Here is a 72,089-nt window from a genome sequence, read left to right as displayed (position 1 = left end):
CCTCTTATGGATTTTGCATACCACAACTTTTGCCTATGTATGCAATGACCTATTTGTCTTGCACAATGGATATTTAGATGAACATTGAGCATCGAAGTTTGCCTCATTCTTGAATACAATATTCTTCTTCTAGTTTAATCTCATATTGAATCTCGCTAAGACCTTTAAATTTTTTTTTCTTGATTTTGACTAACATTTTTGCCTTAAAACTAGATATAAATTCATATCAAGTGATATGAGACGACAGGGGTGGGCATTTTTCCCAACCCGACCCGACCCGAACCCGAAAAAATTTCGGGTTCGGGTCGGATTGGGTCGGGATTGAAACTTGATCGGATTAAAAATTACAAACCCGATCGGGTTGCAAAAAAAAAAAAACTAAACCTAACACTGCACAGCACACACACACACACACACGCTGTACAACAGCACACACACACGCTGCACAGCAGCACGCACACACACACACGTTGTACAACAACACACACACACGCTGCACAGCAGTACACACACACACGCTGCACAGCAACGTACACACACGCTGCACACACGCATGCTGCACACAGTCACTCAACAATTCACAAATTCACAAACCTAACACACACACGCTGACACCACCATCACAAGTTCACAACTTCACAAATCACAAGTTCCCTGTCAAACTCAAACACAAACAAGGCAGCCGCAAGTCCGCAACCAGCCACCACAAGACGCACACACACCAGTCCACGATATGTTGCTGCCAACTGCTGAAACCACGATTTGCTGCTGCCAAGCGAAGCTGCAACCAGTAGCTGCCAAGTCAAACTCATCCAGCTGTGAGCTGGCCGTGTCTCCGCGATCTGCTGCTGCCAACTCGCAAGTGAAGCCGCGATCTGCTGCCAAGTGAAATCGCCGCCAACCGTGAGCCGTGGCCACCGATCTATAACTTGAAGGCCAAATCCTCACAATCTGGCCCAACTTTCTCCCCACCCGAACCCGGTTTTGAAGCTTTCCACTTTCAAACTTCAACTTTCAAGTTTCACGTTTCCTATTTCCTAAGTCGTAACTTTCATGGTATATATATACTATATAATTAATTAATTATATATGCTTAAGTGTTTATTATGTAATTCAGTAATTGGTTATTATTTAATTGTTGTAATTATGTATTTATAAATATTAGTAATAAAATCAAGGAAATTTTGTTAATTATTGAGCTCTTCAGAATTTTTTTTTCATATATAAAAAGGAATTGAGTTTTGTTTTTATTTCATTGATTGTTATCGTTTGCTCTGTTTAGCGAATAGACCATATTAGCTGTCAAGCATAAAGGACATATGAAAATGGTGTTAGCTAGCGAATAACAAAAATTTTGTTAATTATTAATAATTGAAATAATATTAATTGATAATTGTTAATAATAGTTAATAATTGATATTTTATGAATAAATTAGCACATTAGGTAGATTAAATATTAAAATTAAGTTATAATTATAATGTATTATGTGATTATGTGCACTTGTGCAGTAGCTTCAAGCCTTCAACACTAAAAAAATTAATAAGTTCAATTAATATTTTATTGTATGTTAATCATCCGTTAAGTCATTAAGTACAAGTAACATGGGCTTGAAATTAAAGGGTTTATAATAAGAATTAAGACATAGATAGACAAATAATATTATATTATTATGGGGAATGGGTAATTGGATATTATAAATTAATTAATTAATCATGAATTTCTTACTTTTTGTTTATGGAGCATGAACAACTTGAATTGAAATTACTAATTTTTGTTTATGGATTATGTTAATAATATTTCTGTGTGTTTGATTTTTGAATTAATGATTATTAATTATTATTTTGAATATTCAGATGCTTGGACACTCAAGATCGAATTCGATGAGTGACGATGAAGATCAAAGTGTACAAATGGAAGGAACCCATAGAGGAAAGGAAAAGGTGAAGCGGAAAAGACCGCCAATAAAGAAAAGATTGGAAGTATGAAATCATTTCACTTTATTCGAAGATAATCCAAACAAATGTAGGTGGAACTATTGTGGTAAGCAATATCAATGTCATTCAAGGCTTGATGGGATTACAAATATGACAAGGCATATAAAGACATGCGAATCATACAAGAGATTTCGGGCACAACAAAGTGGAAGTCAACAAAATTTGACAGCTGAGGGCGGCGAAGAAAATGCAAGTAATTTGGTTTTGGGTAAAGGATGGAGTCAAGACGCATGTCGAAAGGCAGTAACTAAAATGATTATTATGGGTGAGTTGCCGCTCCGTTTTGTAGACAACAAAGGATTTAGGCATTTATGCAGTGTAGCTATCCCGCAGTTCGTTATGCCATCTCGAAGAACTATTGGTAGAGATGTTATGGAGTTATTTTTGGAGGAAAAGGCAATGTTGAAGAGTTTGATTTGCAACAACAAGCAGCGGGTGTCTCTTACAACTGATTTATGGACTTCTGTTCAAAACATGAGCTACATGGTGATTACAACTCATTTTATTGAAAGTGATTGGTGTTTGAATAGGAGAATTATTAGTTTTAGCGCAATAGAAGATCATAGAGGGAAATCGATTGGCAAAAAGATTGTGGCTTGCTTACAGGATTGGGGGATAGAGAGATTGTTTGCAATAACTGTTGATAATGCCACTGCAAATGATATTGTTGTTGGTTATGTCACTATGTAGTTCCTTACTTTGAGGAATGATGATGCACTTGTGTTGGCGGGACAATTTATGCATGTGTGTTGTTGTGCACATATTTTGAATTTGATTGTTTTCAGGATTGGGAGAGTTGCATGCTAGTGTTACCGCTATTCAGAATGCTGTGAAGTACGTGAGATCCTCCAGCACGAGGTTGCGGACATTTAAACAATACGCTGAGCAGGTGAATTGTCCAAAAGGAATTGTTGTTTTGGATTGTTCTACCATGTGGAATTTCACTTATTTGATGTTGATGATTGCGCTAAAATTTCAAGCGGCATTTAATAGAATGGCAGAAGTGGATAAACCTTATGAGGCATACTTTGCTGAGAAAGAAAATAATGTTAGAAGGGTGGGCCCACCTGGACCGGAGGACTGAGAGAGTGTGTTGAGTGTTAGAAAATGCATATTTATAAAGGAGAAAATCATCATTTTACATTTCAAGTTTTACTAACAACCCTTACTTTTATGTATTTAAGCTTCTTGCAATTTAATTATGTGTGTTTTATTTTAATTAAGTATTTTATGTATTTTAGGGGCATCATAGTCATTTCATAATAAACGAGAGATGAAACGGCAAAACGGACATCACTTTTGAACTCAGGACGGTCGAAAACCTTAGGAGGAGCATAAAAGGAAAAATGTTACTGTTCACATGTACGGTACTATTCACATATACGGTACTGTCTACGTTACTGTTCACGACAATGTTCACATAGACGGATCGATGAAGTGGCATTGACCGATGATGTGGCATTGACTAATGAGGTGTCAGGATCCTGTTGGACTGAAATTCTTATGTACCGTTGATGGTGACGTGGCAGCATATTAGTGGACCAAAAAACGCGCATACGGTACATGCCACACATGCGATTATTTTCAACCAAACCGCGTTACTGTTCAAACCGCGTGATCAAACCGCGTACTGTTGACAGGTACTGTTGACTGATGACGTGGGGCAATCCTAAGTGTTCAAACTGTTTTTAATCCGATAGTCATGATTTACTCAATGTATCTATAAAAAGGAGGCTTCTCCCCCCTAATTTGGCATCTCTGAATCCATTTTTTGACTCCATTTTCTGTAATTCCTTTTCTATCTTGTATTTTCTACGTATTTTAATAAATTCTCATTTTGCCCCTAGTTCAATTATGAGCATCTAATTTTCTTTCAAGCTTGAGTTGAAGGTAAAGTCTCAACATGTGTCATGGGCTTTATTTGGTAAATTTATTTTCTCTTCCCCTCTAGTTTTTGTGGATGTTTTGACTTCTTGTCGACAAATAATAATATTCTTGTCTAGATACCGCCCTGGTTTCACCCGCTTCCTAGTACAAGGTTATTATTATTTGACACGATAAGCCCTTAGCACCATATTGATTAGAGTGTGGTTCATGAGGTGTAGATTCCCCCCTCATAATTTAATTGGCATTAATAAGGAATATTTAGCCCATGGTGCATATTGATACAAATCCAGATACCCAAGTGCTTTATTTCAATAGATTTATCTTCAATTTATTCTCGCCATTTTAATTTTAAGTTTTAGAACATTCCAAATCAATTTCACTAGAAATCCAACCACCCATTTACAAAATTAATTCTACACACAATTAAAATTCACCTCCTCGTGGAATCGACACTCGTCACCATTAGTCTATTTTACAATAGATTCGTGCGCTTGCGAGTTCAATAAAATTTGCCCAACAAGTTTTTGGCTCCGTTGCCGGGGAGGTAAGTTATTTTAATTCATAGAATTAATTTTTGTGAATAATTTCTTTTATTTGTTTTCTTGTATTTTTTTTCTTATTAAAAAAAAGAAAAAAAAGTGAATCTGCATTTAGAGGTAATAATTTCTTTTCTTTCTCTATTCTTTACAATTCTACAATTTAATTTTTAAGTTATTTTTCTTTGTAATTTTTGTTTATCTTATTAATTTAATTTTGGGTTAATTTTGTCCTGCCCCCAACTGTTTCAACATTTTTCGCCACGCACCCATATGTTTCGAAAATACTCACTCCACACCCAATTCCGTTAATTTGACCGTTATGTTTAACGGAGCTATTTGAAATTTAAGTAAATGTCCGAAATACCCCTTATCTTGAATTAGAGAAAAATAAAATGAGATAAAATGTTAATTTAATAATTAATGTTTACATTAAAAAATTTTATTTAAAGGTAATTAATAATAATTTCATCAATTAAATTATCAAATAAATTTAATTTATCATCATCAAATAATATTTAGGATATGAATTTCCAAATTTGCCCTTTGACCGTTAGAATAAACGGTCAAATTAACGAAATTGGGTGTGGAGTGAGTATTTTCGAAACATATGGGTGTGTGGCGAAAAATGTTGAAACAGTTGGGTGCAGGACAAAATTAACCCTTTAATTTTTAGTTAATTTATTTCACGTATTTTTTTAAGTGTGTTTTTTTTATAGAAAGGTTGTAACACCATGATAAGGTTAGTATCGTAATTTATCATTCTTCTTTATTTTTATTCGTTTTGTTCCTATTTATTTTTGTGTTCCTTGCATGCATGGTCCCAATTTTTCATGGTCTCAAGGATTCCAACATAATGGACCAGCAGCTCCAGCTCCACCAATGCAACCAATTCCTCAAATTCCTCAAGCCTCTCAGCCACAATTTAGACTATACAATCAGAACCAGAACTACTCTCAACCCACACCATGGGAGGATTCATTCCAGAATCTCAAGAATCTTACTCACTCCACGATTGAGCAACAGAACCGCACCATTGATGGATTACGAAATGAGTTGAGAGCATGCTTCAACTCACAAGCCCAATCAGTTTCAAGCCTCGAGAAGATGGTGGGACAACTTGCTTCTTCAGTTCAGCCCTTGGCAATGACTATTGAGAAAGGTAAATTTCCAAGTCAACCAGTGCCTAATCCTAAATGAGTACATGAAGCAAGTACCAGTTCACCACAGCAGCATGGAGCGGTCAAAGTAGTCATGACCTTGCGAAAAGGAAAAGAAGTCGACAACAAAGTGGAGATGCCGGTGACAAAAGAAAATCAAATTGTACCTGTGAATGTTGAGGACTCACCATCGGAAGAAAAAGAAGAAACCAACCCACGAGAATACGTTCCCAAAGCTCCATTTCCTCAGAGGTTGGCTAAAGGAAAGAAGGGAAAATCCACAGGTGAGATTCTTGAAATCTTTAAATAGGTAAGTGTTAACATCCTTTTGCTTGATGCTATAAAACAAGTTCTATCTTATGCCAAGTTTCTTAAAGACCTTTGTACTAAAAAGAGAAACATTCATGTTCAAAAGAAGGCATTTTTAACAGAAAACATTAGTTCTATACTCCAACACAAAATTCCTTTAAAATGCAAAGACCTAGGCTTTCTCACTATCTCATGTAGTATAGGGAACCACACAATTGAGAATGCTTTGTTGGATTTAGGAGCTAATGTAAATTTGTTGCCTTACTCTATATTTGTAAAACTTGGATTGAGAGAATTACACCAAACTCCAGTGGTGTTACAGCTTGCAGATCGGTCCACGAAAATACCTCGTGGTATTGTGGAGGACGTACTTATCCAGGTAGACAAGTTTTATTGTCCTGTTTATTTCATTGTAATTGACACTCAACCAATACAGGATTCAAGGAAGCACATCCCCATTATTCTAGGCCGACCTTTATTGGCAACTGTGGATGCTCACATTCAATGCAGGATTGGAAATATGCAGTTGTCCTTCGACAACATGACTATGGAGTTGAACATCTTCAACATTGCCAAACAACCTCATAATGGAGATGATGGAATTGGTGATGTGGATTTAATAGAAACAATAGTTGATAATACTTTTCTTTCAAACCTTAGTGATGATCATTTACAGACATGTTTAACTCACTTTTGTTTGGATTTTGATATTGACAGATCGGTCGATGAGGTCAACGCTCTACTTGACTCAGCACCATCCATAGACACTAGTAAATGGAAGTTAAGAGTTGAACAACTAGAACCATCAGAGAAGAAACTCATTCCATCATCAGAATCACCATCGAAACTCCAGCTCAAACCATTGCCCAACACTCTGGAATATGCATTTTTGGGAGAAGAAAGTACTCTGCCGGTAATCATATCATCATCCCTAAATGACAAACAAAAAGGTAAGTTGTTGGATGTTTTAAAAGAGTACAAAGGAGCATTAGGATGGACCATAGCGGACATAAAAGGTATAAACCCAGTAGACTACATGCATTACATTCACCTTGATGAAAATGCTAAACCTACTAGGGAAATGCAACGTCGGTTAAATCTAACATGAAAGAAGCTGTTATAACTGAAGTCCTTAAGCTATTAGATGCATGTATCATTTACCCAATTTCTGATAGTTTATGGGTTAGTCCTGTGCAAGTTGTCCCTAAAAAGTCAGGAGTCACAGTAGTTACGAATGCTGATAATGAATTGATACACACTAGAGTGACTACAGGATGACGTGTAGGCATTGATTATAGAAAGTTGAATTCTGTCACACGTAAAGACCATTTTCCTTTACCATTTATCGATCAAATGCTTGATAGATTAGCAGGCCATGAATTTTATTGCTTTCTAGATGGCTACTCAGGATACAATCAGATTCCCACAGCACCAAAAGATCAGGAGAAAACTACTTTCACTTGCCCTTTTGGCACTTTTGCTTATAGGAGAATGCCATTTGGATTATGTAATGCACCTGCTACATTTCAACGATGCATGTTGAGCATTTTTTCTGATATGGTTTAACGATTCCTTGAAGTTTTTATGGATGACTTTTCTGTTTTTGGTGATTCATTCGATCAATGTTTACATCATCTAACACTAGTTCTGCAGAGATGTATCGAGAAGAACTTAGTCTTAAATTGGGAGAAGTGTCATTTTATGGTAAAACAAGGTATTGTTCTTGGTCACATCATTTCGAGCAAAGGTATTGAGGTTGACAAAGCCAAGGTGGATCTCATTTCTAATCTTCCTCCACCTAAAACAGTCAGAGAAGTAAGATCTTTCCTTGGGCATGCTGGTTTTTATAGACGTTTCATTAAAGATTTTAGCAAAGTTTCTAGACACTTATGCAATCTACTTGCTAAGGATGTATCTTTTGTCTTTGATGATTCATGTCTTGTGGCGTTTGAAAAATTGAAGCAGTTGTTGATATCATCACCCATCATTCAGCCCCCAAACTGGAGCTTACCATTTGAGCTCATGTGTGATGCATCTGATTATGCAATAGGAGCAGTATTAGGACAAAGGGTTGATCGAATTCGCCATGTTATTTACTATGCTAGTATGACATTGAATGATGCACAATTAAACTATTCAACTATTGAAAAAGAAATGCTAGCAATAGTGTTTGCATTGGAAAAATTTCAATCTTATCTTATTGGTTGTAAAATAATTGTGTTTACAGATCATGCTGCTCTTAAATATCTTCTCACAAATAAATATGCAAAAGCTAGACTAATTCGTTGGGTGTTACTTTTGCAGGAATTTGACTTGGAATTCAAAGATAAGAAAGGCATGGAGAATGTTATGGCGGATCATCTCTCTCATCTCCATTTTGACATAATTACAGAGCCATTAATATTGAATGAGTCATTTCCAGATGAACAATTAATGAGTGTGGAAGTATTACCTTGGTATGCTGATATAGTTAATTATCTTGTTACAGGTCAACTTCCAGAGCATTGGACCAAGCAAGACAAAGCCAAATTTTTTGCGGAAATAAAGAATTTCTTTTGGGATGACCCTTATTTGTTCAAGTATTGCGCAGATCAAATTGTTAGACAATGTGTCCTAGAAAATGAAATTAAGAATATTCTTTCATTCTGCCATGAACAAGCTTGTAGAGGCCATTTCAGTGCTAAGAAAACAGCGACTAAAGTTTTACAATGTGGTTTCTATTGGCCAACTATATTTCGAGACGCTTACACTTTTTGTTCTTCATGTGATAGGTGTCAACGAATAGGGAGCATTACACGAAGGAACATGATGCGACTAAATCTAATTTTAGTGGTTGAGATTTTTGACTTATGGGGTATCGACTTCATGGGATCCTTTCCTCATTCTTTTGGCCATCAATACATATTGGTTGCTGTTGACTATGTATCGAAATGGGTAGAAGCAATTCCATGTAGAACTAATGATCACAAGGTGGTGATAGCATTTTTGAAAAGCAACATTGTTTCACGCTTTGGATTCCCTTGAGCGATAATCAGTGATGGTGGTGCCCACTTTTGTAACAAAGCATTCAAGACTCTTTTGACAAAGTATTCAATCACTCACAAAGTGGCGACCCCATATCATCCGCAAACCAGTGGCCAAGTTGAGATCTCCAATCGAGAAATAAAGCACATATTAGAAAAGACGGTGAGGCCAGACAGAAAAGATTGGTCATTAAGACTTGATGATGCATTATGGGCATATAGAACGGCTTTCAAGACCCCGATTGGGATGTCATCCTACAAGCTAGTGTATGGAAAAGCTTGCCACTTACCTGTGGAACTCGAGCATCGTGCATATTGGGCCATCAAGAAATTCAACTTTGACATGCAGCAAGCCAGCTCAGAAAGAAGATTACAGCTGGCAGAACTTGAAGAAATTCGCAATGATGCATACGAAAATGCCAAAATTTACAAGTAACAAATGAAGCAATTCCATGTAGAACTAATGATCACAAGGTGGTGATAGCATTTTTGAAAAGCAACATTGTTTCACGCTTTGGATTCCCTTGAGCGATAATCAGTGATGGTGGTGCCCACTTTTGTAACAAAGCATTCAAGACTCTTTTGACAAAGTATTCAATCACTCACAAAGTGGCGACCCCATATCATCCGCAAACCAGTGGCCAAGTTGAGATCTCCAATCGAGAAATAAAGCACATATTAGAAAAGACGGTGAGGCCAGACAGAAAAGATTGGTCATTAAGACTTGATGATGCATTATGGGCATATAGAACGGCTTTCAAGACCCCGATTGGGATGTCATCCTACAAGCTAGTGTATGGAAAAGCTTGCCACTTACCTGTGGAACTCGAGCATCGTGCATATTGGGCCATCAAGAAATTCAACTTTGACATGCAGCAAGCCAGCTCAGAAAGAAGATTACAGCTGGCAGAACTTGAAGAAATTCGCAATGATGCATACGAAAATGCCAAAATTTACAAGTAACAAATGAAAGTCTTTTATGAGAAGCAAATTATGAGAAAATTCCTCACTCCAGGTTAGAAAGTGCTTTTATTCAATTCTTGCTTACACCTATTCTCAGGTAAGTTACGCTCTCGATGGTCTGGTCCCTTTATTGTTCATACTGTTTTTCCACATGGGGCAATTGAAATTAAGGACCCAAAGAACGGTGTTACGTTTAAAGTTAATGGTCAAAGATTAAAGCCATATCTAGAGTACCAATCATATGGAGAAGACACCAAAATAAATTTGAGTGACCCACCAGATTTTAATTGATTTTTTTCTTTTCGGTGATTTGATTTTTTTTCTTTCTTTTTATTATTCTTTTTCTAATTGAAATTATTTTTGTATAAGTGTGTTTGTTTAACCATTAAGTTTTCTCTTATCATTGTTAATTATGAGTACCATACTTAAACTGTTCCTCCTAAACATTCTTGAAATACTAACTAGGCAACCCAAGAGGGGGGTGAATTGGAATTTTAAAAATTATCCTAGGCAAACCACACAATAATTCTATCTAATGCCTTAATAAATTCGAAAACAATAAATTCAATAAAAGCACAATAATAAATGAGTAAGGGAAGAGAAAGCAAACTCAAGGATTTTTGCGTGGTTCGGCAATCCCCGCCTACGTCCACGCCTCCAAGCACACCGGGCTTGAGGATTTCACTATCCAAGCCTTTCCAAGGCTTCAAACGTTTACAATTGACTTCAAGGTGTCAATGAACCTCTACAACAAGAGATTATATCTTCAATCTCTTCACCCCAAGTGTTTCTCACACTTGTACTCTCACAATTTGATCAGAAATAAAAAATACAACAATGAATCTCTCTTTAAGAGTGGATATACAAATTGAAGAACAAATATGATTTAATGAATGATGATTTACGAAGTTGAAGCTCAATATATGTTGTGTGCACTTGTTCTTACTTGCTTGGATTACTAAAAATGAATTTGTTTTGAGTTTATATAGTTTGAGCTCAAAAATTAACCGTTATGCACATTTTCGTCGTAACCGGATTACCGGTTATGGACATCCGGACTTCCGCTTAATGTTACCGTTACAGCCACAATTTTGAATTTCTGAACATCCGGATTGCCGCTTTGTCACATTCGGATTTCCGCTTATACTCAGTAGCTTATTGCCCAACAACCGGATTTCCGTTTGTCAGGATTTATAAGTAATGCTTTGTTAATCTCAAAACTTTTTGAAATTATGATATAGCCCAAAATGCTATGATACTTTTCAAATAAGTCCTTCACCAAAATTTCAAGCAATACTTGTTTATTTCAAAGTTTTCAAAATTCTTTCAATTAAACCATAAACTTTGAAAAACAACTAATTTCATAAAATTATTTTTCCATTAAATATGAAACATTTATAATGTGAAAATAATGATTTATTTAAAAAGAATATAAACAATTAATTTTATAAAATCATGTTTCCATTAAATATAAAACCTTTATAATGTAAAAATAATGATTTATTTAAAATATATAAAAATAATTTGAGCTTAAAAGATTAATCATTCTTAATCTTGTTTGTTATCATCAAAATCAATATTATGGAAACATATATGTTAACAATTCTTAAACCACTTCAACGTGTAAAATCTCATCTCAAAAGGCAGATTCAATTTTGTAAAACACATTGCATTTGGGCTCTGCAGCCACCAGAGTTAGTAGCCTATGTTGAGGATTTAGAAAGCCACCTCAGAGACATTGAGAGAAGTGTTTACGACATCCAGTTGGAGCTTGAGGTAAATTCAATAAGAGGACGATTTTAATTTTCTTTGTGTGTTTTAATTTTTTTTTCTGTTTGTGTGCTTTAGTTTGTTACCCCGGTGAAGTGGCGGATAACGGTACTCCGTGACAATTAAGTCGGTTACTTCAGTTTCCCATAATAACTGATATTCTGAGGCGAAGGTATGGACAGAAACGAGATTCTAGCGAAGCTTCACAAGCGATTCTCTTCACTTCCTCAGAATGCCCTCCTTACAATCTATAAAGCTCGGTCCGAACGCATGCGATTGCTCATGAGGAATAACATACCTGCTGACATCCATTGGTTAATCGGGCAAAAGTACGATTGGCAGGTGAGTTACCTCCAAAATTTATTGCATACATGCCTGGTTGTGGTAAAGGAAATTATGCAAGAAAACGACGAGCTCGAAGAATTTCTGTTGCTTGTCATAAGTGTGCCAAAATGAGTTGCGATAAAAAACCATGTTCTTTAGGAATGGTGTCTGATAACAGGGAAGATAAGATTCAATTCATTAAGGATGGCTTGAATAAGGAGTCATTGGATGATATCCTTTTGTCTCTTGAAACGCATCCCAGTGGATATGTGCAAGGAGTGATTCTCCAGTTATGGCCATTAATCCAGAAAGAGCATGCACGATATAGTCTCGGGAATCTGACTATAAACGACCCTGTTTGCCAGTTTATAAGAAAATTGGATGGGAAACCTATCCTTGACCCATATAAGGCGTTCAAGCCGTTTCTAGATGTAAAACCAGAGGAAGATGTGAGTCACAGTCGCAACTACCTGTAAATATCTTTTTACTTTACTGTTATTTTATTTCACTGTTGTTTTATTGTTTGCATTATTGTCTTTAATAATTTTATTATTGTTTGCTTTTTTCTTTTTACTGTTTCCTTTTTTACTCACGAGCCATGTGCTTTACGCGTTATTTGACACTGACATGTTACCTCATACACAGCTGTGACCCATTGTCACCAAGATTCTTAAATATGATTTTTTGTCAAGCACTCACAACTTGTTTTTTAGAAGTATTCCAATGGCAGCTACTCCCAGTAGACCATTCAAGAACATTTGCGTGCTTTCTGGATTTAACTATGGCAAACATAAAGAGTTCGTTGAGGTAGCCATAGATCTTGGTCGAAGCATAGCAGAGAGAAAATTACACTTGGTGTATGGAGGAGGTAACCGAGGGTTATCAAAATTGGTCTCAGAAGCTGCTTTTTTCAGAGGAAGTCAAGTGCTAGGCATCATCCCAAGAGCCCTAAAACCTTTGGGCAGTTTGTCTGACTCATCGCCAGGAAAAGAGTTAGTCGTCTCAGGTATGCAAGAAAGAATAACTTAAATGCTTAATCATGCTGATGCTTTTATTTTCCTTCCAGGAGATTTTGCAACACTAGAGGCACTTATCACACTAGCATCTTGGGCCCATCTGCACATTCACCAGAAACCCATCGGTTTGTTAAATGTCAATAACTTTTATGATGACTTTATCACATTTCTTAACCATGCAATAAAAAACTATTTCATTCCTTCCATTGCGAAAAAACTTTTTATTTATGCTCGCACTGCTAATGAGCTACTTGATCTGTTACAAGCTTATAGACTGGAGCCAAACCCCTGGACCTTTGTGTTGGAGCGTCCAAATAATGATGGTAACAGTAGCCGCAGTAAGAAGTACAAATTAGATTTAACTCTCTGCCTGTAAATATTTTCTTCTGTGTTGCACCACCCAGGTGATGTCTTCTAAACTCTACTTATTTCCTTTAAAACATTGAGGACAATGTTTCGTTCTGGTTGGGGAGAGGGAATAGTCAACAATTGTGGAATCTTGGTTAAATTTTTACTAATTTTTTTGTTGTAGAAACTAATTGTTGCTAACTTTTTGTGTTGAAGATGGCTGAATATAGGGTGTAATGACTCTAGAAATGCATCTTCATCGTTTGAAAAAAAAACCAAAAAAAAATAATAAAAAAATTCAGACATTTTCTTTTTCTTTATTAAGTTTTGATGTTCATTTTTCTTCTTCTTTTTAATTTCTCCTTTATAAATATACATTTTCAAATTTTTGAGTTGAAATGGCTGAATATAGAGTGTAGTGCCTCTAGAAACGCATCTTCTAAGTTAAAAAAAAATATTTTCTTTTTCTATCATTTTAAGTGTAACTTTTCTAATTAGTTTTTCTGCATCATTTTCACCTTTCTGCATGCATATTTTCCTTTCATGCTTAGAATAAGTTGGGGGGGTAGAATGTTGTTTAAAAAAAAAATTGTGTGATTTGTTTTAATATTGGATGACATGATGAATTTTAAATTTTAGTATTTGTATTATCTTTGGTCTTAAGTAATGTTACGCCATGTTTGCTACTTTACATGTTGATGTCGGAGATAAATATTAGTTACTTGAAGGAATGAACATGTCATAATAAGTACCAAGTGAGTTTTTGAGCCTATTATTTTTCTTAGAGAGTAACACTTTTGCCCATTCTTTATACAGCTTAGCAGTTTATTATTTTATACACGATCTCTAGATTTCTTTTGAGTTAACCTTAAAATAAAAAATAAAAAATAAATAAAAAGAAAAATGTGTGTTGCTACATTTGGAGACCTATCTAACTAGTAGATATGGAAGATTATTTAAAGCCCTAAAAGACGATGGAAATGCCATCTTTGATCCGTTTGAACCTTTCTAGCCATCCATTTTATCAAATATCCATAGTTAACCTTTTTGAGCCTTTAAAAAAAAAAAACTTTTCTTTGTCAAACTTATCTTCTTGACCCACTCCGATTTGGAGTATTATCCAATATCTTACAAGTTCCATCACCTATTTATGTTTGAGAAAAAATGTAAATAAACATTTTGTACAGTAAAGTTATGCCCAACAAAAGCAAAAAAACAAAAAAAATTGTTGTTTAAAAAAATGAAAAAAAAGAAAAAAATAACAATAAAATGTGAAATCCACCTTGCAACTTCAAAAAAAAAAAGTATTATCTGCATTTTTTTCTCAAACATACACTTTGTTTTCCTTATTTCCCTTCTTTGTTAGCCATGTCCCTAGCTTATGTTACGTCCTAATAAAAGTCCATCTTAATTTTAGGGAACTATAGTCTGAAGTAGAAGCTAGTTATGTGGGCTAAAAAGATGTAGTGGTGCATAAAAAAAATAAATAAATAAATAAATTGGGTTGACTAACATTTTTATTTGACTTGAGATCGTATTATTTCTAAGCTGATGACATATTTCTTTTATCTTGGTGAGAGCATGTGATATCACTTCTTTATTATTTTCTCTCTCAAGTACCATTCATTGGAGTGACTATTTTTATTGGGTTTAATTTTTTTGTGAGAGTGTCACTACTTCCAGTGAGATTTTGGGATTTGACATGTCATTCTTGAAAGTAGCTATGACAATCTACTAGGCTGATTCATGTGGATAGTTGTGTGGGTGTGATGTTCTTTTCGATTGGAGATAATGCTTATACTTTTATTTGATTACTACCATTAGTCTGATTAAATAAACACGAGTGTTTAAAAAAAATCATTTTGGATTTCAATTTTGTTTTCACTTTATTTGCTAGGGACTAGCAATAAGCTGGTTGGGGGGTGTGTTGAGTGTTAGAAAATGCATATTTATAAAAGAGAAAATCATCATTTTACATTTCAAGTTTTACTAACAACCCTTACTTTTATGCATTTAAGCTTCTTGTAATTTAATTATGTGTGTTTTATTTTAATTAAGTATTTTATGTATTTTAGGGGCATCATAATCATTTCACAATAAACGAGAGATCAAACGGCAAAACGGACATCACTTTTGAACTCAGGACGGTCGAAAACCTTAGGAGGAGCATAAAAGGAAAAATGTTACTGTTCACATGTACGATACTGTCTACGTTACTATTCACGATAATGTTCACATAGACGGATCGATGATGTGGCACTGACCGATGATGTGGCATTGACTGATGAGGTGTCAGGATCCTGTTAGACTGAAATTCTTATGTACTGTTGATGGTGAGGTGGCAGCATATTAGTGGACTAAAAAACGCGCATACGGTACATGCAACACATGCGATTATTTTCAACCAAACCACGTTACTGTTCAAACCGCATGGTCAAACCGCGTACTGTTGACGGGTAATGTTGACACGTACTGTTGACTGATAACGTGGTGCAATCCTGAGCGTCCAAATTGTTTTTAATTCGATAGTCATGATTTACTCAATGTATCTATAAAAAAGGGGTCTCTCCCCCCTAATTTGGCATCTTTGAATCTATTTTTGGACTCAATTTTATGTAATTCATTCTCTATCTTGTATTTTCTACGTATTTTAATAAATTTCTATTTTGCCCCTAGTTCAATTATGAGTAGCTAATTTTCTTTCAAGTTTGAGTTGAAGGTGAAGTCTCAACATGTGTCATGGGCTTTATTTGGTAAATTTATTTTCTCTTCCCCTCTAGTTTTTGTGGATGTTTTGACTTTTCGTCGACAAATAATAATATTATTGTCTAGATACTACCCTGGTTTCACCGGCTTCCTAGTACAAGGTTATTATTATTTGGCACGATAAGCCCTTAGCACCATATTGATTAGAGTGTGGTTCATGAGGTGTGGATTCCCCCCTCATGATTTAATTGGCATTAATAATGAATATTTAGCTCATCATGCATGTTGATACGGATCCAGATACCCAAGTGCTTCATTTCAATAGATTTGTCTTCAATTTATTTTCGTCATTTTAATTTTAAGTTTTAGAACATTCCAAATCAATTTCAATAGAAATCCAACCACCCATTTACAAAATTAATTCTACACACAATTAAAATTCACCTCCTCATGGAATCGATACTCATCACCATTAGTTTATTCTACAATAGATTCGTGCGCTTGCGAGTTCAATAAAATTTGCACAACAGAGTGCTGAACGAATTGTGAAGTTTTTGAAGGTATTTTATGATGTCACATTATTGTTTTTTGCCTCTTTGAGTGTGACTTCTAATCTTCGTTATGATACTATTGGCTTAATTGAGAGTTCATTAATTGCACTGCAAGAAAGTACAGATCCTTGGGTGTCCTCTATGGCTTATAGTATGAGGGAAAAATTTGATAAGTATTGGGAGTCCACATGAAAGATAAACAAAATGTTGATTGTTGCCTCTATTCTTGATCCACGAGCGAAAATGGATTTTGCTAAATATATTTTTGAGATCATTTTTGGCAATGATAGTTTGATGGTTGAACAAATGACCAAAGCAGTGAAAGACTTGTTGAATGAGTTTTATGATGCATATAGTGCATTCTTCGCTAGTTCCACACCATCGATGTATAGTGAGAGTGGCCTTAGTGGCAGCTATGGAGGTACAAGTTCTTCTCAATGTTTTACAAATGAGGCTAATTTGGTGGATGTTGCTGGTGGTGAATGTGATGACACTTTTTGAGTTGCTCGCCCTTTCCTTAGATATGCCAGAAAGGTTTCTGTTCAGAATGAGAATAGAAGAGTAATATCTGAGGTGGAAAGGTATTTGAAGGGCCCAGTTGAAGATCCCAGCAATGTTAAACTTAATGTTTTGCTTTGGTGGAGAGTGAATGGATCGAGGTATCCAATTCTGGAGAAAATTGCAAGAGATGTCCTCGCCGTTCTTGTTTTCACAATGGCATCTGAGTCTGCCTTTAGCACCGGGCGTCATATTATTGATGAGTATAGGAGTTCTTTAACCTCAGCTATGGTTGAGGCATTGATATGCACTGAAAATTAGCTGCAGGCTAAATTTTTTGCCAATCCCGTCTACAACCTCCAAGAAGATATTAAGGAACAAATGTTTCATATGGAATTACAAGAAGGTAATGTTTTTAATTTTTTATCATACATTATATACATAAGTTATTTAAAATGCATTATAACTTTATATAGAACATCTACATGCAGTCATGTACTTGAGTTACTAATTTTTTTTTTTTGGATTTTATTGACCTTATAAGATCGCAAGCTTCGATAGTGGAAGCGGTGAGCGCTGACATTGGTGTTATGGATGTTTGAAAGGTAACTTTTAATATATATTATTATTCATAATTTGATATTATAATACTATTAGTATTTGGTTGTAATTTAAACTATAATTATAGTTGTTATAGTTTTAAATTTTAAGTCTAATTTGTAAGTTGATAGAATGTTATTATTGTCTAGTATTATTATTAACTTAATTTGGTGATGAATGCCATAAAATAAGCATGATTGACTTAATTATATATATATAATCAAGTGTGTGTGTATTGAAAAAATTGGTAAACATATATATTTATTTGTAATTATAAATTTATAATGATATAATAGAAATTAGAAAGATTGTAACACCCCTTTAGCTCAATTAAAGATATGAATTAGATTTATTTATTTGTGTTTGTGTTTGATGTGTAACCTTATGAATTTGGTTTATTTGCTCAATTTTTTATATGAATTGAGTTTTTTCATTTGCAACGTGACTTAAAGAAAATATTTATTGTACATTTCTTCAATCTTTCTCTAGGCAATCGGCGCTTGAACTTGGAGTTCAAAAATTTGAATTTAGAACTTGTCAAAGTGCTTGCATGGAGCCATGGAGGAACCAAGGTGGAGGAACCAAGAAAGCCTATTTAGTTTTAATGTTTGAACTTTGAACTTTGAACTTTGTGATTTGTGTTTCTAAACAATTTAATTATGTTTAAATTTTGTGAGTTTGTGAGTTTGTGTTTCAAACTTTCAAAAAATTATTTGGAAATTGTGCTTTGGACTTTGTAAGTTTGTATTAATTTTAACTTTTATTAAGTTTGGACTTTGTTGGTTGAGCAAATAATAGTCCTAATCCTACTCTCCAAGCCAATAGGCAAATAATCATATTCTAGCATTTTAAAATGACTACAATTAAGAAAAATGTCTTAAAACTATCATAAAAACTACAAAAATAGCAAAAAAAGAGCTCAAAATTGCATTAACCGAATTTGACCCGATTTCAACCGACCCGATTTGACCCGAACTCAATCCGACCCGTTTTAAATCCAACCCGAACTTAACCCGAATTATTTACTCGACCCGATCCGACCCTAAGTTCGGATTGATTCTTATCTAACCCGAACAACCTAAAACCCGATCAGGTTGACCCGAACCTAACCCGAACCCAGTTTTGCCCACCCCTATGAGACGTCAAGGATCCATCTTAATGTTTTAAAAAATCTTTCTCTCTTCAGTATCCATTTCTGAGAAGTATAAAGAGTAAGCAAGTATTAATAATAGTGTGAATACAAACAAGGAATAAATAGCCATGAAAATTTTTTCTAGCTTCCACTAGAGCAAAACATTTTATAATATAAACGACGGATTATGACATTCTTTTCTCCAATACAATAACGGTCCATAGTATGATTTTCATGAAATTAATTTTTTGAAAAAAGTTCAAGGAAACAATAAAAAATCTTCATTGTTTGAAAAATATAATCATTCTAGTCTGGATAGTTCAAATGGTGCTAGAAAAAGGACATTCGAGAAGACAAGTAAAACAAAGTCCATTAAAAATGCAGCACAGTAAATTGCCCCCTTGGAAGGCAGTGTAGAAGTCACAAGCCAATTTCCATATAACATATGACTATAAGACCACACCATTTGACTCCTAATTTGTTCTGCGTCCATTGGCGGTCTTCGATTTGTAATTGGAGAAAGAGGTGAACAACATGCACCCCTAGAAAGAGTGGTGCTCATGGGCACTGTTTACCTTTTTCTTCAAAAATTCTCCAAATCTTAGCCTATAAACAATGAAATTCAATTAGCCATAGCTTTCTCTTCATAAGTTCAAATCATAAACATGATGTATCTTGGAAAGCTCTTAGAAAGCGATAATACTGTGATCATACAAAATGATCAACTCTACCAAAAGTTACATGTTTTTATTTTTAGGATTCATGACTTTAATTCCTTAGGTTGGAATTATAACAAATTTGCAAGGAAATTAGATATGTAATCAACATATCAAAAACATCATTATGTAACCCAACGCATGAAATCAGAACATGCCATTAAAAAAATATTGCATTACATCATGGTATTCATGTTTCAATCAAAAATAGAAAATAACTCATACTGCTCTCATACTAATGTAGACTAAATTAATCATACTTAAATTAATTAACTATAATTAATAAACTTACTTGCACAACAAATAGAAGTAGAATTTGATCTTTAATAGAATTAAGTTACTATTTTTGGATTATAAGGCAATCATAGCAAAGCCGAAGTCATAACATAAGAATCAAAATTAATGCAACATGCTAGGGCTTTATTTCAACATTTGATTGCCATTATTATGTTTATTGCTTTTACCTTTGTTGTAGGAGTAGAGAAAGCTAAGAGGCATATTGAGATTGTGGATGGAGAAGTTAATAAAAAATTGAAGTGATTTACTTCCTTTAAAACCTCTCTTCCAAAAACTGCTCCCCATATAATTGCGGAAACTAAGTAATTACCACTTGGTTACTTACTTTTGGATCAGGTTAGCCTATCAAGGGAAAGCCGCTCATGTTCTATAGTTTGAAACTATAAAGGGTAAAAGTCTAAAGACTTTTCTTATTGATGATATTAATTATGCTAATGACATTGTATCCATTAGTGTGTTTATTTGTGACATTAGCCTGAGTTTACTAGTTGCCACTACCACTATAGATAGAACATTTTTAACGGTGAACATTGTGAAAAATCAATTGTAAAATTGAATGGATGACTGGTAAATGAAAGCTAGCTTAGAAAATAGATATATATATATATATATATAGTCATTAAACACTAACCTTTATTATTCATCGAATTTGATCAAACACAAGCATAAAGCACATTTATTACCAGCTGAGCTACGCTTAAGAAATGAATGATAGCTTACTTGAATAGACAAAATAAGAGTATTCAATAATATTGATAATGAGCTATTACAAAATATTTTCAGAACATAAAATAAGTCGAGAACAATTACAAGAATATTTTAACAAGTACAATTGGACAAGAAACTTTTCTTTTTTAAATGAAAGTATTACTTTCAATCATTCAACTCTATGAATAAATACAAAAGATGGGCTGGTATGTTATCCACCCATATTACAAAATTAGAGTAGTCTAAATCTAACTTGGCAAGTGTGTGAGCAAAACCATTATAAGTTCTTGGTGTGTGTTGTAACTTGACATGTTTTAATCTCTTCATCATCTCTTGGACCTCAGATACAATCCAAAAAATCTCAGTCTTTGTGCTTTTCTAGCTAAGACTAAATCTGCTACTACCTGTGAATCAATCTCAACAATCAAAGGTAAACATCTGGCGTTTTCAGCTACTTCCAGCCCGAACTTAGTTGCTTCAGGTTTTGCATAATCCACTTTATCAAGCTATTTTGATGGCTTTAAGGCTGTTGCTATAAGTTTACCTTCTGAATTTCTGATTACAATGCCCAAACCTACTATTTGTTGGTTTATCTTTATAGCTGCATCAACATTCACCTTGAACCAACCTGCAGGGGGACACTTCCAATGCCTTTGGGATGCAGAACTTTTATCTGAAATTGTTTGCATCTGTGGCATATGAATTCTTTTATAAGACTGAACAATTGCCTCAGCTCTAGTTACTGATAATTGGGAATCTTCCTTTTTGCTTTTGAAAATAAAAAAGATTCCTTGAGTGCCATATGCTCCAGCATAAAGCAACTATCGGCTCTATTTCAGTCTTGCTTCGTCGATCAGCCAAAGCCAACAGCAAGCTTAGGACATCTTTACATTTCGGGGTTTCACTTCATCTTCAAACGATGTGAGCTTCCAAATTTTCCTCGAGGCTTTACATTCAAATAACTTGTGGAAGATAGACTCTCCATAACTCTTGCATCTATGACACCAGGGGGCTTGTAATACTCTTTTCTTCTATAAATTCTCTATTGTGGGCAACATGTCATTTGCAGCCCTCCACATAAATATCTTTACTTTCTCTGGAATTTGCAAATACCAAATTGAGTTCCATGCACTTTTGCCTTCCTCTGAATTGCTAGGCTTAGATGGGAACTTTATTTGTAAGGCTAGTTGATACCCACTCTTGATTGAGTAGTAACCCTTTTTGTCGTAATGCCACAAAACTCGATCTGGTCTTGGTTGTCTTGGTATAGGGATCTTAAGTTTCTGGGTAGCATCTTCTTGATGAAAATGTTGCCTTATTAGAAGATCTTTCCAGCAGTGGTCTTCATCAATCAACTTTGAAACCATAGTCTCCAAAGGGAGACATGTAGGAGATATTGGTTTGAACATTACAGGTCTTCGTAACCAACCACTTTGATACACTTTCACCTGTTTTCCATCTCCGATTCTCCATCTAAGACCCTTATGAATAACATCTCGCCCCCACAAGATGTTTCTCCATATGTAAGAGGGGTTTGAGCCAATTTGTGCCTTCATAAAATTTGAATGTCTTAAATATCTTGCCTTCATCACCCTAGCTATGAGAGATTCTGGCGCTTAGATGATCCTCTAACTTTGTTTTGCCATAAGTGCTTGGTTGAAACTATACAAGTCTCGGAAACCCAAGCCATTGTTCTTCTTTGCCCGACACATTCTTTCCCACTTGGACTAATGAATAGACCTATGATTCCTTGAACTTCCCCACCAAAACCTAGCAATAGCCTTCTGCATATCCTCACAAAGCCCTAAAGGAAGTTTAAAAACGCTCATGACGTAAACAAGAATTGCTTGAGCTACTGCCTTTATAAGTATCTCATTCCATCCACATGAGAAAAATTTTGCTTGCCAATTGGAGATTTTGTTTATAATTCTGAGTTTGATATCGTTGAAGAAGCTAGTCTTATTTCTTCCCACCATTGAAGGTAGTCCAAGATACCTTTCATGTCTTGAAACCACTTGAAGTTGAAATATATCCTTAATTGTAGCTATCTGCTCTTGCATGACATTATCGTTGAACAACATAGAGGACTTTTCGAAGTTAAAAATCTGGCCTGAGGCAGTAGCATAACAATAAAAAAATTGCTTCAGGTTCGTACAATCTTATTTAGTGGCTTTTGTGAACACCAAACTATCATCTGCAAACAAAAGATGAGTAATAGACAGGTCCTTACTGAATTTTAATCCATGAATCAGCTGGTTCGATTCGGCTTGCTTCAAAATATTTATGCAAACATCAGCACAAATAATGAACAAATATGGAGAGAGTGGGCAGCTTTTACTACCCCATTGATCAGCACAGAAAAAAGATGGTGTGGATATGCATCTCATAAACAATTCCACCCATTTGTGAGAAAAAACCAATTTTTCCATAGTGCACTTAAAAACTCCTACTCCACCCTGTCATATACTTTGCTAATGTCTAATTTCAAAGCCACTAGACATGCTTTTTATTTTTGCAATGCCTAATCTTATTAAGACACTCATACCCAATAATTATATTATCAGTTATAAGCCTATTTGGCACAAAGCACTCTGAGTTGGTGAAATAATATGATCTAAGATTTGCTTCAGCATATTCGCTATAGTCTTTGCGATGATCCTATAAATTACATTACATAAGATTATTGGTCTATACTCCATCACAGTCTTAGGGTTTGCTATCTTGGGGATTAAAGCAATGTATGTATGATTCAAAGGAGCAATATTACCTCTATCATTGAGGATATGCAAACAAGTGGCTATAACTCCTTCGCTTACTGAATTCCAATGCTTTTGGAAAAATACTACAAGGAGACCATCTGGGCCAGGGGCTTTGGTTGGATGCATTTGACTCCAAGCTTCTGTGATATCAGCTTTTGTGAAAGGCTAGTCCAATTGAGAATTCATTTATACCGAAACTTTACGAGGCATGTTGCGAAGAGCCATCTCCAGCTGCTGGTGTGAAGGATTTATTGACATGAACATATTATGATAATATTCACAGAATATTCTCTCAATATCCTTTGCTTCCTCAGACCATTTATTATTTTCATCAACAATTCCACTGATCCGATTTTTCATTTTCTGAGCTGAAGCTTTGCTATGGAAAAACTTTGTATTTTTATCCCCTTCTTGCAACCAAACTGCTCTAGACCTATGTCTCTAGTAGATTTCATCATCAATGAGCAAATCATCAATTTGTCTTTCTAGGAGCTTGATCTTATCTCCACTGATGTATTGATTGCTGCTTTCCTTGTAGGTTTTCAACTCAACCAGTAACTTCTTTAGTTTCTTCTATTTTCTTCCAAAAGCTTGGTTACTCCAGAGCTTCAATTTAGCCAATGACTCATTGGCTGCCTTTTTGAAAATAGTAACAGGGTCTTCATCTCTCTACCTCTTATTTTGCAGCCATTCAAAATGCACGATTTCTTTACATTTCTCATATGGACTCCACATGTCTTCATAGTGAATTCTTGTGAAAGCTCTTTTGCTGTACTTTGTGCTTCTGCCTTTTTCTTCTACCAACATCAAAATTGGATTGTGATCAAATGTCCACATCTCTAAAGTCTCTACTGCTGATTCCTGAAAAAACTCCCCTAATTCTTACAACAAAAAAACCTGTCTAATCTTTCTTCTACCAAATGAGGTCCAAATCTCCTATTAGACCACGTAAAAGGACTACCTTTGCACCTCAAATCTATCAAACTACAAAATTTTACAGCCTCTCTAAACTCATTCACAGCATACACACTCATGTCCTGCTTTCCAGTCTTCTCAGTCAGCTGTAATATCTCATTAAATTCTCCAAAATAGAGCCACGGTAGGGAGGATAAACCAGCCAACCTTTGTAATAATGTCCATGTATGTTGTTTTTTATCTGATTCAGGGTGTCCATATATTCCCGTACATCTCCAATATCTACCATTATCCACATGAACTATTGCATCTATATACTGCCTACTATAAGATTTAATATCCACAACAACTTCTGAATTCCATAACAAAGCCAAACCACCACTCAAACCATTTATACTAACAACTAAAAATTCTCAAAATTTAAAGCTTTGCCTTTATCTTGCATTTGCCCAGACACCAACTTAGTTTCACAAAGGAACATAATCTATGGCTTGTGCAATTGGAGAATTTTTTGAGCTTCGCGAAACGCTCGGTCATTTCCCATCCCTCGAGCGTTCCAGGATACAATCCTCATGGCTATCGGCAGGGCTGGTGACCAGCCTTCGCCGTTAATTCTTCCATGTTTATGATTGCTATCTCCACATCTCTTTTTTGCTGCATTTCCAGTTCATGCTCGCCCTTTGCTTCTGACGTGCAATTTATAGGTTGGAGCCCACTGCATATTCTTTTTTTTTTTTCATCTGGGCTAACCCAATTAATTTCTCCATTGAGTCTTTTTCGGTTCTTAACTCTCTAGACATCAGCTGGAGTTCTCTCAATAGCTCTTACTTGCAGCTTCCATCTACGTTTTTTTATTTTGGTTTTTGTTGCATATGGCCATCAGCTTCCCCCAAATCTAATTCAAAATGAGCTTTATTTGGGCTTTCCTCAACTTGGGCTTGACTTTCTTAAGGGTATTGTCCTTCTTTTTCTTTCTCATTTTTATTTTGTGCATTTCCACCTCTAGTTTGCCTCCTATTTGCATTTTTATTTCCCGCTCCATTGCCCAATTTGTTGGTTTCTATTTCAGAGGCAACTGGATGCATAAGCTTTTGGCTGTTTTTTCCTGATAATTTTGAGGACCTCACCTCAACACTATTTATCCTACCCGCATCCGAGTCGGTTGGTTTCGGGTTAACCCGACTTCGCTATCTTCTTCACTAATATTGTTCACCAGTTGCAAGTTCTTCATAGAGTTTTCCTGAGCTTTTGATTGGAACTACACATTACGCCTTTGATTATCTTCATCTATCTTCCATCATTCTTTCCCTTTATTTAACTTGATTTTCTCTGCACTTGTGAGCGCTTTCAACCATGGTCCATATGCCATCTCATCTCTAGTTTGGTTTTTGTACTGGTTACACTCCCTAAACTGATGCCCAAAACAGCCACAAACATAGTAAAAATCGGCAGTTTTTCATATAAAACTGCCATAAAGATTTCTTTTTTTTTTCTCTTCCTCCTGCTCGGTCTCGGTGCCTTCTTTTTCCATCTCTACCATCTCTACCATCTCTACTCCTTATTTTTCAGCCTCCTCTAGTTCTAGATGTAGAATCTTTACCAAGGGTTTTGTTACATCAACCGAGACTCTTACTCTTGAATACTTGCCTATGCACTCTCCTGCAGCATTGGTACGCACTTCCTCCACCTTTCCAATTTCTTTTCCAATTCTCTTATTGTCTCCTCATTCATACACATAATGTGAACGTTATGGATTTGAACCCAGAATGATGCATAGGAAAAAGACTGCTTAGTTACCTCTCTAGGCCAGTTGGCTCAATTAGTACCATTAGAGCTTTGTTAAAATGCAATGGACCCCCAGTTAGGATCCTTTTTTTGTTCGCTTCAATTGCAAACTTAAACATGAAAATGTTGTCTCCCAGCTCCTCAATCATTCTCTTATTGTTCTCCACACCTGTGACATTGCTGACCTTAGCCCTTCTAAGTTTACTTCTCTATTCTGTAGCACCTTCCCCATTAAGCATCCAGCAATGATCTTTTCTCCTTTCAACTTCATATTTCCTTTGAAGGTCACTTTTCCCCTTGTTTCTCCATTCAACGAGATTCCTTTACACTTTTGGATCAATTCCTCTGTATCCATTTTAATGTTCAGCAGCTGGAAGCTTCATACACCTCACAGCCAATCTGTATAAACTTCTTTGTTGTGGTTAACTATTACTTTGCTTTCTAAGTGACTAAGCATGAAAACAGATCTCTGAGCTTGACTTGGGTTAAACACAGCAAGATAAAATAATAAACGGTAAAAAATTAAAAAGAAAACACCCAACTTATATGGGTGACAACTAGAGCCACGAAGACTCGCGTTTAACTCACATTCTATTCTTTAAAGAAGAAAGAAGAGAGAGTTCAGAAATTATAATTGGACAAGAAACTTGAAATACTTATTTCTATTGAATTTTATATTTTATAATAATGTTGCAGCTATAAGTTCCCTCTTGAAATTTTTCCATCACTCCTATCCATTTATCTTATACAATGTAATTAGTAAAAGTCTATTTTATCCACAAACTGTGTAAGTGCAATTTAACTTTCTAAACTAAACAAAATAAAAAATTAATTATAGAAAGAAATAATATTTTTATCAGTTGATTGTTTTATATATATTAAATAATTAATTGATAAGAATTATAAATATTATACTTTGTGAAATTTTTAAAATACTGAAATTCTTAAAATACCCCTATAACATCAGCAAATTTATTAATGGAGTTAATGATTTGATAGTAAAATGATAAAAATTGAAATATTAAGTTGGAAAAAATAATTATCAGAAAATTTTGGTGTAAAGTTATATGTTAGAAAATATTAGATGATAAAATGACAATATCCTTATTTAAAAGTCATATTCATTATACATTATTAATCTTTTTTTCATATTTATAACTTTTTTTTTCATAGCATTTGTGGCTTAAAAAATACAACACTTAAATACAAAAGAAGACCTTAAAGTATATACATATATATGTAAATTACATGTAAGAAATTTCTCTTAAAAAAAAAAAAGAATCCCAAGGCTACTCTCTTTATATAAAGTAATATTGGAAAATAATAATTTTCTTGAGTAGACTTGTATGAAACAAAAAAATACATATGTAGGGATTTTTTTTGATTTAATGATTTAATTGACTTAATTTCAATCAGTTAATTAGTAGTATTACCCATCTCTATAACTTGTGATAATAAAATGGTAAGCTATTATTTTTTTTATTTTTTTATTTTCTTCAAACTAGCATTATTTGACTTTATAATTTTTTATGAATATTTTTCATATAAAAACATCATAAACTACAATAAAATTTTTTAACATATAATAATTTAGAAAAAAAGGGTTGTATTCAAGTGAACATGATTTATATTATAATAATATATTATCTTAATTAAATTCTTTAAGATATTTATTATTTGTTTAACATTTACAATTTGTAAGGACACAAATATAAAAATACTAGTTTTCAAATTTTTAAGTTAATAAAACAACTTAATATCTGTTTTTAGCAATTTAAACAAAAATAAAAATATCATTCAAATTCAGACATTCAATCGATTAGCTTCATTTAGAATTTAGATTAATTTAAATTTATTCAAATTTTAGATAACAAATAAAATTAGATTAATTTATATAACTTTTTTTTTAATTTTGTTACGGAACTTGTGTTAAATGCTAAAAACCGTAATTAAAAATACAAAAGGAAGGAAAGAAAAAAGAATCCACGTCAGCAAAGTACAAAGCAAAGCCCACGGCAATTCTCAACGGTTCATTACCCTGATCTGGGGACTCATCATATCATATCAAATTATCATGTCATCTCATTCATCGTCATCTCGTAAATAATCCCCATTTTCTCTCTCAATGTCTGTATGACCTAACTCGCCTTACCCATTTTCATTTTTCTGACAAAAATTAAAATAAAATTTCTCCTCCTCCTTCGTCCAATCAAATGGACCCGTCTTTTCTTCCCCCACCGCCATCTGTCCCACCTCCGCCGCCTCCTCCTCCTCCTCCTCCTCCCCCTGCCACCTCTGCATCCGTCGCCAACCCTAGCCCTCCTACTCTCAACCACAACCACCCTCCTTACGCTGAGGTAACTTTTCTGTTTTCTGTTTTATTTAATTATTTTTCCAGCTTCAGCTGCTTGAGTTTTAATTTTTAGAAAATAACCTTTTTTTTTTCGGCTTTGGGTTTTGGTTTTGGGCTTATAGATGATATGTGCAGCAATTAGTGCGTTGAAAGAAAGAGACGGGTCAAGCAAGAGAGCCATAGCTAAGTACATAGAAAAAGCTTACCCGAATCTCCCAACGACTCACTCGACCTTGTTGACTAACCACTTGAAACGTCTGAAGAACGCTGGACATCTCGTTATGGTCAAGAAATCTTACAAGCTTCCTCCTCCTAGATCTGATCCGGCTAGCAACATTCTTCCATCAAACGACGTCGTATATAATCATAACAACAACAATCCTACTGCCGCTGGCTCCGCTGCTGCTGTTTCCCCGGGCCGAGGACGTGGCCGCCCGCGCAAGACGAATTCGGGTGCTCCTCCGGGTTTGGTTACGGTTACTGCTGCTGGTGTTGATAAGCCGAAGCGGGGGCGTGGCCGGCCGAAGAAGACTGATGGACAGGTACAACGTGGGTCCATTAAGAGAAAGTCCGGTCGTCCTAAGAAGCCTAAAACTGTCAAGGCGCTTCAGCAGCAGCAGCCACAACAAGATCAGCTTAATAACGTTACGGTTTCTTATGTTACAAGTGACGCTAATGTGCACGTGCCTGTGCCAGTGCCGGTCCCGGTGCCGGGTGGGGCAAGGCGCAGAGGCCGGCCAAAGAAGGTTGGTAGTACAGTTGTTGGTGCGGCCGCCGGTGGGAAGCGGCCACGGGGGCGGCCAGCGAAGCAGCTGCTGAGCGGTAGTGGAAGGCGTATTGGGAGGCCCGTGGGACGCCCTAAAAAGGTATTTACCCCTGCTACTTTTTATAGACATTGTCACACTATTTAACTACTTTGATTGGGCCATAAGAGAAGCCACACCTGGGAAAATAAGTCACCGGGTTGGGTTTGTGTTCTGCCATCTTCGGTTCGTGTCGAATTTAAGTTGATTCAAACACGGTTCATTGAATAATCGTGTTAACCTGACAAGAAAAATAAACGGTTACCAGTAACCCATTCAATAACTATATATTTAACAAATATTACACACATTCTAAATTATTACATATTTATACTATTTAAAGTTTAAATTATATACGTGTAAATAATATTATATATCGATATAATGAAATATACATATGTATAATATTATATATCGATATAATGAAATATACATATGTATAATATTATATATCGATATAATGAAATATACATATGTATAATATTATATATCGATATAATGAAATATACATATGTAACAATATTTTAAACACTTACACTGTTAAAGTTCTAAACTTATATAAAAAATTATAAATAAAATACTGTGTATATGTCCGTCTTCTAAAAAAAATTAAAAAGAGAGAATTATGTTCAATATTTGAGTTTTAATGACCAAAATATAAAAATTAATTTAAAATAGAAAATAGAATCGTATTATTATTCGGATAAATGGGTGAAAAACTTTATCTCTAACCTGACACGGAAAGGAATCGTGTCAACTTGGATCCGGTCCATTTAATAATCATATCAAATTTGACGACCCATACCCATTTATTCGTGTCTTATTTGTGTCGGGTAACCCGATCGTGTTAAATTTTACCAACTCTAAGTGAAGCAAGATGTGAAGATTATTATAATTGTAATTTTAATATAGTGATGTAGTGTGCTGATAGCTATTGCAGTTGACTAGTTTTTAGTCAAAATATATGTAAGTTCTTCGTTTAAGTTATTTATTGCCTTCATTTTTGCATAACAGTGGGGATTGTCTAGTTAATTTTTTCCTTTAAAATTTTGTTTACTTTCATCTTGTGTGAATCAATTCAACAATACACTGCATAATTAAGTGGGTTTTGAGTGATAATTCATTAAGAATAATATAAGTATATGAACTAATTATAGAAATTCATCCTTAGTAATTGATTGGGCATTATAGAATTGGATGATTTGAATATATATATATATATATATAAGGAATTGTTACAATTGATAGGAATAATGTGGCAATGATATTGACTTTTTTCTTTTTATGTATTAAAGTTTATCTGCCTAGTAAATTTATGTGAATGACAATTGGTCCAGCCCCAGTTGCCTCAAAATCAGGGGCTAGATATGTTGTTAATTTATAGACGACTTGACGGATTTCTTTTTTTAAAATGATCCACTCACTGCATAATTAAGTGGGTTTTTGAGTGATAATTCATTAAGAATAATATAAGAATGCTAACTAATTATAGAAATTCATCCTTAGTAATTGATTGGGCATTATAGAATTGGATGATTTGAATATATATATATAAGGAATTGTTACAATTGATAGGAATAATGTGCAATGATATTGGCTTTTTTCTTTTTATGTATTAAAGTTTATTTGCCTAGTAAATTTATGTGAATGACTTTGTATAACTAGTTTTTTTGTTTAATATATCATTACTGGTGAAAAATGATCACATTTCACCACCATATATATAAAAACCAAGAAAAATAAGAATAATCTAAATGAGATTTTTAGGTTCAATCGATTTGATGATTTTTTTTTAAATCTTTCATTTCTCTATTCTGCTGAATTGAGTCTACTGTCTTTCCATTTTAAAATAAAAGAATTTATCGTCGGCATTAACCGAAGCAGCTCAAGCTCAAGCTCAAGCCATTGCAGATCTGAAGAGGAAGCTTGAATTCTTTGTAAGTTTCTTTTTGTTCTGCTTGTGTCTTAAAACGATGCCACCAAATTTTTCCAGGAAGATGAATTTATTTTACAATTATGTCACTCGCAGCAATCTAAGGTGAAGCAAGTTGTTACTGTACTGAAGCCCCAGATAACCAGTGAAAGCCAAATCAGCGCAGGTGCCGCAATCCAAGAATTAGAAGGGCTTGCATCAATGGACATTAACATCCCATTGAAAGAGGACACTCAACCAGCAGTGCTTCAAAGTTAATAAAAACAAGGGTGAGAACTGAGAAGATTGTGAATTTGTTTGTCGGGACCTGAATGCAAGTGAGCAGAATTGTACTAGTTTCTAACTGTGACACAGGAGAAAGAAAAAATCTGTAAAAGAATTAGGAAGTTGCAATTCCCATTTTTATTTAGGTGGTTGTTATTGTTGTTGATAACTATGCAGGACCATTAGTTTGTGTTTTACTGTAATGTATTCAAATTTTCTATGGAATTTCAGTACATTTTACCAGCCTTTTCGGTTGGATAAATAAATAGTAGCAAATTTTATGACAATATATGCCCAATCTCATCCGTAAGGTAATCCTCTCCTGTTAAATATTTTACACTTTTATTTTTATTTCTTCGTTCATTTTACAATAATATTCTTTGCAATAAAATTATGCAGGATCATTAGTTTGTGTTTTACTGTAATGTATTCAAGTTTTCTATATAATCAGTACATTTTACCAGCCTTTTCAGTTGGATAAATAAATAGTAGCAAATTTTATGATGTTATATGCCCAATCTCCTTGGTAAGGTAATCCTCTCCTATTAAATATTTTAGACTTCTATTTTATTTCTTCGTTCATTTTACAATAACACAAACTATGCAGGATCAATAGTTTGTGTTTTACTGCAATGAATTCTAATTTTCTATGGGATTTCAGTGCATTTTGCCAGCCTTTTCAGTTGGATAAATAAATAGTAGCAAATTTTATGATAATATATGCCCAATCTCCTTGGTAAGGTAATCCTCTCCTATTAAGTATTTTACAATTTTATTTTTATTTCTTCGTTCATTTTACAATAATATTCTTCGCAATAATATCTTTAAATATGTTAATAAAGAAAAAATGATAATTTATCAAATTAATCTTAAAAGTAACATAAAATTTATCTAATTTTTTAGAATAATTTAATAAATTAATTTTTTATAATATAATTACTAGTAAGATTGTTAAACATCTTTCAGATGAGTTATTAATTTATTTATAAATGATTATCGCTAAGATTGTTGCGCAAGTGCAAGAAATATTAGTTCTTTGATATTGATATTTATGGGTTAATTGATTAATTTGCTAAAATTAACTTGTTGAAAGATTAATTAACGTCAAGAATATTGTTGTAAAGATATTATTATAAAAGTTAAGAAAAAGTAAGGATAATAATGTAATATTTCTAATTGTAATGGTGTTTTGAAGTTTTTTTAAAATATAATGACGAAACACATATTTAAATTAAAATATAAAGATTAAATGAGTATTTACTGATAAGACTTAAAATGCAGTCAACAAGTGTAACGAAATTTAGGGTTGTCAATTTAAGGGCTTGGGCTGGGCTTGAACCCATTAGAGTACAAGTGTAAAGGTTGGGCTTGGGCCAGACTTTAGCTTTGACTTATGTTTTAAATTTTTTTAAAAATTATTGTAAACTTAAAATGAGTTAATAATAATAAAATTGTTATAATCAACAATGAATTAAAGAAAATAAATATATAAAAAATAAAATAATAAATAAAGAAAATGAAGTAAATAAAAATTTATATATTTAGTTCTGAATTCTTTAATTCACAGAATCTCTTAAGTAATTAATATTTAAAAGAGAGTTAGTATTATAATTTTAAAGTATTTTGATTCATTATTGATATATAAATTAGGGATTCTAGCTTTTTTTTTCCATTATTTTTTAAATTTAAATTTATTATTCTAATTTATAATATATTTTTTTAAATAGAGGCTTTAGGCTTAGTCGAACTTTTTTTTTTTCTAAGCCCTTGTTCAAGCTCTCATGTGGGAGGCTTGGGTCAAATCCTATAGGAATGGACAGGACCGGCTTGGACTTTTTTGTAATCCCTAACTAAACCTTCAATTAAAATTATATTGAAATTGGAACTGTTATGGTTACTAGCAGGTTATAAATTGTCGTTACATCACATCTTAAGTAAGAAAACTACTCTTCTCTGGCTCCATAAACTTAGCACGTTTACTCCGATTATACTAACTTCCAAGTATTGACACCTAAAAAGCCCTTTAAGTAAATTAAGCCTAGTCGCTTTCATCAACATATCCTCCATTAATGTAGCTTGATTAATGCAATTCTAGTGTGTGAAAGTAATAGTTAAGAGCACCCCGATAAAAAGAACTTGTTGATCTTTTGTATATTGATGCATGCTTTGGATTTGAATCTCGATGCCACATATTATCATATTTTGTAATGTGTAGTCATATTTTTTTGTTTTTTTAATTTTTTGATTTAATGGATTTAGTTATGCTTCAAATGTCTACGACGATTATGGGAGATGTTGGGGGATGGCTGTATGGAGTATATAAATGGCAAAAATGGAGTTTTTTTTGTTGTTTGGAAAGATTACAAGATCGATTAGCTTCTTGCAAGAATGTATGAATTCTACAAATAAATCCTAATAAATATAATATCATGATGAAGAAAACTTTAAGGTCTGGTTCTTCCACCCAACATGCATGTTCACTATCTATGGATATATTTGATGATGAAATGGTCAAGATTGTAAGGTCTTGTGCAAATTTTATTGAACTTGCAAGTGCACAGATCTATTGTAATACAGATTAATGGTGATGTGTGTCGATCCTATGAGGAAATAGATTTAATTATATGTAGGGTTAATTTTCAATGTCTTTGTGCAAATTTTATTGAACTTGCAAGTGCACAGATCTATTGTAATACAGATTAATGGTGATGTGTGTCGATCCTATGAGGAAGTAGATTTAATTATATGTAGGGTTAATTTTCAATGTCTTTCTGTGAATTGATTGGAGTTGGTTTCTGAGCAGTATTAAAATTTAAAATAAAAATTGTCGGGAATAAATTTATAAATGAAATAATAAAAATGAAATACTTGAGTTTCTGGATTCACACTTAACACTGCCCTATGGACTTAATGTTCCTTTTTAGTGCCAATTAATTTATGAGGGCGGAATTTTCACTCCTCATGAGCCTCATCCTCATAAACATAATATCAAGCGCTTAGTGTGTCAGAGAATAATGATCTTCTGCTAAGTGTAGTGTCAAGTACACGTTGTGCAGTTGATAATAATTCTTATGTTAACAACGTGACAAGACCATCTAGTAAATAACTTAGATGCATTCTCTGTCAACACTGAATCAAGACGAACCATAAATACTATAGGGGAGTCTCTTTCTAATAAATATGGTGTAAATTGCTCATTATGCTAGACAATAAGGATCTTTCATGAAGGAGCTGTTGTACCATGCAAAATCTAGACACAATACACTGTCTATCAATAATGAGAAAAACAACAACATAAATCAGAGAGGAAAAGAAAATATACTCATCAAATTAAACCCATGGATTATGTGAGACTTCACCTTCAACCCAAATTAGAAATTAAATTAGCCACTTATAATTGAATTAGGGTAAAATGATAATTTTATATTAAAGTATGTAAAAATCACACAAAGTGGGGCTCAAATTTGGTCTAGAGCTATCAAATTAACGGGGGAGGATGGAAAACTTTTATCGGATGAGGCAAGTCATTAAGGCTGTAATTCGATGTATTGCATGTAACGTATGTGCGTTTTTCGATCTAATAATATACTGCCATATAATCAATCAATGCAAGAGTCAGCAAGCACTGATTTAGTGCATTGCATGTAATCTAAGCGCATTTTTTGATCCAATAGTATGTTGTCACGTCATCAGTCAAGTCAACTAGGTTTTACTAAATTAGCATGCATCATAACACTCTAGATTTGGACTTCTATAAATCTTGTTTTATGCAATTTGAGTCCATTTTGACATTGGTTTCCATCATTTCTTAGGTTTTCAGAGCTTTTGAATCTATTTATGATGCTGCTGCTACCATCTAGGATCCCAAACATGAGTAAAATTATGATTTTTCCTTTTATATCTTTTCTAAGGTTTTTAACTATTTCAAGCTTAAAAACACTATATGTTTTGCTGTCTAACTTCTAGTCAATCATGAAATAACCAAAGTATCCCTAAAATATATAAAATACTCGAATTATAGCGTAACACACAAAATCAAAGCTTAAGAGACTTAATTACATAAGAATATATATGTTAGTGAGATTTGGAGTATAAAATAACGTTTACCCTTTATAAATATACAATCTTCAACACTCAACATGGGGAGGCACTTCTGTAAGGATTTGTATCTATACAATGACATGAGAGTGTAATGTTTATGACTGTCAACATTAGTGTAAACTCCACATCCATTAGGGGCCTGTGAATTAGCAAGGATAACATATTATACTCATTAGATTAAAAGTTAAAGAACATAGTTATTAGATGTTAAAAACTTGCTCACCGTTGTTAACTCATATATTTAATGATTTTGATGATAGCAAACAAGTTTTAAATTGATAAGTCTAAAAATTTTGTTAATCAGATCAGAATCTGTAAGCCGTATAATATTCTAAGAAAACAGTGAACCGTTTATTAGAAAATGGCAAACTGATAGCATTCTAGAATGTAATAATTCGAAAACGGTGAACCGTTTAGGGATAACTGTAATTCGATTGCATTCTAGAGAGTAAGTTTCAAGATAACGGTAAACCATTTAGGGATAACGGTGAACTGATTGCATTACAAAGAGCAACTTTCAGAAAATGAAAAACCGTTTATGGATAACGGTGAACCGATTACATTCCAGAGAGCAACTTTCAGATAACGAAAAAACTGTTTATGGATAAAGGTTAACCGATTGCATTTCATAGAGTAAATTTCAGATAACAGCAAACCATTTATTGATAACGGTAAACCGATAGCTTTCCATAGAGCAATCATCTTGCAAACAGTAAACTGTTTATGTCAAACGGATAGCCGATATCTTTGGACAAGATTCTGGAGCGATAACGGTAATCCGACATCTTGATAACGGTGATCTGACAATTTAAATTTTGGCACAATAGTCACTTGCTCAAGTTAAAATGGTGATCCGATAAGTGCTAAACGATGATTCAATTGTGTGCATAAAGTAAAAAACAACTAGTTTTTAGCTCCATCTATAAAATGGCTCAATCAAATTCAAATAAAAAGTGATCCAACGATTATCACTGAGCTTACTATTGAGTACACAACTATTATTGAGCTTCAAACTTGATTTTATTTCATTTTATTCACGCATTGAAGCTATCATTTTGTAATCAAATATATTGTGTGAGAGAAAATTTAATTTGTAATCTTTATCTTTGAGTGATTGTAAGTGTTGGGATACACTTGGGTTAAGAGATTGAGAATAATCTCTTGTTGTAAAGGTTTATTGACACCTTGGAAGTCAATTGTAAGAGTGGTTGAAGTCATGGAGGCTTGCTTAGTAAAATCCTCAAGCCCGGTGAGCTTAGAGATGTGGACGTAAGCATGATTGACCGAACCACGTAAAATTCATTGTGTTTGCTCTCTCTTCCCTTACTATTTTATTATTGTGTTTTATTAAATTTATTTTTTTTATTTCATTAAGGCAATAGATTGAATTGTTCGGTGGTTTGTTTAGCTTAAGTTTTAAAATCCTAATTCACCCCCCTATTGGGTTGCATAACTAGTATTTCATTGCGAGTGTACAAAAAAAGTAATATAATGAGAAGCATTCAAGATCGTCTTCACAAGGATTGTTGTTATGGGAATTATTACAACAATTTTTATCAGTGCAAATTTTTATTCTAAATTGGAATTAAAACAAATTATTAAACTAATGAACTAATTAAAATAAAAACGCAATAAAGTAAAATATCACGGAAAATGTAAGGATGTAACCAAGGGAATAAAGCAGTTGAGTGATTAAACTCACTTAATGGTTTCAACTATTTTTCTAATGTTTGGCTCGGTTGCTACAGCACTGGGCAGAATCCTTTTTATCCTCAGCTATCACATGTTGGATGTCTTATATCTAAATACAACTTAACAGTGACCAATTGTTATACTAACATAAGATATAACATTACACATTTTAGATTCTAATTACCCTACAAGGTGAATCCTATAGCTAGTTCATCACTAATTTTAGATTAAGCATGTCCCTTTTCGAATCAAGTTAAACCTAACTTAGGAAACCTAATCTAAAACCAAGTATTGCTCTGATATGTTCCACTAAGACAAACCTTTTTTACGTTCTTTCTTAATAGTATCATTAAATGGGTGGTCAGCCGAAATAGTGAATTGAAATAAGTATTATCAAAACAACGTGCTATAGCAAACATATAACAACATCAAATATTAGTCAATTAACCATTAAGTTTGTTCATCACTCAACCACAAGTAAATTTAGTTCATAATTTGTGATAAAACAAGAAGAAAAATAGTTTCAGCCATCAAACAATTCATTATAACGAGATAGAATCAAGGGAACAAGAAATAAGAGTGAGATTCGCTTGATCTTCTTATCGGATACCTCAGTTGTAGCCCCCAATTCTCTTTTTTCATCTTTGTGTTCTCTTGTTTTGTTTCTTTATTTTTTTTTTCTAATGACGGCTTTCCTCCCTTTTTTTTTTTCTTTGCTTGTGTGCTTCTTTTATAGCTGGAAATTAGGGTAAACAGTAGTCTAGGGTACGTATCTTCCAGATTAGGAAACTGTAAGTTGCAATGTCTTAAGTATCTCACACGAAATCTTCTATGTACTTGCTCCAGGATTGCTACAGCAACGATGCTACAACAATAGTGCTACAACATTGGCTTCAACTTCTGCATTGTTCCAGACTTGTTTCAATTCTTCTCTAACCTAGTTCTTTCCTTATCTTTACAAGCCTATTGCAAAACCTTACTAAAATGCAATAAAAATACGTTATTCATTCTCTAAGTAATCTTGATTTAAATCTAAAAGTGGCATGATAACTCTCATTTAATAGAACTATCAGGTAGGCAGCAACCACTGTAATCATAATCTATATTGCTTATTTGGTTACAATCGAATAGCGAAACGTGATCTTTTCAACCATCTTGCATGAGGATAGGCGGCAGGCATTATAATCACTATCTATATTACTTATTTAGTGATAATAGAATGGCGAATCGTGAAGTTTTCAACCATCTCATATAAGGCAAGCATATCTGAATGAATCACCTTATTGATGATGAAATCAGGTTACTCCTATATGAAGAAAGAGATAGCTGATAACTCTATGAAATGAGAGTTATCATGACACTTTTAGACTTAAATCAATAATACTTAGAGAGTAAATGATGTGTTTTCATTACATTTTTGTTATATTTTGCATAATTATTCATCTTAGTTTATTCTTCATAAATTTTGTTTGATTTAGAATAAATTGTGTGCTTAAATCATATGCATAATTGTAGGTGACCGGAAGCTCAAATTTCAAGGAAGAAATGCTGATGCAATAGACTTGCAAAAATAAGGAAAGAACATGGCTACAAAAGAATTAAAAAAAATCTGAAACAGTGCAGTTGCTGTAGCAATCCTGGAACAACGACAGAGAAACTTCCGCTCGGGATACTTTTAGAATTGCGATATGCAGTTTCTTAATCTGACTTATGCGTGCCCTAGGCTTCCGTTCACCTTAATTTTCAGCTATAAAAGAAGCACACATCATAAGGAAAAGGGGAGCCGTCACCCAAGGAGAAAAACCATAAAGAAACAAAAGAAAAACAAGATTCAAGAGAGAGATTAATGGCTGCACAAGAGGAAAAATTACAGAGATCAATTGGGAGCTCATTCTTTCTTATTCTTATCTTGTTTTCGTGTTTTCTATTTATTCACGGGGATGTGTTTTATGGTCGAAACTTTGTTCTTTATTTTTCTTTTGCAAACCATGAACTAAATTTATTTGTGGTTGAGTGATAAATAATCTTGATGGTTTATTGACTGAATTTATATGTTGCTGCGTGTTTGTTGTAACATTTTGTTTTGATAGTTTTTATTTTTATTTTTATTCATTATTTTGGTTGATCACCCATTTAATGATACTAGCTAAGGAAGAGCCACAAAAGGGCCGATCTTAGTGGAACATTTCAGAGCAATACTTGGTCGTAGATTAGGTTTCCTGGATTGAGTTTTACTTGAGTCCCAAAAGGGCCATGCTTGATTTAAGATCAATGATGAACTAGACATAAAGATTCACCTTGTAGGGTAAATAGAACCTAAGCTATATCTTATGTTGGAATAACAACTGATCACTGTTAGGTTACATATAGATATAAGATATCTAACATGCAGCGGCTAATGATGCATAAGGATTCTGCCTAGTGTTGTAGCAGATACTGCAGCAACCAAGCCAACCATTAGAAAATAGTCAAGACCATTAGAAGAGTTTATTCACTCAACTACTTTATATTCCCATTGATTTTATCATTGCGTTTGGCGTGATAATTTATTTTGTTGCATTTTATTTATTGCGTTTTTATTTTAATTAGTATATTAGTTTTATTAATTGTTTTATTTTAATTTAGAACAAAATCTGCATTGTTAAAATTGTTGTAGCAAGTCTGATAACATCAATCCTTATGGAGACGATCTTGAATACTTATAATTATATTACTTGTTGTGTACACTTACACACTAACACTAATAACATTAGTATTTACACCCAACAATAGCTCAATTACTGATGGGTATCCGGGGTACCCCATAAGGAGAATCAGATTTCAGAAAGCATCAAAGAGACAACATCTAAAGCTATGGAAAATAAAGATAGCATTATAAGACAGTCACAAATTAAATAAATTTTGCAAGTACATCTAAGCAGTTCGGTTATCCTAACAAAATAAGAGCAAACTGGAAACAAGGAAATTAGTTCCAAGGGCATAATAAGAGGAAAGTGCCAACAAGATAACAGTAGTGCTAAACCAAGTTACATGTAGGCTGGTCTTCTCCACCTTCATCTTTTAGGGATGAGGGATCGACAAAAGTGCTAGAGGTAGTGGAAGCACAAACATCGACAATCGGGTTACCTGATGGTGACTTCGATTGGGGCACCCCGGATGACCTTTGTGGACTTTCAGGTCGGGAAGTGCGAGGAGCCCTTCTATCCTCGATTGCCTTCAGGATGGCCGATTTATCTAGCCACTTCTTTACTCTCAACACTATTAGCCTTGGATCACCACTCCACACCTCTGTTATAATGCGCTCAATAACACTGTCAATCATCCTTTTGCTGGGAGATCAAGTCTTCATGCTTAGCTTGAAGATCCCCGAGATCCCTCGCCATATGGGTTTTCTGCTTGGAAACTTCATAAAGTCGCCCTTTTAAAGTATTGATCTCTTGGGTGTACTTCTCCTCACGAGATCGATGGCTTTGAATCTCACTTCTCAACTTTTCATTCTCTGACTGAATGTTACTGATGATAAGATAACTCATCACAATGAGACAAAATTGGCAAGCAAGATAACTACGGGCTCCATGCATAGCAACAAAGAATCACTAGAATCCAACATTAAAACTATTGAAACAAATTTAGCAATATACTCAGCCGTGACTAGAGGAATCCCACTATCAAAATTGAGTCATCATGATTAATTGAGTATTATTTACTAACGGCTAGAATATCTCTAGCCAACTGTTATTATATATATTAGGAAAACATTCTTTTAATAAGCCACAAATTTATCTCTGTAATGGCTTGTCAAAGTTGTATATATATGAGTCATATTCTTGTAATTCAAAATATAAAAAAGAATAATATATTCTTCTGTCCTTTCAATATTAATCTTTATGGTATCAGAGCCTATGGCTAAAATTCAAACTGAACCTAAGCACACCATTCAATAGTTTCATCAATGTGCCAGTCTAATTTCGATCAAACTCACAACCAACAATTTTCTTCTTTGGAAATCCCAAACTCTGCCACTTATTAGAAGCCTTGGGTTGAAGCATCACATTGTGAATGTGAAAATTCCGTCGAAGAAAATTTTACGAGATGGCAAGGAAATGAGAAATCCTGAATTCATCTAATGGATGAACAATGATGAATTATTAATGACATGGCTAAGAGGTATGATGGTGGAGGAAGTGTTAAGTCTAATAGTTGAAAGCCAATCCGCTGAAAAAGTTTGGCAATCTATTGAAGAGCACATGCTTCCAGCGACAGAAAGGAAACATCAAGCTTGAAGAATTTCTTAAGAAATTCAAATCTATTTGTTATAATCTAGCAGCCATTGGAAGGCCAATTCTAGATGAAGATAAGGTTTTCCACCTTGCAAGATCTTTAGGGCCGAAGTACTCAGATTTCAAAACAGCCATGCTAACAAAACCCCCTTACCCGAATTTGAAGCAATTTATCACGGCTCTCAAGAATCATGAACAAACAGTGATGTCCCACAGACAAGAAGAGATAGAATTTACTAGTCGTAATCAGGCCTTCTTAGGCCAAAGGGGGAGAGGAAGAAAACCACTAGGAGGCAGACATGGAGGTCAACGAAGAGAATTCAACTTTTCCAACAATAATCCAAAAACTCATAAGCATCAGGCAGCCCCAAAAACAAGCAATACAGACACTAAAAAGAATGAAGAAGCGATTATTGTTTGTCAGATTTGCTTTAAGAGAGGCCATAGTGCTGCCGAGTGTTGGGATCGCTATAAGTATGATCAAGATGAAATTCCCCAAGCATTTACAGCGATAAACCGCAATAATACAACCTTTGATCAAAGTATCTATGCAGATTCAGGAGCCACTTCACATATGGTGAACAATCCTGGTAAACTCGATACAATTACGTCTTATAAAGGTCATGATAAAATAATTGTTGGCAACGGTCAATGATTAAATATTTCTGACGTTGGAAATATTTCCTTGAATACAAATCATGGCACTTTAAAATTTAAAGACGTACTTGTTGTTCCACAATTAAAGAAAAATTTTCTTTTTGTAGCTCATCTTACTAATGATTTTCCTTGTTCTCTTGAGTTTAATGCTAATGGATTTACTGTTAAGAACGCACAGAACTAGGTATTAGCACGAGGTAGCAGGCGTGGGAATTTATACGTCCTTAATGAGAATGAACGAGAAGCCTTGAATGCAATAAAAGGAAACTCTGTAGATGCTGATCTTTGGCACAAGCGGCTTGGACATCCAAGTCACAAAGTTTTAAGCGTATTAAAATCATCAAAAGAGATTAATATTTCCAATTGGACACAAACACCAAAAATATGTGTTATCATGCCAATTAGGAAAGAGTTGCAAACTTCCCTTTGACAAATCGAATAAAATTTCAGAATTTCCTTTAGAAAAGATACATTGTGATTTGTGGGGCCCTGCTCCTCTAAATTCTACACAAAACTTTAGATACTATGCTTTATTTATTGATGATTGCACAAGATATTCATGGTTGTCCCCTTTAAAACGTAAATCTGACTTTTATGATTGCTTTGTAAAGTTTCAACGACAGGTGGAAACTCAACTAGAAAGAAAAATCAAGATTTTTCAATATGATAGAGGAGGAGAGTTTGCCTCGAAATTGTTCATTAATCACCTACAAATTTGGGGCATCACACAACAAGTCTCTTGTCCTTATACGCCTGAGCAAAATGGGTTCCTGAACGAAAGCACAGGCACATATCAGAAACAACATTAACCATGATGTTTCATGCTAAAATTCTTTTATCGCTTTGGGTTGAAGCATTTATTACAGCAGTTTATTTAATAAATCGCATGCGCTTATCTTTAATTGGATGAAAAGTCCTTATGAAAAACTCTTCTTTAAGTCTCCTGATTATCATTTACTAAAAGTTTTTGGGTGCAGGTGTTTCCCTTATTTAAGAGATTACAATAAAAATAAATTTGAGAAAAAAACATATTCATGTGTTTTTATTGGATATAGTCTTTTACATAAAGGATATTGATGTTTGCACCTCAGTACCAAACGAGTTTATATATCTTGACATGTTTTTTATGAAAGTGTATTCCCTTTTGATAATAATTCTTCAGACTTGTCTATTTCGCAGGAAAACAATGTCTTTCCACCTGCTAACGACTGGCATGATGTAATTGAATCAACATCAAATTGTGATCACGAGGAAAATCACCAAGCAACTAGTACTCCTGCACGGACTCATTATTGTTGCGATGAGGAGCCCAACAGTCACAAGGAAAGCATGCATAACAAAAATTCAAATAATGAAGGCCAAGAACCAATTCTTGTGACGCCCTCATCACCATGCATTCAAAATCCAAACATAGAGGAAAATATCTCCACTCCGGCCAATCCATCACAAAGCCAAGACATTACCACTCCAGTCCTTGCAGAAAGAACTCAAACCCATGACTTACCAGACATCTCAAACAAGCTGGTCATTGAACTGCCAATTCAAAAGGATCCGCATACTTTTCAAACTGAGAGTATTGTGAACACACATCCAATGGTGACTCGTCATAAACTTAAACAAAACCCGAACCTGGCCTTGCAGACCTTATTAGTGACTGAGCCAAAAACCTTGAAAAGTGCTCTAAGACATCCTCAGTGGGTTGCTGCCATGAAAGACGAACTCCACGCGTTGCACCAAAACAACACTTGGTCTCTTGTACCAAGGCCTAGTGATGCCAATATAATTGGGTCTAAGTGGGTGTATCGTTTCAAATATACTGAAAAAGGAACCATCGAAAGATTCAAGGCACGCTTAGTCGCTAAAGGTTTCACGCAAATTCCCGGAATTGACTTTGAAGAAACCTTCAGTCCAGTCGTCAAGCACACAACGATTTGACTTGTTCTTTCCCTTGCCGTTAATCTCAATTGGACCACAAGGCAACTTGATATGCGCAATGCCTTTCTTCATGGTCACCTCAAAGAAACTGTTTACATGGAGCAGCCACCGAATTTTATCAATCCTAAACTGCCTTCGTATGTTTGTAAATTAAATAAATCACTCTATGAACTTAAACAAGCCCCAAGAACGTGGTTTGACTGTCTTTATCATGCACTTATCAAACTTGGCTTTAGAAATAGTAAGGCTGATCATTCATTATTTATTCTACATCATGAGTCAAGCATTGTGTTATTACTTGTGTATGTGGATGATGTGATAGTTATAGGAAATAATACCTGTCATACAAAATATCATTCACACTCTTTAGCACACAATTTGCATTAAAGGATCTCGGAATGCTTACTTAATTTTTGCGAATTGAAATCAAACAATTTAATCATGGTATGTTTCTCTCGCAGTCTAAATACACAATGGATTTGCTGCTCAAAACAAAAATGATCAACAGCACAGCTATTGCCACTCCAATTGCCGTGAAAACAACACCAAGATCTGATGATAATGAACTTGTTGATGCCACTGAATATCGAAAAATAGTCGGCAGCCTCCAATATCTAACCTTCACTAGACCAGACATAACTTATGCAGTAAACCAGGTTTGTCAAAAATTTCAATCTCCAACCAAGTTAGACTTTCGGGCTGTCAAACTTATCCTTCGCTATCTCAAGGGCATAATGGATTTTGGATTGAGATACCTAAAACAAAGCAGCACCAAACTATATGGTTTTTCAGATTCAGATTGGGGCAGGTTGTCTGATAACTCGAAGGAGCACAAGTGGTTTTTGTGTTTATCTTGGAGCAAATTGTATTTCTTGGAGCTCCAAAAAGCAGGCAACAGTAGCTCGCTCTAGTGCTGAAGCAGAATATCGTAGCATGGCTTCTACAGCAGCAGAACTTACATGGCTTACATACTTATTAAGCGACATTGGTATACCTCAAGACAAACCACCAGGTCTGATTTGCGACAACATGAGTGCACTCCATATGGCCAAAAATCCAATTCATCATGCTCGAACCAAGCATATTGAGCTTGACTACCACTTTGTTCGAGAAAAGGTCACATGTGGTTTGCTCACCACCAAATACATTCCATCCTTACAGCAAACTGCATATATTTTCACAAAGCCTCTGTCCAAAGAACTCTTCTTCAAATTTCGGTACAAACTCGACATTCACTCCATGGCCATGCCTAGTTTGCAGGGGGCTGATAAGATAACTCATCACAATGAGACAAAGTTGGCAACCAAGATAACTACGGGCTCCATGCATAGCAACAAAGAATCACCAGAATCCAACATTAAAACCATTGAAACAAATTTAGCAATATACTCAGCCGTGACTATGCTTTATTCCCACTATCAAGATTGAGTCATCATGATTAATTTAGTATTATTTACTAACGACTAGAATATCTCTAGCCAACTGTTATTATATATATTAGGAAAGCATTCTTTTAATAAGCCACAAATTTATCTCTGTAATGGCTTGTCAAAGTTGTATATATATAAGTCATATTCTTGTAATTCAAAATATAAGAAAGAATAATATATTCTTCTGTCCTTTCAATATTAATCTTTAACTGATAGTAGCGAGATCCTGGAGGCTACAACTTAGAAGAAAGGTAGCCCACAACAAAGGGTACCCCAAGGTTAGAAGAACAAAAAAGAGAGAAGAGAAAAACATAAAAGATACATCATGTAAAAGATACTCACATCTTAGCTAGCCTTAAGCACTCGGTTATAGTACTTATCCAAGCCTAATTTGTCCATCTCCAAAGCCACCTTAAAAGTAATATTCGTAAAAGTGTAATATAGGTATTCATCTAGGTGGGAAACTTCAACAAGTCCCTAGGTAGGGAAAATAATGAAACATCTTTTTTTTTTTTTTTTTAGGTACATAGGGTACCCTTGAAACCACAATGAGAGGAGCCTTACGACTTCTTCTTTGTTGCCGGGCTTTGATGAGGAAGGGTACCTATCGAAGAGGTGGCACCTACGGTAATTGAGGATTCACTTCTTAGACGGTTTATAAAGGAGTCGAAATCTTCGCTGGACCGATCCATATCAATCAACCACCATGGAAAACAAGAAGAAAAGGTCAGATAAACAGACACAAAGCTTATTGTGAATTAAAATAACAGAAGGGCAAACAGTAAGGAAAACATAAGGCTAGAAAACAAAATACGAGTGACACTAGAATACCCTTGCAATACCCTCTACTCATACTTGGTCATGAAAAGAAGCCGATGGGGAACCTTTGACCAATTAGCCCTACCCACACTCAATATATCACTCTCTATATGGCCAAAAACTTTGCCTAGTAGCGGTAAAAGAAAGAAAATAAAAGGGAAGTCAAAGTTAGAAGCACCAGGAGGAAGGAAAAGAGGAAAGAAAAGGAAGAAAAAAAAAACAAAGAAGAGAGAGAGGCTTACCTAACAGAAGCTAAAGAAAAACGCAAGGAATTGCTGGGGTTTCGAATGGAGAACAAAGATGTGCTGCCAAGATGTTTGCAGGTTCAAGGATAACTCTAGGGATTTCAAAAAGAGTAAAGGGGAGGTGAAAGAAAAAAAAAAAAGAAAAAAGAAGGATAAAAATAATAAAGGGGAGTTGTACGATGTGTAAGTGAAATAAGTAATTTCACTTGTTCTAAAGCAAAGACAAAGAAAAAGGAAATGTGTTGTGTCATTAGAGAGGGTCCGCCTGTAATAAAGCGCTGCATAAGATACAGCGGAAGTTTAATTTTTTATTCTAAATTTATTGGCCGTTAGATTACTTTATAAGCAATCCAACGGCTTCGTAATTTTAGGCATAAAATAGGTCACCGAAACAGATGGTGGGACACTGGAATCGGCAAATATCCTGGTAATTATCACTTTGCTCCCTCATCTTTTAACTAAATATTAAAGACTTCATTTAATTTAGACGACTATCAAAGACCCCCTAACATAATAATATATTTTAAAACATGTAATGTTGTAAATAACGTGAATAATATTTATATTAGTGTAAACTATATTAATTATAAATCAATGCAATCATTTTTAATAATGAAATTGATCATAAACAACTTATATCATTGTTTATTATGACATTATAAATCTACAAATGTTTTGCAATATAAAAATTAGTGAGACCTCTTTAATTTTTTTTCTTTTGCAAATTTTTGCCTATTTGGTCAACTCTATATTATTGATAGTACCAAGTATTGTCATTACTCAAAATATTTTTGTTTTCAATATTATTTGTACTAGTGACTAATATAAATAGTACAATTTAGTTCTGGATATGGGTAACTATAAGATGAAAAATCTTATTAAAAATATTTCACACAAATTTCTAAGAAATTCATTAAATTACTTTTTATGGTCTCATTTACTCACTAATTTGAAGTCACAGAAAATTCTATGAATTGTTATAGGAGCTTATACATGATTACATGTAATGTTAATATTTAATGATATTGTTTTATTACTAGTATTATGATTAATGATACTATAACTCTTAATATCCATTACTAATGTTGTTAATAAGTATCTTTGTTAGCCTTACTATTATTATTGGTAAATTGAACACATATATGATAATTTTATCAATATCACTTTTCTTTTAATCAAAATGAGCGTATGTTCTAAATATAACAACATTTTATCGTAATAAACTTTTTAATAATTTATTGAGAAATGTTGCTAATTATCATTGTAAATTATTGTCGACATTATATTATAAAAGCTAAATAATTAATAATGTAACTATAATATTACATTGTTATTTAAAATAAAGTATGTATCTCTTTGTATATTTATGGGAGTAGGTTTTTGAGTTAATATTCGGTGGATCGTTGGACTTTACCATAAAGTGCATGTATACAGATTATCAAATACCATTAAATTATAGTTTATAATGTACATATAAATTGTAAATTTAAAAATATTATATAATATATTACTCTAAATAGTATTCAATTAATTTTTTTTATTTTGATATAACACTAAAAGAATTTTGCTTCATCTAGGCAGGAAAACTACTGCCTAAATGAAAACATATTTACCCATTTTCACAATTTTTAATTCTAATAATTTTTGTATATTATTTAAATTTTCATATTTTATATTATTATTCTTGATACTTTTTTTTCAAAATAACTTTATTTATTGTTCAGAAACCTAAAAAGAAAATATAAAATTTATTTTTTAAAATTTCATCAAAAAACATATCCTTTAGGCCTAAGGTTTCGTTTGTCGCTTCATACATTAAAATATATATTTTTTAATCATTATTAATTTTTTTCACGATTAATGTTCTTAATTTTTTTCTTGTCTTGTTAAAGTTTTGTAATTAACTTAAATTGTATAACATTTTGAATTGTCATTTCATTTTTTTTTAATGTTTTATGCTTCCAATATAGAATGATTGGCAAGGGAAAATATTGCAAAGCATTTGACGCAGAAACTGCTATTGGCATCCTCTCAAGTGGTTGAATCCAAGTAAGGCTGGTGAGCAGCCCAAGCTTCAGCTGGCTGTCTCCAGATCAAAGGGGAAATAGAAATAATAAAATTAGTTTTCTATAATCCCTTGGGATTATTTTATCTTTTTTTCTCTAATGGTGCATAGTTGAGTAGTGAACAAGAATTGGCATTGGTTGTAAATGAACTTTTTTTTTTATTTGTTCTCCAAAAGAAAGATGGTGTATAAATAATTTCTCTTAAAAATTATAGCATTGAATTTTTCTATTAGAGAAAATTAATTTTAATATTTAATATATTTTCTTTTTCCTTGATTGCAATGATTTTCTAATGTGTTTATAAAATTATTGTTTAATTTGAGTTACTTTTATTGTGTTTAATGTACTTGGTAAAGATAAATTAATGGCGACTTAATAGAACTGGATTTAAGTCAATGTTACTTTGTCAATCTTAAGCTAAAGATTGATGAGAGATTAAAGAAATAATTTTTAAAACTAAATATAATGATGAAAATTATATGTTGCACAATTGTTTTAAAAAAAATCTAAGCACAATTATGTAAAATAATAAAATGAGCATTAATATGTAAAAGATCAAAAGTTTAAAGTATACATACGATTAAATTCAAGAAATACCATGAAGTAACAAAGACCGTTGGGGGCCGGGGGGGAGGGGAGTGGACTTATACAAATTCATAGTGTTGAAAAAAATTGAGGGTTGCAACAATGATTTTTCAAAATTATATTGTAAGTTGATATTTATTAAAAAAAAGCGGGGTCAAACGTAATTTACCTCAATATTTTAATGTTTTACTATAATAAAATGCGACTCGTAACAACCACCTAAAATGTTGGCATACAGTAAAAACATTTGGAATATAAAACCAAAAAAATGGTGGAAGTAACTATTAAAGAGCTGAACCCATAAATTGGAACGACTTACTGATGATTTGGTAAATTTCAATGGGAATTAGAGACATGAAAAATAAACTTGAAACACACACCTACATGTTGGAATTCAATAAAAAGTCTTGGTATATAGAACCAAAAAATAGTGGGAAAAAAGTGGGAGAGTTAACCTGAAAGTTGGAATTACGCAACGATAGTTTGATAAATTCCAATGGGAAATAGGGACTAAGAATTGAATTTGAAACTTTCACCCAAAATGTTGGAATTCATTAAAAAAAACCTGGAATATATAACTAAAAGGTACTGGAAATAAAAGTTGAAGAACTTAACACAAAAGTTGGAATAACTTATTAAGAATTTGATAAATTCTAATGACAAGTTGGAATCTAAAAAATAAACTTGAAACTTCTATTCAAAATATTGGAATTCATTAAAAAAAGTAGAAATATAGAACTAAAAAGTGGTGGGAACAAGAGTTGAAGAACATAACGCAAAATTGGAAACGGCTCACCCACAATTTGATAAATTCCAACTATAAGTAGGGATCCAAAAAGTGAAATTGAAACATACACCCGAAATTTTAAAATTCAATAAAAAAAAGTAGAAATATAAAACAAAAAACTAGTAGGAAAAAGAGTTGATGAATTTAACCGAAAAGTACGAACAATTTACCAGGAATTTGATAAATTTCAACAGGAAGTAGGGATATAAGAAGTGAACTTGAAACATCCACCCAAAATATTGAAATTTAATAAAAAGGGCAGGAATAAATAACCAAAAAGTAGTGGGAATATGAATTGAAGAGCCTAACCCAAAACTTGGAATAACTTAGCAAGAAATCGATATATTTTAAAGAGAAGTAGGGATCTAAAAATGAACTTAAAATATCCATCCAAAATATTGAAATTCCATAAAAAGAGTAGAAACATAAAAGGAAAAACTGGTGGTAATAACAGTTGATAACTTTAACCTAAAAGTCGGAATAACCTAACAAAGAAATTGATAAATTTTAACAGGAAATGGGGATCTAAAAAGTGGACTTGAAACTCTCACCCAAAATATTAGAATTCAATAAAAGGAATAGGAATATAGAATCAAAAAGTAGTGGCAACAAGAGTTGATGAACTCAACCCAAAAATTGGAATAATGGACTAAGAATTTGATAAATTCCAATGCGAAGTAGGGCTCTAAAAGTAAACTAGAAATATCTACCGAAAATGTTGAAACTCTATAAAAATAGTTGGAATCTAGGACTTAAAAGTGGTGGGAAAATGAGTTGGAATAACTTACCAGAAATTAGATAAAGGCTAATGGAATGTAGGAATGTTGAAAGTAAACTTAAAATATCCACGTAAAAAGTTGGAATTTAATGAAAAAAGTGAAAATATAGAACCAAAAACTGGTGGAAAAATGAGTTGAAATAACTTACCAAAATTTAGATAAATCGTAACAAAAAAATAGGAATTTGAAAAGTAAACTCGAAACATGCACTATAAATATTGAAATGTGACAAAATAAGTGGGAATATAGTTATTTTGTGACTTGTTTATAATACTTGTATAGTTTCTTGTACTATTTATAAATTTAAAATTATTATATTCTTTTGCTTCATTTAATTACAATTTTATCTTTTTTTCCCTATTTTTTCATATTTTTTTCGCATTAAAAACAAATTAAAATGTAATATTTATTATGTTAACCGGTTAAAAACCGGTTGTACTGGTTGCGTGCATGCGCTGTATGAGATACAGCGCTGCACTGTAGGTTGACTCCATTAGAGAAATGTCTGCCCCCAATTTTGAAGTTCAAAAAGAGGAAAAAAAAAAGGACAAGTCAAGTGTGTGGTTGACAATTAGAAGGGCGGCGAGGTACACTTTGAAATTCAAATTTGAAAGAGAGAGCCAAAGAGAAAAGTCCTGACAGCCACTTTTTATTTCCCCACATTCCAAGAGCGTAGTAACTGTAAGGCTAAAAAGAAAAGTTGAGAGAGAAAAGTGGTCATTTTAAATAAGGAGGCACAAGTGGCCAAATCAGAAAAATGCTAGCAGAGGTACCTTTTTTCTCACTCAACCATTCGTAAAGGAGAACCAAATATCACGTCTCAATTATAATTCTTCCATGAGTTTTTTTTGCCTCAATTACTCTTGTTGAAAGAAACTATAGGAATGTTATTTGGAGAAGAAATTGTAGATCAATAATGATGAATTATATGTCAATAAAAAATTATATGATTAAAAATAATCATCGGAGGGTACTCGACCTACACCCGGTACACCTAATAGTCAAGCTGGTACACGGGGTATCCCATGTCAGAAGTAAAGTGGATGAAAAAATTATATGGAATATTAATTACCTCAAATATCCCTATCGCCCAAAAGAGAATATTTTATTAAGCTGATTTTAATAAGGAATATCTTATTGGAAAATGAGGGAAAATTGGCTATCGTGCTTGCCCAAAAGTAAAGGACAACACACCAAGGGCAGTTGTCTTTTAGACAGCCTCTGCTGAGGTATTCGGGACCACCAGGCAGCATGCGCTACATGTATAACTAAACAAACCAAGCAAATAACACCTTACTTACTCTTCAAACATGCTCTCAATACTTGAAACGAATATACACGCCAAAGAAATGACATATTCTTTAGGGCTAACTAATAAAAATTCTCCAAGTGGTAGGCGACTAAGGCACCCCAGGGCACTCTATATAAAAGTGCTTAGATTATATTTTTCTCATTCATGAACACTTAAAATAAAAAAAACATACACAAAAAGGGGCTGAGGCTTTCTTCAACCTCCAACTACCATTGTTAAGGGTTGGTAAGCGCTTAACACCTACAATATTGTCCAAAAACTTACTTGAGCATCGGAGTGTGGTCCTCGGTCACCGCCAGCTCCACCTCTAACATCTTTTCTCTATTTTACAGGTTAAATATAGCCCATTGAGTCGACCCTCTCTCCAGATCCAAGTCTTCGAAAGCTCTCTGACTTCCTCCCATCACTTTTGACCTTTATTCAAAAGTCATCTCAAATATACACACCTCGGCTTCGTGAGGCACTCATGTTACCCTTAATACAAATTTTATTATGTTTAACTAAGTTTTTGTTTCTTTTTCCTTTGTAGCAAAATCCAGTTAAAACATGGGGCCTTGATGATCATGATGGTGGTTTGGAGTGCAAGCCTAAGGCTAGTCGTACCTTGTGTAGAGAAATGGGTGGACAGATCAGCCATTCTGAAGACAATCGAGGATAGAAATGGGACTCAGGCTCCCCAATCTCTTAGCCCACAACGGTCATCTAGGCTACCAGCTAGAGCTTCCATAAAATGCAGCTACACACGAGGGATATACTTCTACTACCTCGGGAGCATCTATTGATCCCCCTATTTAGAGGAGCAGCGGAGATGAAGTTTCATTTTTTGCTTGATCTTGTTTGATATAACTTTTGAAACTTGTTGGCATGATGTCTTTATTGTTCTTTTTTTGGGTACTTTCTTTGTTATGGTGTCCCTTTTTAATGTGTTCGGATAATTGTCTTTAGAAAGGTTGGTTCAGCAATCTTATTGCTGCTTGTACTAAACTTTTATGATAGACTTGATTTGGTATGTCATAACTTCACTGTTTGTTACTTTATATTTGAACAATCGGCTATGCAGGTGTTATGGATATCCTTCGTGCACCTCAGGTACCACCTGATTTAAATATCTGTATTTCTGTGGTGATTTCTCCAAACATACTTGCTGTATATTGATAACTCTATGAAATGAGAGTTATTATGGCAATTCTAGACTTAAATCAAGATCACTTAGAGAGTAAATGATGTGTTTTTATTGCATTTTTGTTACATTTTGCATAAACATTCATTTTAGTTTAGTCTTAATAAGTTTTGCTTGATTTAAAGTAATTTGTGCTCAAATCATGTGCATAATTGTAGGTTTCTAGAAGCTTATAATTCATGGAAGGGATGTTGATGCAGTAGGCTAGCAAAAAGGAGGAAGAATATGGACACAAAAAAAGTGAAACAAAATCTGGAGCAATGCAGTGCTATAGCCGTTGCTGGAGCAACCATTACTGTAGCAATCCTGGAACAACGACAGAGAAAACTTAGCACGAGATATCTGCGGAATTGCGATCTGTATTTTCCTAATCTGACTCATGCGCGCCCTAGGGTTTTGTTTACCCTAGTTTTCAGTTATAAAAAGGGGTGAGCATCACATAAAACGGCGGTAATTAATTGACATTGGAAAAATCAAGAGGAAAAGAAGAAAACAATCAAAATTGAAGGGAACCAAGTCTGCATCAGTGAAAAAATCCAGTAGAGTTATTTGGATTTAATTTTCATTGTTCCTTGTTCTTTTCTTTACTCTTTAATTAAACTGATGTATTTCATGACCAATATTTTGTTATTTATTTTTCTTTTTCAAAGTATGAACTAAATTTGCCTGTAGTGTGACAAACAATCTAAATGGGTATTTGATTGTTCTTATGAGTTGCTGTACGACTGCTGTAGCATGTTACTCTAATAGCTATTATTATAACTGTTATTTCGGTTGACCACCCATTTAATGGTTCAAGTTAAGATAGAGCTGCAAAATGGCCTGTCTTAGCGGATATTATTAGAGTAATACTTGATCTTAATTTGAGTTTCCTAGATTAAGTTTTTCTTGAATCCCATAAGGGCTATACTTAAAGTTAAGATTTGTGAAGAACTAGACATAGGCATTCACCTTATAGGGTAGAGAGAGTAGATGTTCATAATGCCATACCTTAGGTAGAATAGCAACTAGTCATTGTTAGGATACTTAAGGGTCTGAGAAGTCCAACACGTGACAGCTGAGGAAGCAAAATGATTCTGCCCAGTGCTGTATGAATTGTTGTAGCAAGTGGTGTTAATTTGATGAAAAGCAGTCAACCCATTAAGAGAGTTTGATCATTCAGCTACTTCATTCTCATTTGATTCTTTTACGCAATTGATCTAATCTATTGCATACTGCAGTTATTTATTTTATTTCCTTACAATTGTGAATTTCGGTAGTAATCAACTTTAACTAGTTCATCGTGAAATAAAGGTAGATTGCACTATTGTGATTGCTGTAGTATTTCTAGTAACATCAGTCCCTGTGGAGACGATATAGAATATTCATCACTTTATTACTTGTTGTGTACACTTGCACATTGGCATCAATAGCAATTGAGTAAAAATTCACCAACAAGTTTTTGGCACCGTTGTTGGGGATTGATTGTTTATTTTCGAAGTGTGAAGTAAATCTTGATAGTGCCAACTTGATTTAATTTGTTCTATTTATTGACAGATCAACACTTGCATGCCCAAAGACAGATCTGTTGTATTCCAATTTGATCCTGAGATTGAAAGGACTGTAAGGAGACTGCGAAGAGAACAAAGAAATTCAAAAAATGTTTCAGACATGGATAATCTGCAGGATGTGGGAAATTTGGACCCTCACGAGCCACTACAACCTGTCAACATTCAAGAGGCGCAAAATGAGCATGTTAATCAGAGACAGCCAGGCAACAACAATATCTTTTACATGGCAGATGACAGAGACAGGGCTATCAGAGATTATGATGTGTTAACTCCTTAAGTTGTGCATCCTGGAATAGTCAGACCAGAAGTGGAAGCCGCAAACTTTGAACTGAAGCCAGTGATGTTTCAAATGTTACAAACAGTGGGTCAATTCAATGGACTACCAACTGAAGATCCTCACCTCCATCTTAAGTTGTTTTTGGAAGTGAGTGATGCTTTTAAAATTGCTGGAGCAACACAAGATGCTTTTAGACTAAGGCTTTTTCCTTATTCCTTAAGAGATCGAGCAAGAGCATGGTTCAACTCATTACCATTTGATTCCATCACTACATGGAATGAATTGGCTAACAAATTTTTAATGAAGTATTTTCCACCAACCAAGAATGCAAATTGCGGAATGAGATCACTTCTTTTCATCAACTTGAAGATGAGAGTTTGTATGAGGCTTGGGAGAGATTTAAAGAACTGCTCAGAAGGTGTCCTCATCATGACAATCCTTGTTGCATACAATTGGAAACCTTCGACAATTGGTTGAATCCAAGTACGAGATTGATGGTTGATACTTCAACAAATGGAGCTTTGTTATCTAAATCTTACACTGAAGCTTATGAAATTTTAGAGAGAATTGCCAACAATAATTATCAGTGGCCATCAACTAGACAGCCGGCAACAAGAGGAGCAGCGGGGGTACATAATATGAAATTCTAGTTATGCAACCCAAGAGCAGGGGTGAATTGGGATTCTAAAAATTATTCAATTCTAAAGCAAACTCAATGCAAATCTAAAACGAAATTAAAGCACTAACAAATAAATGTATCACAATATAAAAAGATAAGGGAAGAGAGATTCAAACACGGAGATTTTTACGTGGTTCGGTCAACCTCGCCTACGTCCACGTCTCAAAGGTTTCCGGGCTTGAGGATTCCACTAAGCAACCCTCCAAGGCTTCAAATGCTTACACTCGACTTCTAAGGTGTCAATAAACCTTTACAACAAGAGATTATCCCTAATCTCTTAACCCAAGTGTATCTCAACACTTACAATCACTCAATTTGATTTTAAAGAATATTACAAAATAAATCTCTCTCAAACAATGTGTTTGATTACAAATGAAGATCAAAAGTATGAGTAAATGAGATGAATACAATAATTTATGGCTCAATGAATGTTGTATGCTCAAGACTTTACTCAATAATAATTGTTGGAATCGTTGTTGTTTGAATTTTATTGAGTTTATTTATAGTTGGGGCTGAAAACTAGTCGTTATTAACTTTTTGCTCACTGTCGGATCGCCGTTAACTAGATGTCGGATCACCGTTTGACTGGTCAATATGACTGTTGGGTTGAATTTTCAAATTGTCGGATTGCCGTTAGTTGTTGTGCAAATTTTAATGTACTCGCAAGCGCACGAATCTATTGTAGTATAGATCTATGGTGACGAGTGTCGATCCCACGAGGAGGCGGATTTTAATTGTGTAGAATTAATTTTGTAAATGGGTGATTGGATTTATGGTGGAAATGATTTGGAATATGCTAAAACTTAAATTAAAATGGCGAGGATAAATTCTAAAATTGGTATTGAAATGGCGAGAATAAATTCTAAAATTGGTATTGAAATGGCGAGAATAAATTGACGAGAATTATATTGAAATGACGTACTTGGGTATCTGGATCCGTATCAACATGCATCATGGGCTAAATAATCCGTATTAATGCCAATTAAATCATGAGGGGGGAATCCACACCTCATGAACCACGCTCTAATCAATATGGTGCTAAGGGCTTATCGTGCCAAATAATAATAACCTTATACTAGAGAGCCGGTGTAACCAAGGCGGTATCTAGACAAGACTATTATTATTTGTCGACGAGAAGTCAAAACATCCACAAAAATTAGAGGGGAAGAGAAAATAAATTTACCAAATTAAGCCCATGACACATGTTGAGACTTCACCTTCAACCCAAGCTTGAAAGAAAATTAGCCACTCATAGTTGAATTAGGGGCAAAATGAGAATTTATTAAAATACGAAGAAAATACAAGATGGAGAGGGAATTACAGAAAATGGATCCCAAAAATGGATTCAGAGATATCAAATTAGGGGGGGGAGGCCCCTTTTTTATAGATACATGGAGTAAATCATGGCCATCGGATTAAAAACAGTTTGGACGCTCAGGATTGCGCCACGTCATCAGTCAACAGTCCACGGTTTGACCACGCGGATGAACAGTAACACGGTTTGACTCGGATGAACAGTAACGCGGTTTGACTCGGATGAACAGTAACGCGGTTTGGTTGAAAATAATCCTGTGTGATGCATGTACCGTACGCGAGATTTTTCATCCACTGATATGCTGCCACGTCACCATCAACAGTACATAAGAATTTTAGCCCAACAGGATCGTGACACCTCATTAGTCAATGCCACATCATCGGTCAATGCCACGTCATCGATCCGTCTATGTGAACAGTGTTGTGAACAGTAACGTAGTTAGTACCGTACACGTGAATAGTACCGTACATATGAATAGTGCCATTTTTCCTTTTATGCTCCTCCTAAGGTTTTCGACTGTCCTGAGTTCAAAAGTGATGTCCGTTTTGCCGTCTGATCTCTCCTTTATTGTGAAATGACTATAATGCCCCTAAAATACATAAAATACTTAATTAAAATAAAACACATGTAATTAAATCACAAGAAGGTTAAATACATAAAAGTAAGGGTTGTTAGTAAGACTTGAAATGTAAAATGACGGTTTTTTCCTTTATAAATATGCATTTTCTAACACTCAACACACCCCCCAACCAGCTTATTGCTAGTCCCTAGCAAATAAAGCGAAAACAAAATTCAAATTCAAAGTATTATTATTATTTTTTTTTAATAGAAACATTCGTATTTATTCCGTCAGATTAATGATAGCAATCAAATAAAAGTATAAGCATTATCTCCAGTCTAAAGCAACATCACACCCACATCAACCATCCACATGAATCAGCCCAGCAGACTTTGTCATAGCTACTTTCAAGAATGACATGTCAAACCCCAAAATCTCACTGGAAGTAGTGACACTCTCACAAAGAAATTAAAACCAATAAAAATAGTCACTCCAATGAATGGTAATTGAGAGAGAAAATAATAAAGAAGTGATATCACATGCTCTCACCAAGATGAAATAAATATGCCCTCAGCTTAGAAATAATACGATCTCAAGTCAAACAAAAATGCTAGTCAACCCAATTTATTTATCTCTTTTTTTTTATTATGCATCACGACATCTTTTTAGCCCATATAACTAGCTTCTACTTCAAACTATAGTTCCCTAAAATCAAGAAGGACTTTTATTAGGACGTAACGTAGGCTAGGGACATGGCTAACAAAGAAGGAAAATAAGGAAAACAAAGTGTATGTTTGAGAAAAATACAGAGAATTTTTTTTTTTTTGGAAGTTGCAAGGTGGATTTCACCTATTATTTTTATTTTTTTTTTCTTTTGAAACAACAACTTTTGTTTTGTTTGTTTTTTTTTTTTTTGCATAACTTTACTGAACAACAAAATTATTTACATTTTCTCAAACATATATAGGTGATGGAACTTATAAGACATTGGGTAATACTCCAAATCGGAGTGGGTCAAGATGATAAGTTGACAAAGAAAAAGATTTTTTTTTTTAAAAGGCTCAAAAGGGTTAACTATGGATATTTGATAAAAGGGATGGCTAGAAAGGCTCAAACGGATCAAAGATGGCCTTTCCATCGTCTTTTAGGGCTCTAAATAATCTTCCATATTTACTAGTTAGATGGGCCTCCAAATGTAGCAACACACTCTTTTTTTTTTATTTTACAATTTTTTTTTAAGGGTTAACTCAAAAGTAATTTAGAGATCGTGTATAAAATAATAAACTGCTAAGCTGTATAAAGAGTGGGCAAAAGGGTTATTCTCCAAGAAAAATAATAGGCTCAAAAACTCACTTGGTACTTATTATGACATGTTCATTCCTTCAAGCAACTCACATTTGTCTCCGACATCAACATGTAAAGTAGCAAACATAGCGTAACATCACTTAAGACCAAAGATAATACAAATACTAAAATTTGAAATTAATCATGTCGTCCAATGTTAAAACAAATCACACATTTTTTTTTAAACATCATTCTACCCCCCAACCTATTCTAAACATGAAAGGAAAATATGCATGCAGAAATGTGAAAATGATGCATAAAAACTAATTAGAAAAGTTACACGTAAAATGATAGAAAACGAAAATAATTTTTTTTTTTTAAAGAAGATGCGTTTCTAGAGGAACTACACTCCATATTCAGCCATCTTCGACTCAAAAGTTGGAAAATGTATATTTATAGAGGAGAAATTAAAAAGAAGAAAAATAAACATAAACACATAATAAAGAAAAAGAAAATGTCTGAATTTTTTTTTTTTTATAAACGATGAAGATGCGTTTCTAGAGTCACTACACTCCATATTCAGCCATCTTCAACACAAAAAGTTAGCAACAGTTAGTTTCTACAACAAAAAATTAGTAAAAACTTAACCAAAATTCCACAATTGTCGACTATTCCCTCCCCCCAACCAGAACGAAACATTGTCCTCAATGTTTGAAAGGAAAGAAGTAGAGTTTAGAAGACATCACCTGGGTGGTGCAACACAGAAGAAAATATTTATAGGCGGAGAGTTAAATCTAATTTGTACTTCTTACTACTGCTACTGTTACCATCATTATTTGGACGCTCCAACACGAAGGTCCAGGGGTCTGGCTCCGGTCTATAAGCTTGTAACAGATCAAGTAGCTCATTAGCAGTGTGAGCACAAATAAAAAGTTTTTTCACATTAGCGGGAATGAAATAGTTTTTTATTGCATGGTTAAGAAATGCGATAAAGCCATCATAAAAGTTATTGACATTTAACAAACCGATGGGTTTCTGGTGGATGTGGAGATGGGCCCAAGATGTTAGCGTGATAAGTGCCTCTAGTGTTGCAAGATCTCCTGGAAGGAAAATAAAAGCATCAGCATGATTAAGCATTTCAGTTATTCTTTCCTGCATACCTGAGACGACTAACTCTTCTCCAGTTGATGAGTTAGACGAACTGCCCAATGGTTTTAAGACTCTTGGGATGATGCCTAACACTTGACTTCCTCTGATAAAAGCTGCTTCTGAGACCATTTTTGATAACCCTCGATTACCTCCTCCATACACCAAGTGTAATTTTCTCGCTGCTATGCTTCGACCAAGATCTATGGCTGCCTCAACGAACTCTTTATGTTTGCCATATGTAAATCCAGAAAACACACAAATGTTCTTGAATTGTCTATTGGGAGTAGCTGCCATTGTGATACTTCGCAAAAATAATTTGTGAGTGCTTGACAAAGAAAATCACATTTAAGAGTCTTGGTGATAGTGGGTCATAGTTGTGTATGAGGTCACATGTCCATGTCAAATAACGCGTAAAGCACGTGGCTCGCGAGTCAAAAAGGAAACAGTAAAAAGGGAAAGGCAAACAGTAATAAGGAAAAAGCAAACAGTAATAAAATTATTAAAGACAATAATGCAAACAATAAGACAATAGTGAAATAAAATAACAATAAAGTAAAAGGATATTTACAGGTAGTTGCGACTGTGGCTCACATCTTCCTCTGGTTTTACGTCCAGAAACGGCTTGAACGCCCTCTATGGGTCGAGGATAGGCTTCCTATCCAGTTTTCTTATAAACTGGCAAACAGGGTCGTTTATAGTCAGATTCCCGAGACTATATCGGGCATGCTGTTTCTGGAATAATGGCCATAACTGGAGAATCGCTCCTTGCACATATCCACTGGGATGCGTTTCAAGAGACAAAAGGATATCATCCAATGACTCTTAATTCAAGCCATCCCTAATGAATTGAATCTTATCTTCCCTGTTATCAGACACCATTCCTAAAGAACATGGGTTTTTATTGCAACTCATTCTGGCACACTTATGACAAGCAACAGAAATTCTTCGAGCTCGTCGTTTTCTTGCATAATTTCCTTTACCACAACCAGGCATGTATGCAATAAATTTTGGAGGTAACTCACCTGCCGATCGTACTTTAGCCTCGATTAACCAACGGATGTCAGCAGGTATGTTATTCCTCATGAGTAATCGCATGCGTTCGGACCGAGCTTTATAGATCGTAAGGAGGGCATTCTGAGGAAGTGAAGGGAATCGCTTGTGAAGCTTCGCTAGAATCTCATTTCTGTCCATACCTTCGCCTCAGAATATCAGTTATTATGGGAAACTGAAGTAACCGACTTGATTGTCACGGAGTACCGTTATCCGCCACTTCACCGGGGTAACAAACTAAAGCACACAAACAGAAAAACAAATTAAAACACACAAAGAAAATTAAAATCGTCCTCTTATTGAATTTACCTCAAGCTCCAACTGGATGTCGTAAACACTTCTCTCAATGTCTCTGAGTTGGCGTTCTAAACCCTCAACATAGGCTACTAACTCTGGTGGTTGTAGAGCCCAAATGCGTTGTGTTTTACAAAATTGAATCTGCCTTTTGAGATGAGTTTTGACACGTTGAAGTGGTTTAAGAATGTTCAGGAGGAACGGTCTAAGTATGAGACTCATGATTAAAAATGATAAGAGAAAACTTAATGGTAAAATAAACACACTTATGCAAAAATAATTTCAATTAGCAAAAGAATAATAATAAAAAGAAAGAAAGAAAAATCAAATCAACGAAAAGAAAAAAAATCAATTCAAATTTGGTGGGTCACTCAAATTTATTTCGGTGTCTTCTTCATGTGGTTGGTACTCTAGATATGGCTTTAATATTTGACCATTAACTTTAAACGTGACACCGTTCTTTGGGTCTTTAATTTCAATTGCCCCATGTGGAAAAACAGTATGAACAATAAATGGGCCAGACCAACGAGAGCGTAACTTACCTGGGAATAGGTGCAAGCGAGAATTGAATAAAAGCACTTTCTGACCTGGAGTGAACGATTTTCTCATAATTTGCTTATCATGGAAGACTTTCATTCGTTGCTTGTAAATCTTGGCATTTTCGTATGCATCATTGCGAATTTCTTCAAGTTCTGCCAGCTGTAATCTTCTTTCTGAGCTGGCTTGCTGCATGTCAAAATTGAATTTCTTGATGGCCCAATATGCACGATGCTCGAGTTCCACAGGTAGGTGGCAAGCTTTTCCATACACTAGCCTGTAGGGTGACATCCCAATCGGGGTCTTGAAAGCCGTTCTATATGCCCATAAGGCATCATCAAGTCTTAATGACCAATCTTTTCTGTCCGGCCTCACCGTCTTTTCTAATAAGTGCTTTATTTCTCGATTGGATATCTCAACTTGGCCACTGGTTTGCGGATGATACGGAGTGGCCACTTTGTGTGTGATTGAATACTTTGTCAAAAGAGTTTTGAATGCTTTGTTACAAAAGTGGGCACCACCATCACTGATTATCGCTCGTGGGAATCCAAAGCGTGAAACAATGTTGCTTTTCAAAAATGCTATCACCACCTTGTGATCATTGGTCCTACATGGAATTGCTTCTACCCATTTCGATACGTAGTCAACAGCAACCAATATGTATTGATGGCCAAAAGACGGGGGAAAGGGTCCCATGAAGTCGATACCCCATACGTAAAAAATCTCAACCACTAAAATTGGATTTAGTGGCATCATGTTCCTTTGTGTAATGCTCCCCATTCGTTGACACCTATCACATGAAGAACAGAAAGTGTAAGCGTCTCGAAATATAGATGACCAATAGAAACCACATTGTAAAACTTTAGTCGCTGTTTTCTTAGCACTGAAATGGCCTCCACAAGCTTGTTCATGGCAGAATGAAAGGATATTCTGAATTTCACTTTCTGGGACACATCGTCTAACAATTTGGTCTGCACAATACTTGAATAAATATGGGTCATCCCAAAAGAAATTCTTTATCTCTGCAAAGAATTTAGCCTTGTCTTGCTTGGTCCAATGCTCTGGAAGTTTACCTGTAACAAGATAATTAACTATATCAGCATACCAAGGTAATACTTCCACATTCATTAATTGTTCATCTGGAAATGACTCATTCAATGGTAATGATTCTGTAATTGTGTCAAAATGGAGACGAGAGAGGTGGTCCGCCACAACATTCTCTGTGCCTTTCTTATCTTTGAATTCCAAGTCGAACTCCTGTAAAAGTAACACCCAACGAATTAGTCTGGCTTTTGCATCTTTCTTTGTGAGAAGATATTTAAGAGCAGCATGATCCGTGAATATAATTATTTTACAACCAATGAGATATGATCGAAATTTTTCTAATGCAAACACTACTGCTAGCATTTCTTTTTCAGTAGTTGAATAGTTCAACTGTGCATCATTCAATGTCATACTAGCATAGTAAATAACGTGGGAAATTCGATCAACTCTTTGTCCTAATACTGCTCCTACTGCATAATCAGATGCATCACACATTAGCTCAAATGGTAAGCTCCAGTTTGGGGCCTGAATGATGGGTGATGATGTCAACAACTGTTTTAATTTTTCAAACGCAACAAGACATGAATCATTAAAGACAAAAGGTACATCCTTAGCAAGTAGATTGCATAAGGGTCTAGAAACTTTGCTAAAATCTTTAATGAAACGTCTATAAAAACCAGCATGCCCAAGGAAAGATCTTACTTCTCTGATTGTTTTAGGTGGAGGAAGATTAAAAATGAGATCCACATTGGCTTTGTCAACCTCAATGCCTTTGCTCGAAATGATGTGACCGAGAACAATACCTTGTTTTACCATAAAATGACATTTCTCCCAATTTAAGATCAAGTTCTTCTCGATACATCTCTGCAGAACTAGTGTTAGATGATGTAAACATTGATCAAATGAGTCTCCAAAGACAGAAAAGTCATCCATAAAGACTTCAAGGAATCGTTCCACCATATCAGAAAAAATGCTCAACATTCATCGTTGAAATGTAGCAGGTGCATTACATAATCCAAATGGCATTCTCCTATATGCAAATGTGCCAAAAGGGCAAGTGAAAGTAGTTTTCTCTTGATCTTTTGGTGCTATGGGAATCTGATTATATCCTGAGTAGCCATCTAGAAAGCAATAAAATTCATGGTCTGCTAATCTATCAAGCATTTGATCAATAAATGGTAAAGGAAAATGGTCTTTACGTGTGACAGAATTCAACTTTCTATAATCAATGCATACACGCCATCCTGTAGTTACTCTAGTGGGTATCAATTCATTATCAGCATTCGTAACTACTGTGACTCCTGACTTTTTGGGGACGACTTGTACAGGACTGACCCATGAACTATCAGAAATTGGGTAAATGATACCTGCATCTAATAGCTTAAGGACTTCAATTCTAACAACTTCTTTCATATTAGGATTTAACCGACGTTGCATTTCCCTAGTAGATTTAGCATTTTCATCGAGGTGAATGTAATGCATGCAGTCTACAGGATTTATACCTTTTATATCTGCTATGGTCCATCCTAATGCTTCTTTGTGCTCTTTTAAAACATCCAACAACTTACCTTTTTGTTCGTCATTTAGGGATGATGAGATGATTACCGGCAGAGTACTTTCTTCTCCCAAAAACCCATATTCCAAAGTGTTGGGCAATGGTTTGAGCTCGAGTTTCGGTGGTGATTCTGATGATGGAATGAGTTGCTTCTCTGATGGTGCTAGTTGCTCAACTCTTGACTTCCATTTATTAGTGTCCATAGATGGTGCTGAGTCAAGCAGGGCGTTGACCTCATCGACCGATCTGTCAATATCAAAATCCAAACCAAAGTGAGTTAAACATGTTTGTAAAGGATCATCACTAAGGTTTGAAACAAAAGTATCATCAACTAATGCTTCAATTAAATCCACATCAACAATTCCATCATCTGCACTGTGAGGTTGTTTGGCAATGTTGAAGATGTTCAGCTCCATAGTCATGTTGCCGAAGGACAACTGCATATTTCCAGTCCTACATTGAATGTGAGCATCCGCAGTTGCCAAGAAAGGTCGGCCTAGGATAATGGGGATGTGCTTCCTTGAATCCTGTATTGGTTGAGTGTCAATTACAATGAAATCAACAGGAAAATAAAACTTATCTACCTGGATAAGCACGTCCTCCACAATACCACGAGGTATTTTTGTGGACCGATCTGCAAGCTGTAACACCACTGGAGTTGGGTGTAATTCTCCCAATCCAAGTTTCACAAATACTGAATAAGGCAACAGATTTACACTAGCTCCTAAATCCAACAAAGCATTCTCAATTGTGTGGTTCCCTATACTACATGAGATAGTGGGGGAGCCTGGGTCTTTGCATTTTAAAGGAATTTTATGTTGGAGTATAGAACTAACGTTTTCTGTTAAAAATGCCTTCTTTTGAACATGCATATTTCTCTTTTTAGTACAAAGGTCTTTAAGAAACTTGGCATAAGATGGAACTTGTTTAATAGTATCAAGCAAAGGGATGTTAACACTTACCTGTTTGAAGATTTCAAGAATCTCACCTGTGGATTTTCCCTTTTTTCCTTTAGCTAACCTTTGAGGAAATGGAGCTTTGGGAACGTATTCTCGTGGGTTAGTTTCTTCTTTCTCCTCCGGTGATGAGTCCTCAACATTCACAGGTACAATTTGATTTTCTTTTGTCACCGACATCTCCACTTTGTTGTCGACTTCTTTTCCTTTTCGCAAGGTCATTATTGCTTTGACCTCTCCATGCTGCTGTAGTGAACTGGTACTTGCTTCATGCACTCCTTTAGGGTTAGGCACTGGTTGACTTGGAAACTTACCTTTCTTAACGGTCATTGCCAAGGTCTGAACTAAAGAAGCAAGTTGTCCCACCATCTTCTCGAGGCTTGAAACTGATTGAGCTTGTGAGTTGAAGCCTGCTCTCAACTCATTTCGTAGTCCATCAATGGTGCGGTTCTGTTGCTCAATCGTAGAGTGAGTAAGATTCTTGAGATTCTGGAATGAATCCTCCCATGGTCTAGGTTGAGAGTAGTTCTGGTTCTGATTGTATGGTCTAAATGGGGGCTGAGAGGCTTGAGGATTTTGAGAAATTTGTTGCATTGGTGGAGCTGGAGCTGCTGGTCCATTCTGTTGGAATCCTTGAGACCATGAAAAATTGGGGTGGTCTCTCCATCCAGGGTTATATGTGTTGGAGTATGGGTTGTAATTTGATGGCTTTCTCATTACACCTATGGCATTGGCTTGATCTGAGTATGAGTCATGGTCATGTGGTTCTGTTGATTTCGCAGTTGATAACGATGCTATTTGTCGAGCAAGACCTTCAACCATCTCCTTGACTTCTTTGATTCCCGAAGTTGATTCGCCAATTTGAACCTCATTCACTCCTTTAATTCTTCTAGTATTCCTGAGTGATCGACTCCGTTGTTGGGAATTATCTGCTTGTCGCTGGAAGAATTCCCAAATTTCTAATGCACTTTTTGACATTAGCTCTCCTCCACTTGTTGCCATTAGCCATTCTTGCACATTTGGTAGTAATCCCTCCAAAAAGTATTGACATTGGTGCCATTTCTCGTACCCATGATGTGGACACTTCAAGAGTAGCCCATTGAATCGCTCCCACGTTTCGAAAAACTGCTCGTCATCTCTCTGGGTAAACTCCGAGATTTCCCTGCGAATAGCATTGGTTTTATGCACTGGGAAATATTTATTTAAAAATTTAGTTACCATTTGTTCCCATGATGAAATGCTATTAGCAGGCAATGTATTAAGCCATGAACGAGCTCTATCCTTTAAAGAAAATGGGAATAATCTGAGTTTAACATCATCGTCTGAAAAATTTTCATATTTAAAAGTTTGACAAATGGCATGAAAATCATTCAGATGATTATATGGATCCTCATTTTCTAGGCCATAAAATGTGGGGAGACAATTTAGCACACTAGGTTTTAATTCAAAGCTCCTAGCAGCTACATTTGGGTATCTTATGCATGATGTGCTCAAATTAGCTAAGGGACTAAAATAGTCCTTAAATGGTCTCTCCTGTGGTGCTTGTAAATCCATTTTATTTTTAATTTGTTTGTGTGTGCGAAGTGTTTTTTCTAATTCAAGGTCTATAGGTTCAAGATTAGGTAATAATGACCTACGACCATGCATGCAAAACAAATAAATAAAAAAAAAAGGATGAGAACAAAACAAATAAAAATAAAGAAGAGGGAGAAATTACGATACTAACCTTATTGCGCTATTAAAACCTTTCTATAAAAATACACAAAAACAAATACGTGAAAGAAATTAACTAAAAATTAAATTAATTAAAATAAAATTACAACGAAAAATAAATTGAAAAATAAATTACAGAATTTTAAAGAAGAGAAAAAATAAAAGAAATACTAACCTTTAAATGTAGATTCACTCTTTTTTTTCTTTTTTTTTTATAATAAATAAAAAAAATACAAGAAAACAAATAAAAGAAATTATTCACAAAAATTAATTCTATTAATTAAAATTACTTACCTCCCCGGCAACGGCGCCAAAAACTTGTTGTGCAAATTTTAATGTATTCGCAAGTGCACGAATCTATTGTAGTATAGATCTATGGTGACGAGTGTCGATCCCACGAGGAGGTGGATTTTAATTGTGTAGAATTAATTTTGTAAATGGGTGATTGGATTTATGGTGGAAATGATTTGGAATATGCTAAAACTTAAATTAAAATGGCGAGGATAAATTCTAAAATTGGTATTGAAATGGCGAGAATAAATTCTAAAATTGGTATTGAAATGGCGAGAATAAATTGACGATAATTATATTGAAATGACGTACTTGGGTATCTGGATCCGTATCAACATGCATCATGGGCTAAATAATCCGTATTAATGCCAATTAAATCATGAGGGGGGAATCCACACCTCATGAACCACGCTCTAATCAATATGGTGCTAAGGGCTTATCGTGCCAAATAATAATAACCTTATACTAGAGAGCCGGTGTAACCAAGACGGTATCTAGACAAGACTATTATTATTTGTCGACGAGAAGTCAAAACATCCACAAAAATTAGAGGGGAAGAGAAAATAAATTTACCAAATTAAGCCCATGACACATGTTGAGACTTCACCTTCAACCCAAGCTTGAAAGAAAATTAGCCACTCATAGTTGAACTAGGGGTAAAATGGGAATTTATTAAAATACGAAGAAAATACAAGATGGAGAGGGAATTACAGAAAATGGATCCCAAAAATGGATTCAGAGATATCAAATTAGGGGGGGGAGGCCCCCTTTTTATAGATACATGGAGTAAATCATGGCCATCGGATTAAAAACAGTTTGGACGCTCAGGATTGCGCCACGTCATCAGTCAACAGTCCACGGTTTGACCACGCGGATGAACAGTAACACGGTTTGACTCGGATGAACAGTAACGCGGTTTGACTCGGATGAACAGTAAAGCGGTTTGGTTGAAAATAATCCTGTGTGATGCATGTACCGTACGCGAGATTTTTCATCCACTGATATGCTGCCACGTCACCATCAACAGTACATAAGAATTTTAGCCCAACAGGATCGTGACACCTCATCAGTCAATGCCACATCATCGGTCAATGCCACGTCATCGATCCGTCTATGTGAACAGTGTTGTGAACAGTAACGTAGTTAGTACCGTACACGTGAATAGTACCGTACATATGAATAATGCCATTTTTCCTTTTATGCTCCTCCTAAGGTTTTCGACTGTCCTGAGTTCAAAAGTGATGTCCGTTTTGCCGTCTGATCTCTCCTTTATTGTGAAATGACTATAATGCCCCTAAAATACATAAAATACTTAATTAAAATAAAACACATGTAATTAAATCACAAGAAGGTTAAATACATAAAAGTAAGGGTTGTTAGTAAGACTTGAAATGTAAAATGACGGTTTTCTCCTTTATAAATATGCATTTTCTAATACTCAACATTAGTGTCTAGAGACTACTCTTCAACTCTGTTCGATGTCGGATCACCATTTTATACAGTAACTGCTACAGAGAACTATTTTTATAAAATTATAGTTTGGCCCCAAAACTTTATAAAATTATACTATGACCCAAAACTTTATAAAACTAGTCAAATAGATCTATTTTTAGGATTTTGAGCAATACTTGTTATTATCAAAATTCTCAAAGCTTTTAAATTGAAACCATTAACATGAGAATAACCAATTTTATAAAAACATTTAGAATATAAAACCTTTATAAAGTGAAAATGATGATTTAAAAATATATGAAAACTATTTTGAGCTTTTAAAAGATTAATCAATCTTAATCAAGTTTGTTATCATCAAAATCAATAATAAAAAAATATTTATGTTAACAATCTCTTCTTTTTTGATGATGACAAACTTTTCAAGAAAAAATTTGTGCAATTTTGCTCCCTCTAAGTAAAATATTTATAGAATTTAGCTCCCCCTAGATATGTGCCCATCAATTTTTAACCTCATATAAATAAATTTAATAAAAAGATTTTTTTTAACAGATTATATATAAATTATCTCCCCCTTCATCATAAAAAAGAAACGATCGCGAAAAGATTAAAAAGAGAAGTTCAGAGATTACCCATGTTGAAAAAGTTTTGGCAGAATTTCCCCTTAAAAATGAATATATCCTAAAAAACAAAGTGGTTAAAACACTCCCATATAAGCTCCAATTTAGCAACCAACCTCCATACCAACAAATTCAATCATTATCATACACAATAACCAAAACATATTATCAAAATCAACTCAATCATAAACAAAGTCCACATATCCAAAAAAAACATTATAAAAGCATCACAAGCACAATCAAAATCAATAAGTAACACAACAACTACATGAAATGAGTAATGTTTGTGCGAAATGCAAAGGCGCAGAAAACTAAGATGGGGGCGGTAAAGAGGAACTGCCGGGAACATAGCCAAGGTGACCAAGAATGCGGCGCTGTCCAGCAAGTAACTCCATCTGCTGATCTAATATCTGCTGTCGAAAAGTCGCAAAGTCTGACTGAAGTGCATCCACTTTGTCGAAGAGCTGCTGAAGACAGTCCTCAAAAGCAGAAGATGCTGCAGGAGGTATAGTTGGCACAACTGGCTCATCATCCTAAGAGGATGCTGCTGCTGCTGCGTGACGAGGGGCACGTGGTCTAGCTCCAAGGCGAAAGTCGGGTAACTCATCCTCAGAATAAACGTCATTGAGCATGCGGTTATCATCCGGAGCTCCCAAAGTATCCTCATTCTTAGAGGAGGTAACCTTGATCCACTTGCCTTGCCTCAAATAAAAACCAATCCCCGAAATTATTTCCCTACCCAACTTTTTGGTCTCAACATATATAGGTTTGGTCAAATGAACATGAAAGTGTCTCAGAATCTTACTAATAATGCTACCATAGAGAAGAGATCTGTTAGACAGAGCAAGGGTAGAGAGCATATGATGCAAAAGAGTGAATGAAAGGTGCACTTGCCTTCCTCGGATGAGAGAGTCAAGTAAACCGACATCTAATCTAGTCACCTCATCAGTGTGTCCCTGCCTAGGTGTAATCATGTGCTGCAGAATATTGTGAAGAATACGGACTTGGAATGGTAACAACTAAGACCGAAAGGACAAAGAGCAGACCTCGTCAGAGAGATCGCAACGTCTACAAATATTCTTAACACCCTCAATGTGAGTAAACTGACTAAAATGAAGCTCTTTTCTAGTAGTATACAGATTTAGCCCCTTACATGATATTTCAAGAATACGGTCAAGCTCAAACATATCGAATTCAATCCTAACACCTTCAACATGTGTTACGACCCTATCTTTTCGATTATCCGAAATCTCCATATTAGAGTAAAATACCCTAACTAAATTTTCATAGACTCGTTCTTCAATGCCTAAAACTTCATCCCATTGTCTTAGCATTTGAGGCAAAGTTCTACCACATATAGTAATATCAGAGAAATTGTCAATATCAATATAGAAAGAGGTAGTTACCGCTTTTCCTATGAATTTCTCATGAAATCGTTGAGACAGTTGACTATTTGGAAAATACAGGCTGTCAAAATCTTAAGAAAGAGGCCGGGAGGAATTGAGATTGCGTGGAGCTGTTTGCTTGGTTCGGGTACGCCTTGGTCGTGAAGCCATTGATGATTTTGAAAGAATTTAAATTGGTAGAAAGGAAGTTTGAGAGATGAGAAAGTCATTACAAGTTGAAATTTGATGGAAAATGGAAGAAATTTGGGTCAAATTTGGCGAGATCAGTGCGATAGGTTCTAGGGTTTGAGTTTTGGGATTTTTCAATTTTTAAATCAAAAACGAGTTTTGATCGGTTAAAAATGTTCTAAACAAGATAAGAAAGGTTTTTAATTGTTCAATTTGGTGAAAAATGACAAGAAAAGTGATGGATTTGAGAAAAGAGAACAGGTGCAGTCGCGGGTTGAGACAGGAAGAAAGTCTAAGGGGCAAAACGAAATGGGGAAGAAGATGGGTCACTGTACACTTAACGCGTGATAACGGAGACCCGTTATTGAGATATCGGTGAGCCGACAACATCCAGTGACCTCCCCAAATTTTTTCATGAAAACGGTGAGCCGTTAAGGTACTATCGGCGAACCGACAGTGTCCAGAATGTTTGCCATAGTGTCTTCCCTAAAACGGTTAGCCATTTATTGAAATAACGACAATCCGTTTTCTACAACTTATGATTTCACACGTTTGTTTTAGTATTTGGCCAAAAATAATACATTTCAAGATCATTTCATTGATCCAAAATGTTTTAAGTGCCAGTTCAATGCATAATTCATGAACATATATGTATTTCAACAATTAATTCATACACATATTCAAAAATACACACACCCCACATGGATATCATGATTGAGCATTCCATAGATATTAAATCATCAAATCATAAATCAATCAATTTTAATAGAATCAATATCATGAATAAAGATGTTAATGCAAAAATTTTATCATCCCAAGTTCATGCCGAATTTTTGAAAATTGTTCTTCAGAAAGTGGTTTTGTAAAAATATCGGCAAGTTATTTTTTCGTAGAAATAAACTCTAATGCAATATCTCCCTTTTGAACATGATCTCTCAAGAAATGATCTATAATTTCTATATGCTTGGTTCTAG

At 34.5% G+C, this 72,089-nt stretch overlaps 1 protein-coding gene, 1 long non-coding RNA gene and 2 other non-coding genes across 4 annotated transcripts; 2 read left to right on the top strand and 2 right to left on the bottom strand.

The window, feature by feature from the left end:
• Positions 1-28,056: 28,056 nt before the first annotated feature.
• On the top strand, positions 28,057-31,638 carry LOC102616069 (histone H1). The gene is made up of 4 exons (XM_006490691.4): positions 28,057-28,355; positions 28,474-29,217; positions 31,011-31,091; positions 31,184-31,638. Exons 1-4 carry the CDS (start codon positions 28,212-28,214, stop codon positions 31,343-31,345), a joined length of 1,131 nt encoding a protein of 376 aa, XP_006490754.1. The 5' UTR covers positions 28,057-28,211; the 3' UTR covers positions 31,346-31,638.
• Positions 31,639-44,393: 12,755 nt separating this feature from the next.
• Positions 44,394-45,964, bottom strand: LOC127903103 (uncharacterized). Its single transcript, XR_008055848.1, has 2 exons — positions 45,789-45,964; positions 44,394-45,280 (listed from the first exon to the last, which is right to left on the bottom strand). It is a non-coding gene; the product is annotated as an uncharacterized LOC127903103 (long non-coding RNA).
• Positions 45,965-55,375: 9,411 nt separating this feature from the next.
• Positions 55,376-55,482, bottom strand: LOC112495759 (small nucleolar RNA R71). Its single transcript, XR_003062091.1, has one exon. It is a non-coding gene; the product is annotated as a small nucleolar RNA R71 (small nucleolar RNA).
• An 11,052-nt stretch (positions 55,483-66,534) lies between these two features.
• Positions 66,535-66,638, top strand: LOC127898749 (small nucleolar RNA R71). The gene has a single exon (XR_008050595.1). It is a non-coding gene; the product is annotated as a small nucleolar RNA R71 (small nucleolar RNA).
• The last annotated feature ends 5,451 nt before the right edge of the window (positions 66,639-72,089 follow it).

Source organism: Citrus sinensis, chromosome 1 (genome assembly GCF_022201045.2).
Source record: "Citrus sinensis cultivar Valencia sweet orange chromosome 1, DVS_A1.0, whole genome shotgun sequence".
NCBI classification, from domain to species: domain Eukaryota; kingdom Viridiplantae; phylum Streptophyta; class Magnoliopsida; order Sapindales; family Rutaceae; genus Citrus; species Citrus sinensis.
This window is presented reverse-complemented; position numbering and strand designations above follow the sequence as displayed.

What these genes read in the sequence shown, in the direction of transcription:
- LOC102616069 (XM_006490691.4), top strand. Translation starts at nt 28,212, where the DNA reads ATGGACCCGTCTTTTCTTCCCCCACCGCCATCTGTCCCACCTCCGCCG. An exon ending in ACCACCCTCCTTACGCTGAG is followed by an intron (nt 28,356 to 28,473) that starts GTAACTTTTCTG and finishes TTGGGCTTATAG; the next exon opens with ATGATATGTGCAGCAATTAG. An exon ending in AGAGGAAGCTTGAATTCTTT is followed by an intron (nt 31,092 to 31,183) that starts GTAAGTTTCTTT and finishes TGTCACTCGCAG; the next exon opens with CAATCTAAGGTGAAGCAAGT.